The sequence below is a fragment of the Adiantum capillus-veneris genome, chromosome 3 (genome assembly GCF_014529385.1).
Source record: "Adiantum capillus-veneris isolate H3 chromosome 3, ASM1452938v2, whole genome shotgun sequence".
In the NCBI taxonomy this organism is placed as follows: Eukaryota; Viridiplantae; Streptophyta; class Polypodiopsida; order Polypodiales; family Pteridaceae; genus Adiantum; species Adiantum capillus-veneris.
Window position 1 is genome coordinate 24,890,070 of NC_140933.1, and position 72,089 is coordinate 24,962,158.

Sequence of the window (72,089 nt, forward strand, 5' to 3'; positions counted from 1 at the left end):
ATGCATAGTCAGTATCGGTCCCCCCTTTGAATGCCGCTTCCCTCAACTTGCTCTGCTTCTCGAAGCTCTTGTCCTACTCACGGCTAGCTCGTGGCTACCTCCTCCACTTTGGTCAAGTCTAGTCCCTTGAAGGCCTCCCTCACGCTCAGCTCAGCCGACCACCCTCCTTGTTGGCGGCCCCTCACTTCCATACAAAATAGCCTTCTCCCTTTCGTCTTCAACTGGCCGTACACAGGCCCTTACCATGCGACCCCTACGTCTGCAGCTGTCATCCTCGGCCACCCTCGACCCTTCACCTTCTCGCGCTCAGGTCCACCACACCCTCTGCAGCCCTAGCGACCTCCTTTCGGCACACAGTGCCTCTCTCCTCCTTTATGCAGACCCTCACCACGTATCAACTGACCCCCCCCCGCCTTGTGATCCTCCTCAACCTGCTCCTCTTGCAGTGTACGCCTCCTGCAATGGCATCCACCTCTCGGCCCTTCCCTGTACAGCAAGGCCGCCTCTTGCTTAGGCTCTCTGTCCAGATACTTGATGGCGAGCCCCCCTTCTCAAGTGGCGGCTCTGCAATCCTCGCGTACCTATAGCTGGCCACCCTCCTTCTGCAACCCCTACCTCACCACCTGATTGCGACCCCGCTCCTGTAAACCACCTCCTCCCATGCAGAACTGTCCGCCAGCTTCATGCCCGCCCCATGCAGCCCATGGCGGCCCTGTCTTTTGTATGCGCCATCCTCCCTCATTTTTTCTTTTTCTGGAACTCTCTGTTAAGTTCTTCTCCAAACATAGGCAGCATGGCCTCCTTTCCCACGTGAGTATGCTCAGCATGGCTATCGCAAGTTCCGCCTACTTTGATGTCCAAGCTTCACTCTGTGAATGCCAACCCGATCACCAAAAAAATTGTTCAAAATAGTGTCTGCCACTGTCAATCATCGTGTCGAGCCCGAATTGACATACGAATAGTAAACGACCATGAAGACGCACTCGAATACATGAAAATTTTGACTCCACTGACCTTGATGTGCGATCCGACATGCACATCATAGCACCGTCCGCCTTCCAAGTCTTGAGAACCACAAATGATCTATACAATGTTGCATTTGGCATACACATCTGGATAGTCGAGTGTCTTGCAGATACCTCGCTCTGAATCCCATATCATAAACTTTATGGCAGTTGGATCCAACATCCCTTGCTTCATTTCCAAGCTTGTGATATCAGCATTTGCTCCTGCCACCCCTGATTGGTCGAAACACTCACAGCTATCCACTAGCAAGTGCCCCATCTCGATGTACCTGGCCCTTAGCACCATCAAGCACTTGCCCAATGTACCTGCCATTTACCTGCAAACCGCCATGCATAGACTTCTTACATCTCCACGGGTCGACACAGTCGAGCTGCACCAACGCTTCACTCCCATGGCATTCACTTCTTCTACCTTTCCTTTTCCTTTGTTCTTCTCTCAGACTAGTTCTTCTGCCTTTGCCTTCCCTTTAGCCTCTAGGCTAATAACACTCACTGCTTAGTTTACAGGAGGTGGCGGAGGTAGCGATGGAATGAGAGGTTGTGGTGGTGGTGGTTGTTGTATCGGTGGTCAAAGGATTTGGATCGGTAGAATTGGCCCTGGTTGCCTGGGTGGTGGTGGTCTTGCCCTTGGTGGGGAGGTTTGATTCTGTCTTCTTCCTCTATTGAAGTTTTGCCTTCTTGGATGTGGACAGTAATACATGCCATGGCCGCCTTCCCCGCAATTGTAGCAGTGGTATTTTTGGTTTTTCTTTGTTGTCCTCTCCCTTGCTTTGGATTTTTGACAGGTGCATGCCCTTGCTACACCAGATGCACAAATAAACTTTCCAGCTGAGTAGTGATGCGACTCAATAGGTCTTGTTGCTCTTCTGATGCCTCTTGTGGTTGGGTTCTATGAGCGGCTATTGCAATCACTGGGGTTAGTCTGACTGAGCTCGATTCCTCTAACTCATTGACTCTTGCTTGCATGCGCAGATTCTTGTCTTTAAGGCGGGCTACTTCCACTGCCAACTCATACGTTGCAGGGAATCTCCCCTTCACCTTCTGTTTAAGCGACGACCACAGGCCAGCAATGAAATGGTCCTTCTTCAGAAAATTAGGTGCTCCTTTACCTTCCTCTAGTGAGGCAACCCATTGCTCCCACAAATCCAGAAACTTGGATTCGCAAGTGGCATACTCTAGAAGACTTCCCTGCTTTAACTCTGTCAGCAGTTGCCATAACTTTTCTGAGGTTGTGCCTCCACCAAACCTCTTTACAAAGACAGCATGCACTACATCCCATGCATTCTTGGTAGCTTGGGACAAAGCATTGAGCCAAGACTTGGCCTCTACTTTCATCAGTATAGAGAAAAAATTTGTAGCCATGAGGCATCGTCATCCTTGTTGGAAACCACACAAGCGATGTCAAAGTCATCCAAAAAATTGGCGGTGATGTCTTGTCCCTTTCAATGTGGGAAAAGAGACGCTTGCCATGGTAGGAACTCAATGAGCACAAAATTACAAAGCTATATATATATATATATATATATATATATATATATATATATATATATATATATATATATATATATATATATATATATATATATATATATACATATCACAAATGACTTAGCGGCGCATAGCGGCTCTTTACAGGGTTGGGTGGATGGATTTAAAATAGGATAAAATTTGAAACATTGAAAGAGTGGTGGTAATCGAGTACGGAGAGAAAAATAGGGTTTGGGGAGCTAAGGTTGTCTCCTAGCACCACATCACCAAACATATACACAATCTTCTGTTGGTAGAAGATTTTCCTATCTACATGAATATTCACATGCATGTGTTGCAGAAACTTAAACGGGAAAGCTGTTGGTCCGTTTTTCATGATGCACAGAAGGTGGAGTACTTACTTATACTCTTACCGTGCCAGTGTTGATGAGTTGGCACATCCACAGAAGATCGTCGTCTTTCATAGGCTCCACTTTCCCTTCATCGCTTAGCATGTACGGGGTGATGGCAACGCGTTTGGCTACTCCTAGGCTTTTAGCTATTAGCAGCTGTAGGTAATTACCGTAGTCGGCGCGTTGCATGAACTCCACTCCATTCAGCTATAACTCGTCTCCAACCCACTGGGTCTCACCCGTGGTGGATAGTTTCTTCAGGATGAGCTATACGGGGAGAGAAGGAAGACCCTCTATCCGTCCTCCAAGATAGCCAGCGCAGTAGCCGAGCCACTCCTCCCTAGGGCATGGGAACCTTCTTACCACTTCTGCTTTAGGATTGTCAAAATAGAATGGCAATACTCGCATGCACCACACGAATCCATAGGCGAACTTCTGCCGCTTCGCCTTGGATGAACTTATTTTTGGCAAATTAGGCATGACTTTGCTTCCTGAACTTGAAGCACTTGTGTGGCCAGGTGCTTCTTCCTTTGGGATCATGTGTTTCCGGACTGGCCTAGCCCTTCCCTTCCTTTGGATCGAGCGGCCTTTTGGCCACTTAGGAGTAGAGGCTATACCTTTGCTTGCAATCTCCTTAGGAAATAGAGGCCTTCCTGATCTTTTTCTTCCCTTGACATGGACGATCTCCTCGTGGTGAACATCAATGTAGTTGATTCAGCCTCTTCGTTCTTACTGGCATTCATTGATAGTGTGCCTTGGCCAAAAACAGTGAGGGCATTTCATAGCCTTCCCACCTGATGCTCTTAATTTGCGGTTAGCACGAGCAATGCGAGATGGGGAGCTTACCTCTTGAATACTGACGACAGTACAACCTAGCAGTAGTACTTCTATGAAGGCGGTCAGTGCTTCTTCAATCTCATCCTCTTCCATTCTCCAATTGGAGAATTCTTTCAGCCATTCATCTATGGTCGACGATGTGCGTTGTCTTCAGCATTGTAAACCGGAGGTTCTTGAGAAGTCTTCCTCAATGGGGGCACCGAATGACGAGAGCTTTAATGAAATCGCAGCCGCAGTTGTCACATCAAAACTAAACCTGACCAGAAATTGAACCTTATAAACACGGGCAGTGCATGTTTCCTTAGAATAAAACATCATAAAAATGGGCATGTAAAAAACATGTGCGTGTGGGTGAGTTGGCTAGCCCATGTGACCCAAAACCCAGGCTGCGAGGTGGTGGGTTCAAAATGTCAGGACACCGGCAAGGCCGGACTAGACAAGGGCAGGTCCAGGCTAGGTAGTGTGGAAACGGAGTCCAACTAGGGCAAAGGGCCAGGGGCTATGCTATATAGTGGGTGGTTGTGTGGTGGACTCCTAGGTTCTAGTTTCCCTTGTCTAACATTGGTATCAAGAGCAAGGTTCCCTTTCTGGGAAAGGCACAGTCGTGGAGGAGGGGAGCCACACAATTGTGCATGCTTTTTTGCATGTCGGGGTCAAGGGGGTGTGGAACACCTCGTCTGTGAGGAGGATGACAAGGAAAGCAGGCTATGGGAAACCCCCCTTGCAATGAGAAGCCCTAGTGGCAGACCTGCATCAAAAACGCCACTCGCGGGCTCTACGACTGCGCGTCGGCGGGGGAGTGTTTTACGTCACTGGGCCGAAGCCCCTACCTCAACACAGAGGCAGCCATGGCATTTTTCTTACTCGCGCGTTGCACTAGCCCTTGGGTTAGTGGCCACACCCAAATTTTCACCATAAGGGGCGGTACCCACAGTGGGGTACCCCACTCCCTTACTCCACGTGCGGATTCTGCAAAACCGGAGAGGTGTGGCATAGCATAGACGAGGCCGGCACAAACTTTGAGCCAAATTCTCTGTACGTTACAAAAAAACTAAGAGATTTAAATCACACCATTCTGACAGGAGTTCAAGCACAATTATTTGGTAAAATCAATTAACACTTTCAAGTCTAATTGTTTCGGTTATAAGAGAAACTTGTGGAATTCCATATACGGTGGATATTTCAAATCAATTTCACTGGGATACTATCGATTTGACGGAATTAGCAAGGCTAATTACACTTTGTGAGTGCTCTCAATCTCACGTATTTGTTCTGACTACTCCTTGCACCGCACTGTGTCGCCATGGATTTGGATATCAATATGACATTCGATTTTGAGCAAAGTATGCCTGATCCTGCCAATGATGGCCAGCGGCCGGATCCTCTCAAGGAGAGTACCCGCGACTCTATGACAGGTGATGATACTTACAAATTGCTTGATATTCAAGAATTTCGTGCACTTCAGACACGCATGACAGTCATGTATGAAAATTTTAAAGCTTTAAATGAAAATGTTACTAAACTATCCACATTAGTAATTCCATTAATGCAATAGCAGTCCAAGAGTCCTGCTGACACTCACATACATGAGCATGTTGCTACACAAGGGCAAGGCCCTTCTAATCTAGGGCAAGGCCCAAATGCTGATACGTCGCATACTCTCACTGCAAAAGAGATGGATGAATTGTTGAAAAACACCAAACCACCGATTTTTAAGGGAGAAGACGGTGACAGAAATAAGGATGTAGTGAATATCTTTCTCAACAAGTGGGATGGAATTCACGCCTTACGACGTACTCCGGACGCAGTCAAAGCTCTGCAAAGGATCTTAACTCTGGAAGGCAAGGCCTACAAATGGTGGATGTCTCTCAAGGAGAAGAACATCATACCACAGAGTTGGGCAACTTTTGAAGCTATGTTTAGAATTTTTGCCTACAAACGAGGTAGATCGGAATTGGAATCGGTATGTCAAGACCCAAGACCCTAAAACACTTGAGGAAGCCATGGTGAAAGCACATATTCAAGATGATCTAGATGAAAAGAAAACACATAATAGTCACGTGCCTGCTAATACACATGGTAATACACGCACTCAGTATGGATACAATAAAAGAAAATTAATCCAATTCGGATGCATCTAAAAAACCCAAGGGGTCCAAGGGTCCTCTCTCTCCTGAGGACTTTGATAAAGCCAAGAAAGAAAAATTATGTTTTCAATGTTTAGGAAGAGGTCATGGCAAAAAGGATTGTCCCAAGGGAAAATCTGCTGCACAGGGCAAGGAGACAGCAGTGCACATGGTGCAACTGCTACCTCTTGAGTCTTCCTCACGATTCTCTACAGTGGAAGTAACACACACCAAGGTGGTGCATGAATGTTGTCTCACGGCTTCCATGTGGCAACCAATCTTTGGACCACATGAGTTAGTACGTACGTACGGATATCTGCATGGGCACAAGGTGCGCATCTTGGTAGATGATAGTGCTACTTACAATCAATTACAGATTGGTGAAAAAACTCAAATTGCCTCAAACTCCGAGTACCCACCGCTACAAGGTAGCGATGATGAATGGACATGATACCGAAATGTGGGATACTCAATGTCGAGCGGTTTCGTTGGAAGTACAAGGGTACTCTACATGCTTGGATTTTCAGGTTATGAACATGGAAAGGGTAGATGTGGTTCTTGGTAGGGAGTGGTTGCATAGCCTAGGACCATCACTGAAGCGTAGCTATGAGCACAACATCTTGATGTTTGAATCCCATGGCGCACATGTGTTGTTGTTAGGAGAAAAAGATATACCGTCATCACCACTGGTTTGTACCGCTGAGCTTATGCAGCTCGTTTCTGATAATGAAATAGATCAGGTTTTCTTGTGTTACTCATTGTCTCATTTTATTTCTAACATTGAATCTATTGAACATTCCTCAATGCCGCATGCTTCTCTCTCATCTATTCCACCAATGGCTAATTCTAAACAAGAAAACGTTGCTAGTCAATTACAAAAATTATTAAAGAAATTTCAGGATGTATTTCCTAATGATTTGCCATCAAGATTACCGGCGACACGATCAGTGCAACATAGCATTGACGTGGCTGCAGGCTATAAACCTGCTAGTAAACCACCCTACCGTATGAGTTATTCGAAAGCTGCTGAGGTGGAACGTCAGCTTGCTGACTACGTTAGCAGAGGGTTTATACAACCCAGTTCTTCACCATGGGCTTTGCCTATTCTATAAGTGAAGAAAAAAGGCGGCAGTATGTACATGTGCATAGACTACCATGGCTTAAATGCGGTTACGGTTAAGAATAAATACCCATTGCCCAGAGTAGATGAGCTGTTTGACAAACTCAGTCATGCTTGCATTTTTAGGAAAATAGACTTGCGGTCAGGATATCACCAAGTCCGTATTTGACTTGCCGATATACCCAAAACTGCATTCCGAACACGGTTTGGACACTACGAGTTCTTGGTGATGCCGCTTGGGTTAACCAATGCGCCTGCAACATTCATGACACTTATGGATAGTGTCTTGAAGCCATATTGGGCAAATTTGTCATTGTTTTCCTTGATGACATCCTAGTTTACAGTGCTTTTGAAGAAGAACACTTACAACATCTCAGGCAGGTGTTTGAGTTGTTACGCACAAACAAATTATATGCCAAGGAATCTAAATGTGATTTTCTAAAAGATGAAATTCACTATTTAGGGCATGTTATTTCAGCTAATGGGCTATATATGGATCAATCCAAAGTGGATACCATCCAAAAATGGCCTTCTTCTAAAAATCTGAAAGAATTACAGTTTTTTTTGGGATTTGAGGTTTTTACCGAAGGTTCGTTAAAAACTATGCTAATATTGATGTTCCCATGACGGATCAACTAATGGGCAAAGGCAAAGCTTTTCAGTGGGGATCCGCTCAACAACACATTTTCAATATGCTCAAGGATGCATTAGCTATAGCTCCTATACTGGCTATTGTAGATCCTTTGAAACCATTCGTTTTGGAAATGGATGCCAGTGATCGTGCTATTGGAGTAGTCCTGCTACAAGACGGACAGCCGATTGCATTTGAAAGCAGGAAGCTTGATGCTGCTCAGAAGAACTACTTTGCTTACGAACACAAACTCTATGCAATAGTGTCTGCCTTAAAAACATGGCGGCATTATCTGTATGGTGCTTAGTTTGAGATTGTGTTTGACCATGAAAGCATCAAATGGTTTACACAACAAACGGATTTGAAGGGTCGAAAAGCCAAGTGGACTGAGATTCTTCAAGAATATGACGCCAAGCTAAGGTATCGCAAAGGCCGGTACAATGTAGTGGCGGACGCTCTAAGTCGAATGCCAGGGATCAATTCTCTCTTGTTCACGGAACTTCATAGTGAATTTTTAGATTCTCTCAAAGGCAAATATGACCATGATGAAGCATATTCCAAAGTGTGGCGCCATGTTCAAAAGAGGGATCCTTCTCACTCCAATGACGGTAGTGTACAGTTAACCTCCACACCTAGTTCTCCTTTATCCAGTGATGAACTATAGCGATGGAAGCATTTCACCATTGACCATGGATACCTACTCCATAATGGGAGAGTTTGTGTACCGATGAACACAGACATTCGGCGCCAAATTCTTTATGAATGTCATAATAGTCAAAGAGCAGAGCACCCGGGGATTAGAAAAACTTATGCTCTCGTACGATGATAGTTTTACTGGCCAGGTATACATGGCTTTGTTCAAGCTTATGTCTTGCATTGCTAAAAATGTCAAGTTAACAAAGCGGAGTGCCTGAAAGCGGGAGGACTCTTACATCCTTTGGAGATCTACAATGGAAAATGGGAAATCATCTCTATGGACTTTATTGTGGATTTACCAACCACTGTACGAGGTCATGACTCGGTATGGGTGGTCGTAGACCGGTTGACTAAAATATGTAAGTTTATTCCAACCAAATCAACGATTAAGACACCAGAACTAGCCAAGTTATTTGTGGACAATCTATACAAATTGTATGGTTTGCCAAGTAGCATTGTCAGTGACTGTGATCTCAAGTTTAACAGTCACTTCTGAAGATCCATGTTTAAACAATTGGGTACACAACTGAACCTCAGTACAACTGATCATCCAGAAACAGATGATCAGACTGAACGAGTTAACCAGGTGCTAGAGGATGTGCTAAGAGTGTACGTCAGCAAAAAACAATCATACTGGGAAGAATACTTACCTATTCTCAAGTTTGCCTACAACAGTGCTAAGCATGTTACAACAGGCTTTAGTCCTTTCATGCTCATGTATGGGTTTCAACCTAGGTCATCAGTTACGGTCGGGTTGGCAACCGAAAAACTCCAACAGGTTAAGGATTTTCTCCAAGACTACATGGATATGCTGAAACTTGCTCGTCAGAATGTCCGACAAGCGCAGGATCGGTATAAGAAGTACGCTTATGAGAAACGTAGGCAAGTTACCTTTGAAGAAGAGGAGGAAGTATTTTTACGTGTGCCAGAACATTCAGAAAGTCTGAAAACTGGGCCAACACCTAAATTATCTCCTCGATATTGTGGGCCTTTCAAAATACTCAAGCGAGTAGGTGGTCGTGCCTACAAATTATTACTACCTTCACATTCTCGTATTCATCCGGTGTTTCATGTAAGCCATTTACATAAGCGGTTACATGGGGACAACAATGTCATTGACCAACATATTTTGGTAGATTTCATTGAACCTCCTACCTTACCGCATGAACCTGAACGTGTTCTTGATTATCATGAGTTGCGTACACGTCATCATGTGCGTCAACAAGCCTTAATCAAGTGGAAAGACCGACCGGAGGAAGGTGCCACTTGGAAAAACATTAGTGTTCTTAAGAAGAAGTTTCCGACTTTTGTTTTCGAGGACGAAATTTCTTCTTAAGGGGGGAGTAATGTCAGGACACCGGCAAGGCCGACTGGACAAGGGCAGAGCCGGGCTAGGCAGTGTTGAAAGGGAGTCCAACTAGGGCAAAGGGCTAGGGGCTATGTTATATAGTGGGTGGTTGGGTGGTGGACTCCTAGGTTCTAGTTCCCCTTGTCTAACACAAAACAAGTCGATGGGGGGCCAAATTTATGCTTTATTCTAATTCCTTTTTGCATCAATTTTTTCATTGCTCGGGTTTAGCGTGCCTCTAATTAGGGGCCAATCCCCCCCTCCCTTTTGAGAATGGAAGATGACCAGTTTGAAAATGATGATTCAAGTCTAGCGCTGCCAAGGATGATTGCCATGATGACATTGGAAGATGACCAGTTTGAAAATGATGAAGCCTGCACATCCACAATTGAGAATTCAATTTTTTTCTTTATTGATTTAGGTGCCATGGGTTTAGATTTAGATCAGGCTACTTGTAGAGATCTTTGGAAGGTGATTTATAAGAATTTTATGTATTTTATTCTACAAAAAAATTTGTTGTGTCACCCATTCATCACTTTCTCTCACTCTCTTTCCCTCTCCCAGTCGCTAATTCTATCAAGCATGATAGTCTATGTTAATCAAGTCGGTGTGATTAATTTAATGATAAAATATCAATCAATCTTTTCGGTACAACTTTTCATGAAAAAATAACAATGGATTCTTTGGAATTAGTTTTTAGAAACAATAGGTCAAAGTACTGAGATCTGCATGTTTTGGCTCTAAATCATTGTACGATAATGATAAAGGCAATAATGGCGGTTATAACCTCTCTCCCTTTCTAACATCCACCTTCACACATTTTCTTATGTTGTTGTTCTAAGCATTTATGGGTACAAGTAGCGTTTTGTGATGTACGCAGTGTGAGAGTGCTTCTACTATTGAAAACTGCTTTGAAGAAGTGCTCCTTTATTGTGCTCCTTCCTCAACATCTCTTCATATCAACAGAGCTCGTCACTACGACTATGTAAAGCCTTTTAGAATATGCAACAAATACATGGATGTAGTCACTTGAGTGAAATGCATGCATGCTATTCGGGGGAAGAGTGCGAGCCTCTTCTATTTCATACCCGATTCGTGTTTTTCTTGTGGCCCAACATTTGTGACAGAGGGTTCACATGCCTTGCGCAACCTAATCTAGATTCAGATGGCCATCATTTTATGTTTTAATATCATTTTGCCAAATTTTCAAATTTGAAATCATATTTTTTTTAAAACACAAGCAAAACAAAGAAAAATACCCAAACTTGCATGATTCAGCACTCAAGGTAGTATTGGTAATAACAACGATAATACTTACGAGAATAACTGTGGTAATATATGCGTAATGTTCGCGGTAATGTTTGAAGCTGAAGAAAAGTCCTCTCGTCTCCCTCTCTCTTATTTGGCCAGCCCATTGTGGACTCTTTCTTTACAAATCGTGGTAAACGACCACAGTAAATGTTATCAAATTTTCATAATGTGTAGATATATCCCACAACAAAATGATATGCTAAGTGGACGATTGTGCACGTGCTTGGTGAACTATATATAAACTAAGTTGGATCAAGACTGTTGAAAATTGTGTTCTTATTGGTTATTCCCTTGAGTAGAAAGGGTATAACTGTGACCGTAGTATCATGCTTCAGGTGAAGATGACAGTAGTTACCGCTTTTGATAAAATGGAGAGTTGGTATGTTGATATTTAGAGCTAGCCTTGGGATTGATACCAAAGGAGAATGTGGCTACAATAAATGCAAGTTCCCAACCATGGCAGATTCTAAGTGGATTACACGCATTACATAGTAAATTTAGATAACATTGAGAAACCTGTGGCAATTTTTACATTGTTAGGGTTTAGCGCGCCTCCAAGGGGCCGATCCCTCCCTCCCCCACCAAAAAAAACTTAATTTTGTGTCAGTTAGTCAGTCAGAAGGCCTCCTCCTCACTCAAGTGTGTCCTTAAATTATGTTGTCGAGCGTCGGGTGGCCATGTGTGGTTCTCATAATATAGACAACAGCCCCCCTTCTGCGTACTTGTTCACCAAAATGGCTGCCGATTGGTGTCGTGAGTGCAGGGTGGAAACGCTAATTCATGAGGACTGGACATCAGGGGACAGGATCTGCAAGGCGTGTGCGCTCGTCCTGGAGTCGCACATGGTGGATGAGCGGCCAGAGTGGCGTACCTTCGTGGGCGAAGACCCGCGAAACAACGACCGGGTGCGCGTGGGCGGGGAAGATCAGGACCCTCGGGCCCCCTCGCGTCTATTAGAAACCCACATACAGCAAGACGGAACTAGGGGCGCCGCCTCCCTGCATCGTACCCAGCAGCTTACAAGGAGGGCGGTCGACGTGAAGGAGTCCCGCGCCCGGCGACACGCCATGACCGCCATAACTGCCCTCACGGACCGCCTCGTCGATCTGCCCACGTCAACCGTCTTGGTGCAGCTGGCCACGCAGCTTTTCCTCGACCACGAGAAGGCGTTGTCAATTTGTTGGCGGGATCAAAGGCAGCGCGAGGCTTTCGCTGGCGCCTGCATTGTCCAAGCTGCCAACGACCTTCCCGGCGTCCACCATCGCAAGGTTGCATCGGTAAGTGAGCACGGGGAGGGCCTCTGGAGTACAATTCTGCACTATAAAATAAAACTGCAGCAGAAAGTGCAAGCTGCAATGCAAGCAGACGTCCGCGGCGGTGCAGTTCGAAATGCTCCGGAGCACAACATCACTACTATCAATGCAGCCGCATGCCGTCCTGAAACCGAGAATAACCTGCGTGGGTCTGTGTTTGTGTGTGTGTGTGTGTGTGTGTGTGTGTGTGTGAGAGAGAGAGAGAGAGAGAGAGAGAGAGAGAGATCACTTGTCGATCATATACAGCTGTGCTCTTATATGCCGATTCTGCCAATTTATAATGATCTACTACTTGGCTGTGTAGCGCATGCAAAAGGGCGGGGATGAGCTTCAAGGGAACGCAGGCTACGCTGGAGATAGCCAGCGCAATCGAGATGAGGCTGGCGTTGCGCCGCAGCCCCAAGGCCCTGCAGGCGGCGAGCATGTATGTGATGGCACGCCTCTACGAACCTGTCAGCGGGACGCTGCTGGAGCGCATCTTGGGTGGCTGCAGTGTGACCCAGTCGGTAATGTGGAAAGCCTACAAAGAGCTGTTTCCAGAGCTTGGTAAGGTGCTACCTGCATGTGTCCTGCAGGCTGGCCTTGACCTGCGGTCCCTTCTTCCGGACCCCAAGCATTACCCCAGCGGCCCTCCCCCCTCTAGTTAGTTCAAGCTTCCCGTGTCCCTTCAAGTTTCAAGGTTGGGTTATCATGTGCGGTGGATACCATTTTCTCCCGAGATTTTTGAGGTCATACCATGTTTTGGAGTCAGTCTTAGGATCAATTTTTGGGAACGCTGGGAGCGTTTATTTTAATTCAGATTTGCTTCAAGGTTTTTGATAACGGCTCTATTCAATGTCTACATGTACACCTCCTACTCACACACACACACACACACACACACCTTCATCCCTTTTCCTCTTCCCTTGCGAGCATACCACAGAGATGCAGTAACTGAAACGTCCTCGCCTCAAACTACGCCCCTGTAGCCACCACATCCACCTTTCTTGCTCACGTCAGCCTACAGGTGCCATGGTCACCCTGCTGCCCTATTTCAGCAAGCATCTAGCCACCTACTGCAAAGAGATTCAAGTCGACGTGGGCAGTAGACCAATACACACACACACACAGAGAGAGAGAGAGAGAGAGAGAGAGAGAGAGAGAGAGAGAGAGAGAGGAGGGTTAGGAAATGGACTCAAGATACCTTGGGAGCAGATGACATAGGAAATGCTCTTAACTGGTGGACTGCTAATACTCGAACATTTGATGAAATGTTGATACCAGATTCGCAAATTCAGATAAAATGCAACAGGATGTGGAAGATTACCAAGAATCAAGACTGGTGGCTGACAAGACTTATTGATGTCTGGATGAGCAAGTATCCTATGAGTCACAAAGTTTTTTTGTGACTGAGAGTGATCACAGGGTCTGCCTATAGGGGAAATCTGAGTGAGAGAGAGAGAGAGAGAGAGAGAGAGAGAGAGAGAGAGAGAGAGAGAGAGAGAGAGAGAGAGAGAGAGAGAGAGAACTACGGGAAAGGATGTATCTCAGATGAGGGGAGGGCCTTAAATAAGCGAGACAAGTGCTTAAGAAATATGAATCAGAGGTGGCTAGCAAAGCACGATTCCTATGTAGACAACGAGAGCTTAGAGATGTGCACTGCTCCTTAAACTATTTTTCAAAAAGTTGCAAACGATCTAAGCATACTATGGAATGCATACACAAGATTGTTAAAGAAGATTGCCACACCATCTCTGACCCTCCCTCATGCAAGAATGCAAAGAACACTTTGAAAACATTCTGAATAAATAGGTGGATATGTCTTTTGAGAGGCAAGAATCTATTGAGTTGATGCTTTTAATTGTGGATTCATGCATAGAGGAGCATAATGCTTAAATAATGAAAGTTCCATATGACGAAAAAGAATTGCTTTGGGCCCTCAAAAAGTTGGGGAATGACAAGACCCTAGGGGCATGTGGATTAACAAAGGAATTTGTGATGGCGTTCTAGAATGACCTGAAGTCTCTGATAGTATCAGCAATCAATTAAATATTGCAAACCCAATGTATGGATCTTGTACTGAAACATGGACTCATAAAGGTTAAACCTAAGAAGACATTTCCTGCCCTTTTATCAGAATGGAGACCTATAACTATGATGGGCATTGTGTACAAACTGCTGGCTAAAGAAATTGCAATTAGAATTTCACCCTTCTTAAGGAAACATGTGCATGAGGCCGAGGCTAGCTTTATTGGGGATTAGACAACATTTTGACTGTCATGTTGGGAATTGAAGCAAGCAGTAAAACAAATAAAAAAGTAGTGTTACTGCAAGTATATTTTGCCAAAGCTTTTGACTCAATTATGTGGGATTTTGTGGTTAAGGTCACGACCAAATTGGGTTTAACCTAGGGAAATCTAGTCTAATAGATGTATTAGTAGAAAATTTTCACTCGTGCGTTTGGAGGGGAAAAAGGATAGCCATAGGTACAATCTTCAAAGACCAAGGATACCCAATTGTGTTTCAACCAGAAATGACTATATATTTGGGTGGAGAAAAGAGTGTACTTTAAAGTTGGAAATGGTATTGTGATGAGTGGCCCTTTCATGTTAGAGACACGATTCTGTAAGCTATTCTAATACCTTATATGTTGTACTTATTACCACATATTGACTGGTCTGACACTTCTTTGTTCAGGATGAGATCCATGTACTTAAAAATTTTATGGGGGTCTTCCCACAAAGCCTAGTTAGCTTTAGATTCAGTTTTTGAACCTGCATACATGGGTGGATTAGGTATCATGAACTTGAACCTGCATATGCTTGCTAGAAGTGCTACTCTGCTGAAATATATGTTGGATATTGATAAATGTTGGTCTCATTTACTATGGTATCTGATTGATAAATTTGTCACTATAAGAGGAAAGATTGAGAACCGTTTCTATACCGCCAAATAGCACATGGAAATGGAAAAAGTGTGTGAGCGGTAATAAGAGCGGGAATTTCCGCGGCAATGGTTTAACAACAATATCCGCGGATATATTGCCATGATTATTACCGTGCATGTGGTCGCCACTATTATCACCAATATTACCTCCAGGTGTCTATTCAAAAATAAAGGTGCTCATTTGGGCCACCCAGAATTGGATGGCTCAAATGAGCACCTTTTTTTTTTATTTGCATAAAACATATAAAGCATCAATTGTTTTTTGAAAAAATGTACAAAAAGCCAAAGATAGGAGCTAAAAAATACATTACCTTGACAAATTGAAGTACAAAAAATCAATAATTTAAAAAACAAATAGGATCAAAATTCTAATTGCGTTTTATATACATGTGATCATAGAGTTCTTTGTGCCACATTTGTACTTGTAAAAGAGGACTACAAAAACTTATCCATCTGTTTAAGCCTTCCTCCTCCTCCTCTTCATCTTCCATAGGTTCATATGTTTGATCATCCTGACTCTACATTAACCAAAACCACGAAATTAAAAAAATTAACAGCTTAAAACAATCAATACAATATGATTCGTTTAAAATTATCGCCTCTAGAGATTTGATAGCTGAGTCGAACTGCTCGCGAAGGATGTGATGGTTCTCCAACAAACATCGCCAAGTATTAAAATTCTATGTGACGCTCTCAATACTTGACCATCTCTCTAGTGGGTGATTCAGAGTGATAATTTCCTAAAGATGCAATAACAAGAGAAATTCATAGTCTAAAACCCTTTTTAATCAATTTTGGGCCGAATTCAGGAAAAACTTACATAATTATCCTTCCAAGATGCTTTGCCTCCTGAACCATAGTGTGTGGAAGTTTGTCTTGCCAGAGCTTTCTGCTGTTGTCTATAGGATGAGTTCATTGCAGCTTGTTTGCCTTTTTCTTGCATGGCCTACTTTCACTCTCCATTTTCCATGTTGCCTCCGTGGTAGCTCCAATTTGTATTTGCGACCTGGTTGGCCATTGCGCGCTATATGCTTGATTGCTCGTTTTTCAAAAACTTTTTAATGTAGCCCTCCAACCACTGTGCCACAAAATGCTCCTTGGGGGCATTTGGGAATCGAGCATGCAACACTTCCTCGGTGTAGCATGCATGATCGAGCATCTAGCTGATATCTGAACTTTACAAAACAATTCTTATACGTCGAATGTGTAAGAATCTGAAGATGACATCAGAATGCCTTGCCTTGTGCAATACCAAAATTCACTTTGCCACCATACTTTACTCTATAGTAGCATCCATGTGTCTCTGCCACGGGTGCATAAGCAACCTTGTCCTCTATGTTTGGTGCGGCACACTATGAAATAGAGGACTCCGTCGCCCCCCATTACCAAAACAAGCAAACCCACAAGATCGCCTCGTCCTCTATGACTGGTGCGGCACACTATGAAATAGAGGACTCCGTTGCCCCCCATTACCAAAACAAGCAAACCCACAAGATCCCTCATTGCTCCGTCTCTCTCAACGCTTGCTACCGTGAGACGAACATCGGTGCATGCTACCAGAAGAAGTGCATTGAGCAGTTGTGGGTTGTTGATGATGCTCATCTAAAATTGGAGTGGAATGGAGTGGCATAGGCCTTTGTGATGGAAAGAGAGTGGGGCCGTGTGATGGAAGGGGAGTAGGAACCTTAGAAGGACCTGTCGTCGATGCGAGGCTCTGGATGAAGGGAGTCCCTCCGTGGCTCCTGCATGGTGTGGTATTTTGAGAAAGACCATAGGTCGCAAGCTCCTGTGGAGTGTAGCGTCCAAACAATCCCTCTGTCGAACAAAGATACTCATCTTGCAAAGAGAGAGCACATTGGAGGTCTCGATATACCACCGAGGGAGGAACTTGGGTAGATGGATCGGTGCCTCCCTGGGTGTAGGAGGGCCATGCCTGCAAAGTACAAAGAGAAAATCCATACTCATGCTCCCAAAAAACTATCTAAAAATAAACTTAATTTCATTGTTTGGACTTACCGCCTCAAGACTGAGGTCCACTAGAGGCGATGTCCACCCTAGATGGGAGCCCATCTAGGACGTGAACCAACCAAAAGAAGAATGTGATGGCTCCTCCCCACCAGATGATCTTTTGTCTGACATCTACATTAAAGGATCTAGCCCTTTATATATGTCTCTCTCTATCTCTACCCGTTTCCTCTCTCTCTCTCTCTCTCTCTCTCTCTCTCTCTCTCTCTCTCTCTCTCTCTCTCTCTCTAATGTATAGAGGGGGTAGAGAGAGATAGAGATTAAAGCATTGGTTTCTCCTTCTCTTAGACTTCAAAAAAATACACCCAAGTAACTACACCCATGGTTTACAATATTGTTTATTGCAAAGAGTAGTGGAGTGGTTTTAATAGTGCTAAGTTGGCACCGATTCCTATCAAGATTGCTAATAGGTCAATAATGGTTAAGCCATAGGCAAGTCTAAAAGGAATCCATTATTAAGACCATAGTTCACGACGGTGTCTTGTAAACCCTGTAAAACGGCATGCCAACCGAGATAATAAATCCTAGTGCACTTACCCTATTGCAATGAACAACTCCAACCTTCTATAGATAGAAAGAGTGCATCTCTTCTTCAAAAGGTTGTGTATATGGAAAATACAATAGGAAAGAGGGGGGGGGGGGGGGGGGGGGGGGGGGGAGGGGGTGGTATGTGATTACCTTAAGTTGTAGAGATGGTTGACCGTTAGGTTGAGCGTCCTATGTCAATTGTGGTAAGCCCCCCTTCAAAGACTCCTTTGCAAACGACCCAAAAACATGTGTGTGTGTGTTGTGTGTGTGTGAAATAGTGTGTGTGTATGCTTGTGCGGTAGTGTGCTTAACTGCGTGTGTGTGTGTGTGTGTGTGTGTGTGTGTGAGAGAGAGAGAGAGAGAGAGAGAGAGAGAGAGAGAGAGAGAGGGGAGAGACGGTAGAGGGGAGAGCGATAGAGATTGGGGGGGGGGGGGGGGGGCAGGGGGCTGGGGAGAAAGAAGGAATTCGAGCTGCAAGAGTGATGGTGGGGAGTTTGAGATCAGAGTATGCTACAAATACATTGCATACTCTTCTCCTTGTTTCTTTTTTAGGCATTACCACTACCACCTACTGCTTTGGATGAGGAAGAGATAGAGGAGAGAGAGATCGATGATTCAAGTCCCACGGTTGCAAGTCTTAGCGTGGATGATTGTCATGATAATGATGATGACTATATGGAGGATGAAAAATTCAAATATGGTGAAGCCAACACATCCACAAATGACAATTCTATTTCTCTCGTTATTGATTCAGGATCCATGGGCTTAGAATTGGACGATGCTTCTTGTGGAGATCTTTTAGAGGATGATTTATTAACATTTAGTATAAATTGTGGACATTTATTTTTATGCTATCCATTTATATCTCTCTCTATCCCTCTTTCTCTCTCCAATTTCATGAAGAATACTAAATTATTTTAATCAAGTGAGAGTGATTAATTTAATTGATAACAAAATATCTTTAATTTTTTGAAAACAATATTTGTTTATGAAAAGTGGATCTAACATTTTGTATTTTGCACATTGTTGCAAGATAGCATTTCAAGAAACTAACATAAGTGCAACCATCTGGTAAAATGTGGGCACACTTCACTCTATCTTCCCCATGCCTCGACAAAGGATTTTGTCCATGTTTGGCTTCTCATCTCTGACATTGCTTGCTTTACAAGGAGGCACCTACATAGCTGTAGCACTTGAAGAAACTAACATAGGTTCTACCATCTGGTAAAATGTGGGCACGCTTTACTCTGTCACCCCCATGTTTCAACAAAAGATCCCATCCATGTTTGACTTCTCATCTCTGACAATGCTTCTTTTACATGGAGCCGCATGCATAACTTTAAGATGGAGAAAACTTTTATAGTTTCATGCTAGCTATTTTTTTACGTTTAATATTATTTCTCTCGTATTATTGAAATTTTATATAATGTTCTTGAATTTGTTTTCACAAACAAAATACGGAAAAACACCAAAATTTGAAAGGTTAAGTGAGTAATCTGGGTTATTAAACTTTTAAATTGTGTTCTTTAATTTGTTTTCACAAGAAAAGTAGAGGGAAACACCAAAATTTGAATGTTTAAGCACTTAGTTTGGGTTAAGGAATAGATGCGGTAATATCAGAAGTTGTAATAGCGGTAATAAATGTAGTGATAAACACTGCATTAGATGCGATAATACTTGAAATACAAAAAACACCCGCCCGCCGCCCTTCTCTCTCTTCCCTGTGCATCCCATTTTGGACTCTCTATCTACAAAACACGGTAAAAAGCCGCGGTAAATGTATTGAGATTTTCATAGTGTGTTGTGTATTTTCATGGCCATTGGGATATGGACTCGTGGGGTAAACTATATACTGTTGCTCGTATTAAACTTTGTGGTCAAACAAAAAATATGCTGATTAAATCTTGGAAACATGTATGTACAAAACTGGTATGGGCTGGTAGAGTAAGCTACACTGGTAATTCATTGGGTGATAGATGCAATTTTTTGGCGAGCATTTTTTGATGAGCGCTTTTTTGGAATTTGGAGCAAATTACAAGAAGATTATTTCTCCCTTCTCAAATTTATTCTCTCTCTCTCTCTCTCTCTCTCTCTCTCTCTCTCTCTCTCTCTCTCTCTCTCTTGTATCACTATGAAAATCTCCAAGTGTTTACCGTGTTGTTTTACCACGTTTTGTAGAGAGAAGGTGCAAATTCAAGTAGAGAAACAATAGAGAGGAGGGTGGGGAGGTTTCTTTTGTGTTTAAAATATTTCCACAACAGTTTCTACCATTATACCACTGTTATTATCGCGTATATATTCGACAACCAAATTTAGCGCCTAAACTTTCAGCTTAAAATAAACATCCCCCCCCTTCAAATTTTGGTGTTTCCCTCCTCTCAATTAATATTAAAGAATATTGTATAAAATTCTCAAATTTAAAACAGAAGAGAGAGAGAGAGAGAGAGAGAGAGAGAGAGAGAGAGAGAGAGAGAGAGAGAGAGAGAGGGGGGGGGGGGGGGGGGGGGGGGGAGGAGGAGGGGGGGATAATAAGATTATACTTGGTTACAACTAAAATAATCACTATCAATTGATTAACATAATTGAGCATATTCCGAAATCTATAGTGAGGAAGAGGGGGGAGACGGAGATGAATGGATCACACAACCAAAAAAACTTCATAACTGCAAAATGTTTATGAATCATCTTTCCAAAGATATCTACATGAGACATCATCCAATTCTAAGCCCATGGCTCTTTAATCATTAAAGAGAGAAACGGAATTGTCGTTTGTGGATGCATTGCCTTCGTCATTTTCTAGTTCGTCATCTTCCATCTCATCATCTTGATCATCATGACAATCATCCTCGCTAAGACTTGCTGCCACCGGACTTGATTCATTGACCTCCCTCTCCTTTGTTTCCACCTCATCCAAAGTTGGAGGTGGAAGAGGGTCGAAGATAGTCTCCACTTCATTAGTGGAAAAAATGGTTCTCCCCCAAGGTGTTATGGGAATTACGAATTACCAAAGTTTTGGTTGGTGGACTTTTGATATATAGATGACCTAAAAAATAGAAGCTCAAAGTGAGTAACATTGGTATAGCTAATGCTACAAGCAAATAAGAATAAAAAAGATACATGTCACTCACCTGCTCACAATTGCACAGTAAAACTAAATTGTCATACCTCTCTGTGTGATGCACACAAGAGTCCACCATGTAGAGGCCCTTCTCATGTCGTCTAGACACATTTGCAAACCACTTGCACTCAAAGATGAACGTATGAAAGGTTCTAAAATTAACCTTTAGTATCCTTTCAATAGTTCCGTAGTACTTGGCTTCATCATCATCTGTGTAAAACGGGCCCATGATGGCACAATCCATGGTGGTTCTACGCTCGTCAATGTGGCGCGTATGAAAGTGACGACCCTTTGACCACAGAGAGTTAAAGGAAAGCACAAAATAGAAAAATATCTTTATTTATCAAATATATATTAAAGATAATTTCAAGAAAAAAAATTACAATATGGTTTAGGTATATGAATACTCTACCTTTGGTACGCAGCCTCATGCATACTCCCATTCTTTGTTGGTGATGTCTTCTCCATGCGCTTTTGACTCGGTAATTCTCTCAAGAATCCACTATTCACTAATGAGATCTGGGAAACATGGATGGTGTCTAGGCACTAGGGGTGCCCTCCTTCCTCCATGTGCTTGTTTACATGCTTCGCTTTCTTGCAAACACCTTGCCTTTGCCACCACTGTCCACAAGTCCACCCACTTGGTCATAATCTTTGCATTGAGAATACAAAAGTTATTGACCACTCGGGATAGATTCATATCCATGTTAAGTAGTTTCCCCTTTCCACTTGGAAAGTGTGAAGTCATCCTTGCATCTTCCTCGTCTGACCACATGCGAGGCATTTAAAGATCAACTTGTGCCAAATACTTTGATATGTAAACAAATGCCTCTTGAACAATCCACCCTTAGGCCATACATGCCTCTGGTTGAGACTGTAGCCACAAAAAATATTTGAGAGTCTTTAAAAACCTCTCTAAGAAGAGTATCCATCGTGCGTGCACTACTCCACATATAGCGATCTCCTCCACCGCATGAACTAAGAGGTGAATTTGACTAAGAAGGACCGATCGAGGAAATGCATCTTCATGGCACACACAGTTTCTATTGCAAGTGTCTGAGCAGCAGGGATAGCATCTATTTTGATTTCCTTGGAGCTCACAAACCTGCAAGAAAACACACAAGAATATACTAAGTGCTAGTTGAAATTATTGTGTACATAAAAAAGGTGTAGTTGAGTGGAGTCTTGTGGTGTACCTTACTAGCTCTCATAATTTGAAAATAGCGTCCCTAACTTTCTTGTCTAGACATATACACATACTCACCGGTAAAATGAACTACAATCTAAATCAGGGGAAGGGAAAGTGAGTGATAGTCATACACACAAACTATAGATAGAATAGGAAGTATGAAGATTACCTAAAGCATCTTGTGCCAATCATGGGACTTCAACCCATACAATTGAACGCTTCCACCCTTCTTTGCTTTTGTGAAAGCTTCCTTTAGCGACCTCATGTATCCTGTTGGTGTGCAAATAGAGGCAATGGTACGTTTCACCTTGTCTAATTCTTCTTTCGCAAGCATCCATGGTGCTTTAGGAAGCACAATCTTTCCATTTGGGGAACAATGTGGAGTAGCAGAGGAGGGGAGACTTTTTGTCATAAAATATAATATCTAACCAACCCAAATGATTTTCTCATATTAAATTGATTACTTAATGTTGGAAAATAAACGGGAACAAGTGTTAAGATATAGATATGTGCTTATAGATCTATCTCAACACGGGGCCAACGGTAAAGGGGCCCAAATGAGAGATGGTCTATCAAAGAGCAAGGCTAACCAATGGAGCATAAGACCTTAGGGTTGGCTTAATTGAAGACCTCCAATAATGTGTGTAAAAGTCCTTTGACCTTAGGTAAGCTAGGGCTGAGCTTGAGGCGAGAACCCGGCCCAAGCTCGAGGTGCTTGTCGTGCTTGAGGTGCTTGACTTGCTACTTGATTAAGGTGATCGAGGTGCTTTGACATGCTTGCCTGAGATGCTTGTGGGAACACCCCTAGTTCAAGTGCACATGCTTGATGACTAAGGTGCTTGAGTAACAAAAGTCAAAAGTATCCCTACAAGAGGGGGGGCGAGCCCTTTTCCTAGGGGATAGAGAGAGAACACACACTCACACACACAAGGAAGTCCCAACCTTGAAGAGGCAGCAGGGACACATGTCAGGCCCCTACCTATGTTACCTTCATGAGATGCTTGAATCCTATTGGCTAAGCTTCAAAGGGGTCCAATGATAAATTACTGGAATTATCTAATTGTTTTTGCATTTATCAAGTCCTCTTTCTCAAAGGGGAAAGGGGGACACTTGTCCCAAGACTACACCTATTGCTAGAAATGGCCCAAGCTTGTGATTGGCTAGGCTTGGCAAGAGCCAATGAGCTTCAATGATGAGCTAGAAGAGGGGGTTGACCTAGCAAGGAGGGGAGTTGCTTAGGGGGTATACTCACCCACACACACTCACAAACACTCTCATTGTGTACTATGCAAAGTGCAAGAACCCCCTCTCCTTCTCCAAGCAAGTAGAGGTTGAGAGTCTACACCAACACTCTTGGCTATGGAGTGCAAATCCAACCAAGAGCCATCTCCTTCTTCTTCATTACTATGCTATTATGTATGCTAGCAACAAGAGTTATGATAAGTGAGGAACTAATTCTTTCTCCTACGAAATGTTTCTTCTTCCTCTTCCCTACCCTCATTCCCTGGTAGCTCTCTCCACCTTCGAAGGTGTTTGAGGTCTTGGGACTGAGGCTTGGGATAGTTAAAGCTTTCTTCAAGTTTATGTTATGTTTGTGATGCATGAAGCTTTTCATCTTCATTGCATCACCTAGGTCACAAGGAACACAAAGATTGTATTGTAACAAGTCTCTCTTAATGGGAGAAATCATAATACAAATGCCTATTGGAGGGGGGACCGGCTCCACATAAATCCGATCCTCAACTGTTGTCATGTTCTCTAAATTCTCTCTCTTGCAAAAGTATTGTTAATGCCAAGTTAACTAATTGCTATGATTATGTTGCTATCTTCAATTATGTTCACCCGTTATGCTCACAAAGTCATTTCTCAAAAGTACTCTCATTAATTTCCGCTACTCTCAAGTTAAATAGGCCAATTCCATTACATTGGTAGCAGAGCATTTGATTTCTCTTTTCTTGCTTAAGAAGAGAGGTCCTTAAGTAGCCTATAAATGGTTGATGTTGTTAATTATATTAGGGTAAGTGGAACTGGGATCTATTATCGGTTTTGTTGAGCTCACTATGTGGGGGATGGTGCACACATCGGGAGCTTTGGACTTAATAATGGAGTCTTTTTAGACTTGCCTACGGCTTTATCGTTATTGAGCCATAAGAAGTCCGAAAGGAGCTAGCCCTTGGCAACTCTGCTATGTTAGACCTACTCTCTATAATTAACCACTTCGAGCCTTGGGTGTAGATACTTAAGAGCCGATTTTCAAAGGCTAAGAGGAGTGGCAACTAAGGTTTTGAATTGCCAAAGCATACACTAAGTACATACATAAATTTTGTTAACATGGCTGACAATAATCAAGAGAGTAGAATGAACATTAATAGCTTTGATTTTGCACATGAAGGTGCTAATGATGATGCTCCCATGTTTGTGAATTATCTCGTCACTAGGTTGCAGCAAGCTATGGGCAACCCTGCTTTGCAAGCAGAAGTTACTCAACAACTTCGTGCTTATGGAATTTCCCTTCCTCTCCAAGAGGAGAGAGAGCTTAGGAGGCCTCTTGAAGAGACCCCCAAAAGAAGACTCTCTCCCATTCAAGAGGAGGAATCCAAAGAGCAAGAATGCAATGAAAGTTTAAGTTCCTCTGAAGATGTGGCTCCACGAAGACGACGGTCTAGACGATCGGCCACGCCTCCCAAGAGGAAAAGATCAACACATCTAAGTCCTTCTCCTCATCATTCTGAAAGGCAAGAGAGGAAACAAAGGAAGAAAAGGGCTAGGAAGAGGTCACCCTCTTCTCCTTCTTCATCACTTTCCTCCTCTTCCGATGAAAGTTATGGCTATTCTCCTAGAGAATACAAGAGGGGAGGACATCACAAATCATTTCCTGCATGGCGAAGGTCACAAAAGCTAAAGAAGTTCAAGGAGGGAGGAAAGAGTATCTCTTTTCTCACCTATGATGGCACCTTTGGTGCTACCGACAAAGTGTTGGCCTTCATTCAACAATTTGATGCGGCCTTTGGAGATGAGGGCTTCACAGAGTCCTCCAAGATACGCCATGTAGCTATTCACTTCCAAAAATCAGCCCGTCAATGGTGGGCTAGCCTTCGTGGAAATGGTGAAGCCCCAAAGACATGGAAAACTCTACGAGTTTCCATCATGAAGCAATTCCTTGCAAGCGATGCAAAGGACAAAGTGCTTACCGAATGGCGCAGCTTGAAGATCCTCTCCCATGAGTCTATCCACAAATATGTAGACAAGTTTTGTGATTTACATCTCAAGGCTACTGTCTTTCAAAAGATAGACTTTGCCGAGAAAAGGCAACAATTCTGTGTGGGATTACCTGAAGAGATGGCCGAATACATCAACTCTCAACGGCTTGGTACTATTAGCGAAGTAATCCATCACACCATGGTTTCTTCACGCATCAATTTCCATCAAGGGGCTAGACGTAATGTCAAGCCCATGGAAAACAAAGACAAAAATGATGCAAAGGGGAAAACCAATATTCAAAATACTTCCCAAGTCAATTCCAACAACAACAACAACAATCGGTCCAAGGAGAAGGGAGTTTACAAAGGTAAAAGCAAACTCTCTCCTGAAAAGCTTGAAGCTTTTCGCAAGGACTATAAGTGTTTCAAGTGTGGGGAGCAAGGACATGGCTATCGTTCTTGCCCCAAGAAGAATGCTCGCAATGAGACTCCTAGGGCTTCTACCATCGAAGCTCCAAAAGAGGATTCTCATTGCAAAGGATCATCACTTTCCTATGCTTGGGGAAAGGTAAGAGAACATGATGCCTTCATCTTGTTTGACCCTGGCTCTACTCTCAACTTCATATCAATGGAGTTGGCCACCAAGTTGGGCATTCAAGCTTTTGAGATGGGAGATATAGTAGTGGCTGATGCAGCTTTCAAGGGACAACAAGCCTCCATTACTCCCTTGATCGAGAAGTTAAGGCTTCATGTCCAAAGCTATGTCGACAAAGAAGACTTCTTCATCTCTCCTCTCCAACATGAGGATGTTATCCTAGGGGCACCATGGTTTGATCGCATGGCTGCCAACATGAAGTTCCCTGAAAGGAAAATCTACTTCACCTATAGGGGAAAGAACATGTATATAGATTCTATTGAGAGTGGTCGCACTATTCCACTTGTAAATCCTCTTGCTTTTGATAAGTCAATGAAGAGCTCAGTTTCTGCGTACATGATTTTTGTCAAAGAGTCTCTAAAAGATACTAATGTTTCATCAAATGTAAATGGTAGGAATGAAGAAGATTTAGACTTGTCTAATTTTCTAAAAGGATTCCAAGATGTGTTCATCGATGATATCCCTATGGACTTACCTCCAAAATGAGGGGATGATGACCATTGTACTGAGCTCCTTCCTGGAAGCTCACCACCTAACAAGCCTCCTTATCGAGTCTCACAAACTGAACAAGAGGAGATCATGAGGCAAGTACAAGAGCTGGTACACAAAGGGATGGTGAGGCCTAGTTCCTCTCCCTTTTGTTCTCCAGTCCTTCTAGTACAAAAGAAAGATGGTACATACCGTATGTGTGTGGACTATCGAGCATTAAACCATATCACTATCAAAAACAGATTTCCCGTACCTCGGGTAGAAGATGTGTTTGATAAGCTACAAGGCTCTACCTACTTCAGTAGGATTGACCTTAAGAGTGGCTATCATCAAATAAGGATAGTGGATGAAGATATCTTAAAGACCGCGTTTCGTACAACGTTTGGTCTTTATGAATATCTAGTCATGCCTTTTGGCTTGACTAATGCACCAGCTACATTCAATCGTTTGATGGAGAAAATTTTTAGACCATATCGTAAATTCACTGGAGTGTTCTTTGATGATATCATCATCTACTCCAAGTCTTTGGAGGAACATAAGCAACATCTCCAATTGATTTTTCAAGCATTGAGGGAGAACAAGCTTTATCTCAACCAAAAGAAAAGCGAATTCTTCCTTCAAGAGATTCGATACCTAGGTCATATTATCTCTAAAGATGGTATCCAAATGGATCCATCAAAGTTAGAGGTAATAAAAGCATGGCCTAACCCAAGAAATCTACATGAGCTAAGAAGCTTTGTTGGTATGTGTGCATACTATAGACGCTTCATAGCAAAATTCTCTCAAGTAGCAGGACCACTACACGACTTAACTAAGAATAACGTTAAGTTTGTATGGACTGCTAAGGAGCAAAATGCTTTTGAAAATCTCAAAGAGAAGCTTACTTCCCAATCAGTCCTCGTGCTCCCGGATCTCTCAAAGCCATTTGAGATCCAATGTGATGCTTGTGGTGATTGCCTTGGAGCAGTTTTGCTTCAAGAAGGGCATGCCATAGCATATGAGAGCCGAAGGCTCAATATTGATGAACGAGTCTTTGGAATTTATGAGAAAGAGCTTTAGCTGTTCTACATGCCCTAGACACATGGAAGCACTACCTATTTGGGACTCCATTTATCCTACGAACCGACCACCAAAGTCTCAAATATTTCATGACGCAAACCAAGCTTTCCGACAAACAAATGAGGTGGGCAAATTTTCTTTCGCAATTTAATTTCCATATTGCTCACATAGCTGGTAAGCACAATCAAGTTGCCGATGCACTTTCACGACGACCAAAAGTTAATGCGGTGTCTATAGCTACTCACAATGATCTATCCTCTATGATAGATGAGTATGCTATTGACCCTGACTTTAGAGACATAATATCAGCCCTTGCTTTGGGGAAGAAAGAGGAACCATTCACCTTGTAGGATGGTTATCTTCTCCACGGCAATAGGCTTGTGTTACCCATTCCCTTTGTGAGAAAGTTATGTATCAATCCCATGCTCCTCCATATGCAGGGCATAGAGGTATTCAACCTACTTTCCAAGGAGTAGAGACGCACTTCTATTGGCCTACCATGAAAGTGGACATACAAGAGTATGTTTCAAAATGTGTAGTATGCCAAAAGACCAAGTATGATAGAGGGAAGCAACCTGGATTACTCCAGCCATTGCCTATTCCAAATTCACCATGGGAGAGTATATCCATGGATTTCATCTTTGGATTACCCAAGTCTATCCATGGGAATATAGGAATATGGACAATAGTTGACTGGTTTAGCAAGCAGGCACATTTTATTCCTATCAAAAAGACTATTAAGGCACATCAAATGGCAACTCTCTTCATATCTCAGATTTTCAAGCACCATGGATTACCCACATCCATCGTGTCAGATAGAGATCCTAGAATGACCAGTAATTTTTGGAAAGGTCTCTTTGAAAATCTAGGAACAAGATTGAATTTCTCTTCGGCCTATCACCCACAAATGGATGGCCAAAGTGAGATAGCCAATCTTACGATACTCGATCTACTCAAGACTTATGTTACCGAAGTAGATCAACGCTCACAATGGGAAAAGTACTTACCTCTTGTAGAGTATGCCTACAATATACTGTACATACTTCTATGGGAAAAGCACCTTTTGAGATCATTGAGGGAAGACCTAAAAGTCCCTTGCTACTCAAAGTACATGGGAAAATCTTCACCGCCGATGAGTGTAGCCGTGACCTACAAGAATCTTTTCAAAAGATTAGGGAGGCTATATCCATCTCTCAACAAAGGCAAAAAGCTGCTGCTGATAAGCACAGAAGAGCCTTAATGTTCAAAGAAAATGATTGGGTCTTACTCAAGTTTCCTAAGGCTCGGTTAAGGCAAACTACGGGAAAAAATCCTACGGGCCATCAAAAGTATTATGCTAAACTAGCAAAAAGATACTATGGTCCTTTCCAAATCTTGAAGCCCATCAATGAAACAGCTTATCAACTCAAGTTGCCTGTAACATTTAATGGCCTAAAATCTTATTTGTAGCGGAAATTAGCATGAACATAGTGGGCATTTCATTAGAATAGATTCCTAATGATAATTACAAGAGTGCTTGGGTGGAGAGAGCAACAAAAAGCATAACACCTAGTTAGATAGCATCGACAATACTTTCAAAAGAGAGAGCAATTAAACTATTGACAACAGTTGAGGACCGGATTTGCATGGAGCCGGTCCCCCCTCCAAAAGGCTTTGTATTATGGTTTCTCCCATCAAGAGAGACATTGTACAATACAATTCTTTGTGTTCCTTCAAGACTAGCTAGTGCAATGAAGATGGAAGCTTCATACACCAAGCAAAACACTTAATCAAACACAACTTGAATTATCCCCGTTCTCAGACCCAAGACCTCACACACCTTTGAAGATGGTGAGAGCTAGCAGGGTATGAGAGTAGATTGAGAGGAAAAAGAAGTATCTTACGAGAAAGAAGTACATCTCCTCACATAATCACTCATATTAGCATAGCTTAGCTTAGTAATTAGCTTGGTAGAGAAGATGAGCATGCATTGAAGCTTGGCTCTTGGTTGGATTTGCATCCACATGCCAAGAGAGTGTTGATGTAGGCTTCTATCTCACAAGCTTGGAGTAGGTGATGAGCTCTCCATTAAAGCTTGGGAGGAGATAGAGTGTTTTTCCTTCACACATGGTCAAGTGTGAGAGTGTGTGTGTCAATGCCAAGCAAAAATCAGCCCCTCTCTCTCTTGGGCGAGCCCTAGCTGCTAAGTTAGGCTGGCTTTTGCCTCATTGGACCTCCCCAGGTCAAGCCAATAGGGATTAAGCAGCATAAGTGATAGCCTTCTGACATGTGTCCCCCTTTCCCCTTTTGTGAGAGCTTTAGGTAATTAAATAATTAAACTAAACTCTCATTGGACCCCTTTGCCTCCTGGCCAATAGGAATCAGGCAAGCCATGGGGCTCCTGAATGCTCATTGGACCCCTTGGGAGACTGCCCAATAGTCTTCTAGGACACTTAATTCTTATTGGTTTCTTTTATTAAATGTTTTTAAATTAATTAAACTAGATTTACTCTAGCTTAATTCTCATTGGTCCACTTCAAGGGTCTTCCAATAGGAATTGGGCACACCTTGTGGGCATCTGGCCTAGGGAGCTGACATGTGTCCCTCATTCCCTTTGTGTAAAGGGAGCCTGTGTGTGTGTGTGTGGTTTTCTCTCTCATCCCCTAGCTTTGGGGCTCGCCCCCTCCCATGTAGGGATGCAGAAAGACTTTTTGGGCACACACACTAAGCATCCAATTTTCCCTAAGGTTGACCTTTGGACACAACCTTTGAATTTTGGAACCTTAGCATTTTGGAAGTCTTAATGGGCTGAACCTTAGGGTCTTTTTAGCCCGTTGTTTCACATGGCTCTTTTGCAGATGGCCCCCCCTTTGGATCCCTATTTTCCCTCCTTTGGATCCCTACTGTGGCCGGTTGCTAACTTAACCAATATTCTAGCTTTTTCTCCCTTGGCACTTCCCCACATTAAATGATCAGTTTAATATGAGAAAATCATTTAGGAGAATTAGATATTGATTATTATGACATTACCTCTCTCTTGAAATCATAGTCGTCCTCGACTATGGTGTAGAGAAGATAAAGCATATGCATGAGTCCTTTTCTTAGCGGGTAGAGGATCCCTATGTTACCCTACGACATCATTCCATAATGGATGACTAGTCCATTTGGCGCTTGAGAGCCTGAGGCTGCCGCAAGCATGTCTGCACATTAGTCCTATCAGTCTTCCATAGTAGAGTGACAAGCTCTACTTGGTGTTTGGGAGACGTCGTCCCACAAACTTGATCTAAGCATGCATACTACTTCATTTTTGTGCACAAATAAAGAAAAAGAGAGTCTTATAAGACAAAAATTTTTGTTCATTTTTAACATTTTGTACATTTGCTTACTCTTGGGAAGCATTGTAAGCATTGACAAGGTTTAGGTTATCCTTTAATTGTATGCCTTGCATCCATCTAGCATCTTCAAAAGGATAATTCTTAAACTTAATAAGATATCGTCTGATAGTCTTACCGCCTCTTAATACCTTGTCTTCATGTCGGAGAATGGACTCGGGCTGCAGCACCTCCTCGTGGTCCTCGATCTCCGGTGGGTCTTCAATAGTTGGTTCTTGAGGTGGCTCTCCTTTGTAAGGCTTTAAAAGGCTCACATGAAAAGCATTGTGTATGAGCCAATGATTGGGCAACTTAAGTTGATAGGCCATCTCATTGATTGGCCTAAGAATCTGGAAGGGACCATAGTACCTTTTTGCTAGTTTAGCATAGTACTTTTGGTGGCCCGTAGGATTCTTGCCCGTCGTGTGCCTTAATCGAGCCTTGGGAAACTTTAACAAGACCCAATCGTTTTCTTTAAAGGCTTGGGCTCTTCTGTGCTTGTCAGCAGCAGCCTTTTGCCTTTGCTGTGAGATAGAGATAGCATCCTTAATCTTTTGGAAAGATTCTTGTAGGTCTCGGCTATACTCATCTGCAGCGAAGATCTTCCCATGTACCTTAAGTAGCAAGGGACTTTTTGATCTTCCCTCAATTACCTCGAAAGGTGCTTTTCCTGTAGAAGTATGTACAGTGTTATTGTAAGCATACTCTACTAAGGGTAAGTACTTCTCCCATTGGGATCTTTGATCTACTTCCGTTACATAGGCTTTTAGTAGATCGAGAATAGTTAGGTTAGCTATTTCACTTTGGCCATCAGTTTGTGGATGATAGGCCGAAGAGAAGTTTAGCCTTGTTCCTAAATTCTCAAAGAGACCCTTCCAGAAATTACTGGTCATTCTAGGATCTCTATCCGACACTATGGACATTGGCAAGCCATGGTACTTGAAAATTTGTGAAATGAAGAGGGTTGCCATTTGATGGGCTTTGATAGTCTTTTTGACAGGTATAAAATGAGCTTGTTTACTGAACCTGTCTACTATCGTCCATATTCCCGTATTCCCATGGATAGACTTAGGCAATCCAAAGATAAAATCCATGGATATGCTCTCCCACGGTGAATTAGGGATTGGCAAGGGTTGAAGCAATCCAAGTTGCTTCCCTCTATCAAATTTTGTCTTTTGACATACCACACATTTGGAAACATACTCATGTATGTTCACTTTCATGGTAGGCCAATAGAAATATGTTTCAATTCCCTTTAGGGTAGACTGAATCCCTCTATGCCCCGCATATGGGGGAGCATGAGATTCATACATTACTTTCTCACGTAGTGAGTTAGTAACGCATAGTCTATTGCCATAGAGAAGATAACCATCTTGTAAAGTAAATGGTTCTTCTTTCTTCCCTAATGCAAGGGCTGAAATCACATCTCTAAAATCGGGATCAATAGCATACTCATCTATCATTGAAGATAGATCATTGTGAGTTGCTATGGAAACCGCATTCACTCTCGGTCGTCTTGAGAGTGCATCGGCTACTTGATTATGCTTGCCAGCAATGTGAGCAATATGAAAATGAAATTGCGAAAGGAAATTTGCCCACCTCATTTGTTTGTCGGAGAGCTTGGTCTGCGTCATGAAGTACTTAAGACTTTGGTGATCCGTTCGCAGAATGAAAGGAGTCCCCAATAAATAGTGCTTCCATGAGTCTAAGGCATGTAGAACTGCAAGGAGTTCTTTTTCGTATATGCCTAGAGCTTGCTCAACAGGGTCGAGCCTTCGACTCTCATAGCCTATGGCGTGCCCTTCTTGGAGCAAAACAGCCCCAAGGCAATCACCACAAGCATCACATTGGACCTCAAATGGTTTTGAGAGATCCGGTAGTGTAAGCACAGGTTGAGAGATAAGCTTTTCTTTAAGCTTTTCGAAAGCATTGTTCTCCTTAGCAGACCACGTATACCTAACATTTTTCTTTGTTAGGTCATGTAATGGTCCCGCAATTTGTGAGAACTTTTCTATGAAGCGTCTATAGTATGCACACATACCTATAAAGCTTCTTAGTTCATGAAGATTCCTTGGTTTAGGCCATCCTTTTATTACCTCTAACTTGGATGGATCCATTTGGATTCCATCTTGAGAGATAATGTGACCTAAATATTGAATCTCTTGCAAGAAAAATTCACTTTTCTTTCGATTAACATAAAGTTTATTCTCTCTTAAAACTTGAAATATTACCTGGAGGTGTTGCTTGTGTTCCTCTAATGAATTAGAGTAGATGATAATATCATCAAAGAACACTCCAGTGAAGGTTCGATGAGGTCTGAACAGCTTCTCCATCAAGCGGTTAAATGTGGCTGGTGCATTAGTCAAGCCAAAAGGCATGACAATGTATTCGTAAAGACCAAATGTAGTACGAAATGCGGTCTTTACAATGTCTTGATCAACTATCCTTATTTGATGATAGCCACTTTTTAGGTCAATCCTACTGAAGTAGGTCGATCCTTGTAGCTTATCAAATAGGTCTTCTACCCGTGGAACGGGAAACCTATTCTTGATAGTGATCCTATTTAGTGCTCTATAGTCGACACACATACGATATGTGCCGTCTTTCTTTTGCACTAATAGCACAGGTGAGCAAAATGGAGATGAGCTAGGCCTAACCATGCCCTTCTCAATTAACTCATGCACTTGCCGCATAATCTCCTCTTGTTGAGCTTGAGAAACTCTATAAGGAGGTTTGTTAGGCGGTGAACTTCCTGGAAGAAGTTCAATTGCATGGTCGTCATTACCTCGTTTAGGAGGTAGCTCACAAGGGATGTCGTCAATAAAGACATCTTGAAACCCCTTGAGAAAATTGGATAACTCTAATTCCTTTTGGTTGCTTTTATTTTCTTTTGCTAAAGCATTAGGTTCATTTTGAGAATCTTTAACAAAAATCATGTACACGGAAATAGAGCTCTTTATTGACTTGTTGAAAGCTGGTGTATGTACAATGGGGATGGTGTTACCCATCTCCCTAGCATCTATATACATGTCCTTTTCCCTGAACTTAAAGGAGATTCTCCTTTCAGGAAATTTAACATGGGCAGCCAGACGGTCAAACCATGGTGCCCCTAGGATTACATCCTCATGCTTGAGAGGAGAGATAAAGAAATCCTCTTTGTCCACATAGCCTTGGACATGAAGCCTCAATTTCCCGATTAAGGGAGTGACTGAAGCTTCTTGCCCCTTGAAGGCACTGTCTGCGGGTAGGATATCTCCCATCTCGTAGGATTGTATGCCTAGCTTGGTGGCTAACTCCATAGATATGAAATTGTGAGTAGAACCAGGGTCAAAGAGAATAAAAGCATCATGTTCTCTTACCTTTCCCCAAGCATGGCATAGAGGAGATCCTTTGTGGTGAGTTTGATGAATCTCCTCCTCTTGGATTTCAACCAAAGAAGCTCTAGGAGGATCTTGGCGGTTGTTCTTTTGGGGACAAGCGCGGTACGCATGCCCTTGTTCGCCGCACTTGAAACACCGGTTATCTTTACGATAACGCTCAAGCTCTTCAGGAGAGAGTTTATTCTTTCCTTTGTAAACTCCCTTCTCTTTAGCTTTGTTGGAATTGCCCTTAGGAGACTTTTGGACATTGTCCTTCCCCTTAGGCTCATTGGAACCTTGTTTTCCGGGGGCTTATTATTTCTTTTACCCCCCGTTTGGAAATTGATTCGCGAGGCCACCATAGTATGGTGTATTACCGCCGATATGGTACGTGGCCTTTGGGAGTTGACATACTCCGCCATTTCTTCGGTTAAGCCCGCACAAAATTGTTGCTTTTGCTCTCCAAAATCCAACTTTTTGAAGACAGTGGCTTTGAGTTGTAGGTCCCAAAACTTGTCTACATATTTGTGGATGGATTCATTGGGAGAGAGCTTTAAGCTTCGCCATTCGGTGAGTACTTTGTCTTTGGCATCGGTGGCCAAAAACTGCTTCATAATGGAAGCTCTTAAAGCCTTCCATGTTCGTGGAGCTTCACCGTTGGCTCGTAGGCTAGACCACCATTGTCTGGCGGACTTTTGAAAGTGCATAGCTACATGGCGTAGCTTAGAGGACTCCGTGAAGCCCTCATCTCCAAACGCCGCATCGAATTGCTGGATAAAGGCCAAAACTTTGTCTGTAGCACCGAAGGTGCCATCATAGGTAAGGAAAGAGATGCTCTTCCCTCCCTCTTTGAATTTCTTCAGCTTGGACGACCTCTTCCATGCGGCATAGGATTTCCTATGGCCTCTTCTTTTTGATGGTTCAAAGTTGCACCATCACTTTCTTCAGAAGATGAAGAATTTGAAGAAGGTGGAGAAGAGGGTGACCTCTTTCTCGCCTTTTTCTTGTCTTGATCTTTGTCGTCTTCACCATAGCTTTCATAAGAGGAAGAGGATGAAGAAGATGGAGAAGAGGGTGTCCTCTTTCTCGCCTTTTTCTTCTCTTGCTTTTTATCATCCCTCTTTGAATTATGGCGTGGAGAAGAGTGTGATGGTCTTCTCCGCTTTGGTGGTGATGGAGAGCGTTTAGCCCGCCGTCTTCGTGGAGCCATCTCCGCCGAGGTGGCGGGAGACTCGCTTCTTTCTCGTTCCTTCGGTGGAGGCTCTTGAGTTCTCCTTTGGGAAGGAGATGCATCATCAAGAAGTAAGTTCTTGAGCCCTTCATATGGATTCTCTTCTTCTTCCCGAATCGGAGAGAGACCTCTTTTGGTAGTCTCACAAGGAGGCTTCCTAGGTGTTCTCTCGTCATGGTGATGAGCTTGGAGAATCCCGTGAGCACGGAGCTGCCGTTGCACTTCACTTTGGAGAGATGGATTGCCCATGGCTTGTTGAAGCCTAGAAACAAGATAATTAACAAGCATTGAAGCATCATTAGTAGCTTGCTCATGAGCAAAATCAAAGTTATCAACATTAATTTCACTCTCTTTAATATTGTCAGCCATTCTAACAACTTTTAGGTGTAAACTTTTTAGGTGTACTTTGGCACTTCAAGCCCTAGTTGCTACTCCTCTTTACCCCTTTAGAAAAAGCACTCAAGCTACTGTACCCGCGGCTCGAATACCATTAATTGCAAGGAATAGAAGAGAGGGTCTTTCGACACCAAAACAGCACCGGCTCCTGTCAAGCTTCTAATAGCTCAATAGTGGTTAAGCCGTAGGCAAGCCCCGTAGGACTCCACTATTAAGACCATAGCTCTCGACGGTGATGCCCCGTTAACTGCACAAAGGCAGGCGCACTGCAAGGCTGAAAAATCCCTATTCTACTTACTCACAGGCAATTAATAATACCAACCATTTGTAGCTAGCTTGAGGACCTCCCTTCTTGAGCAAGAAAAGAGAAACCTTGAGCTCTGATACCAATGTAACATTTAATGGCCTAAAATCTTATGTGTAGCGGAAATTAGCATGAACATAGTGGGCATTTCATTAGAATAGATTCCTAATGAGAATTACAAGAGTGCTTGGGTGGAGAGAGCAACAAAAAGCATAACACCTAGTTAGATAGCATCGACAATACTTTCAAAAGAGAGAGCAATTAAGCTATTGACAACAGTTGAGGACCGGATTTGCATGGAGCCGGTCCCCCCTCCAAAAGGCTTTGTATTATGGTTTCTCCCATCAAGAGAGACATTGTACAATACAATTCTTTGTGTTCCTTCAAGACTAGCTAGTGCAATGAAGATGGAAGCTTCATACACCAAGCAAAACACTTAATCAAACACAACTTGAATTATCCCCGTTCTCAGACCCAAGACCTCACACACCTTCGAAGATGGTGAGAGCTAGCAGGGTATGAGAGTAGATTGAGAGGAAAAAGAAGTATCTTACGAGAAAGAAGTACATCTCCTCACATAATCACTCATATTAGCATAGCTTAGCTTAGTAATTAGCTTGGTAGAGAAGATGAGCATGCATTGAAGCTTGGCTCTTGGTTGGATTTGCATCCACATGCCAAGAGAGTGTTGATGTAGGCTTCTATCTCACAAGCTTGGAGTAGGTGATGAGCTCTCCATTAAAGCTTGGGAGGAGATAGAGTATTTTTCCTTCACACATGGTCAAGTGTGAGAGTGTGTGTGTCAATGCCAAGCAAAAATCAGCCCCCTCTCTCTCTTGGGCGAGCCCTAGCTGCTAAGTTAGCTGGCTTTTGCCTCATTGGACCTCCCAGGTCAAGCCAATAGGGATTAAGCAGCATAAGTGATAGCCTTCTGACATGTGTCCCCCTTTCCCTTTTGTGAGAGCTTTAGGTAATTAAATAATTAAACTAAACTCTCATTGGACCCCTTTGCCTCCTGGCCAATAGGAATCAGGCAAGCCATGGGGCTCCTGAATGCTCATTGGACCCCTTGGGAGACTGCCCAATAGTCTTCTAGGACACTTAATTCTTATTGGTTTCTTTTATTAAATGTTTTTAAATTAATTAAACTAGATTTACTCTAGCTTAATTCTCATTGGTCCACTTCAAGGGTCTTCCAATAGGAATTGGGCACACCTTGTGGGCATCTGGCCTAGGGAGCTGACATGTGTCCCTCATTCCCTTTGTGTAAAGGGAGCCTGTGTGTGTGTGTGTGGTTTTCTCTCTCATCCCCTAGCTTGGGGCTCGCCCCCTCCCATGTAGGGATGAAGACTTTTTGGCACACACTAAGCATCCAATTTTCCCTAAGGTTGACCTTTGGACACAACCTTTGAATTTTGGAACCTTAGCATTTTGGAAGTCTTAATGGGCTGAACCTTAGGGTCTTTTTAGCCCGTTGTTTCACATGGCTCTTTTGCAGATGGCCCCCCCTTTGGATCCCTATTTTCCCTCCTTTGGATCCCTACTGTGGCCGGTCTGCTAACTTAACCAATATTCTAGCTTTTTCTCCCTTGGCACTTCCCCACATTAAATGATCAGTTTAATATGAGAAAATCATTTAGGAGAATTAGATATTGATTATTATGACATTGCCCAACCATTGGCTCATACAAAATTCCTTTCATGTAAGCCTACTTAAGCCCTACAAAGGAGAGCCACCAACTGAACCAATTATTGAAGACCCTCCCGAAGTTGAAGACCAAGAAGAGGTGCTACAACCCGAAGCTGTCCTTCGGCATGAAGACAAGGTACTACGACATGGTAAAATTATCCGAAGGTATCTTATTAAGTTCAAAAATTATCCTTTTGAAGATGCTAGATGGATGCAAGGAGTACAGCTTAAGGATAGTATGAACCTTGTCAATGCTTACAATGCTACATTAGAGTAAGCAAATGTACAAATTTCTTTTAAATGACTCATGTTTTTGTCTTATAAGACTAGTCCTCTTTTTAATTGTGCACCAATTTAATTAGTATGCATGCTTAGAATCATGTTTGTGATGACGACGTCTCTCAACCACCAAGTAGAATTTGTCACTCTACTTTGGGAGAATAAAATGGACTAAAGAGCAGACATGCTTGCGGCAGCTATGTCTCCCAAGCACCAAATGAATTAGTCATCCATCTTGGAAAGATGTCGTAGGGTAAAAAGGGATCCTCTACCCGCTAAGTAAGATTTACTAATGACTAAGGCTTTATCTCTTCTACCTCATAGTCGAGGACTATGATTTCAAGAGAGAGGTAATGTCATAAAATCTAATATCTAACAAACCCAAATGATTTTCTCATATTAAATTGATCACTTAATGTGGGAGAATAAACGGGAACAAGTGTAAAGATATAGATATGTGCTTATAGATCTATCTCAACACAGGGCCAATGGTTAAGGTCCCAAATGAGAGATGGTCTATTAAAGAGCAAGGCTAATCAATGACTTGCTACTTGATTAAGGTGATCGAGGTGCTTTGACATGCTTGCCTGAGATGCTTGTGGGAACACCCCTAGTTCAAGTGCACATGCTTGATGACTAAGGTGCTTGAGTAACAAAAGTCAAAAGTATCCCTACAAGAGGGGGGGCGAGCCCTTTTCCTAGGGGATAGAGAGAGAACACACACTCACACACACAAGGAAGCCCAACCTTGAAGAGGCAGCAGGGACACATGTCAGGCCCCTACCTATGTTACCTTCATGAGATGCTTGAATCCTATTGGCTAAGCTTCAAAGGGGTCCAATGATAAATTACTGGAATTATCTAATTGTTTTTGCATTTATCAAGTCCTCTTTCTCAAAGGGGAAAGGGGGACACTTGTCCCAAGACTACACCTATTGCTAGAAATGGCCCAAGCTTGTGATTGGCTAGGCTTGGCAAGAGCCAATGAATTTATGTATCTAGAAACAAGAGTTATGATAAGTGAGGAACTAATTTTTCTCCTACGAAAATGTTTCTTCTTCCTTATTCCCTACCCTCATTCTTGCTAGTTAGCTCTCTCCACTTCGAAGGTGTTGAAGGTCTTGGACTGAGGCTTGGGATAGTTAAAGATTTCTTCATGTTTATGTTATTTATGTTTGTGATGCATGAAGCTTTCCATCTTCATTGCATCACCTAGGTCACAAGGAACACAAAGATTGTATTGTAACAGTCTCTCTTAATGGGAGAAATCATCTTACAAATGCCTATGGGGGGGGGAACCGGCTCCACATAAATCCAATCCTCAACTGTTGTCATGTTCTCTAAATCTCTCTCTCTTGCAAAATTATTGTTCATGCCAAGTTAACTAATTTTATGATTATGTTGCTATCTTCAATTATGTTCACGTTATGCTCACAAAGTCATTTCTCAAAAGTGCTCTCATTAATTTCCGCTACTCTCAAGTTAAATAGGCCAATTCCATTACACGTTTTAAAAGTCTCAAATCCTCCCTCGCACCCAAAGAGTCCTTCTTGCCAATAATGTGGTCCCATATGTTTGGGCTAACATTCTTGAAGGTGTGCATGGGATCCAAGAGATGTATTTTTTCAGCCCTTCCAATATGGAAGCCTAAAAATATGGAATACCTTGACATATACCTTTTGGTGGGAGGACACAGAGCCCAGATTGTTGTTGTGGTGTTTTCCCAAATGGTTGCCCAATCTGCCATCGTGAGCTTTAGAGGGGTCTTCCCATTTGTTGGAGCCTTGTGCTTGTTATGCCCTTGGGGTAAGAAATGATGGTTGTTTGGATAGGTTACCTTGCACAAGGAATTTGGCCTCTCTATCATCAACGATGGCCCGCAAGTAGGACATGCATTGTGGCCCGATGTGGACAACCCTGCATACATATCATATGGAAAGAGAGATGAGTGAACTAAAGTGAACTAAAGGGGGGGGGGAGAGAGAGAGAGAGAGAGAGAGAGAGAGAGAGAGGAAAGGGGATTACCAGAAATCTCTCCAAGTCCAGGATAGTCATGCATAATCCACATAAGGATTCCCCTCACAATGGCATCTCTCCCCCTTTGTGCAATTGAGAGATCGACAACAAGAATGCCTCTACATAACTCCTCCAACTCCTTGATGAGGGGCTCGAGGTAGACGTCAATATTTGACACTTTGTACTTCCCTATGACAAGCAAGGAAAGAAGTATATTTCCCTTCTTGGTTGTCTCCCATGGTGGAATATTCTAGTTGATGATCACCACATGCCAAGTGCACCATGAAGTAGACTTAGTGCCGAAGGGGTTGACACTATCACTTGCTAACCCAGACCTAAAGTGTCGAGGCTCCAAGCCAAACTCTGGCCATTGAGTTTTGATGTGCCTCCATGCAGGTGAATTGGCAGGGACACGCATTATTCCATCATTTGAGCGATGGTTTTTGTGCCACACAAGAAGCTCCATGGTAGACCTACTTTTAAACATGTGTTGGATGCAAGGAATTAATGGAAAATTTCTCAATACCTTGCAGGGTAGGTGCACCCCGCTCACTCTGGTCTTGTATCGTGCCTCCCCGCACACGGGACATGAGGTAGCATGTGCATGCTCATTGCAGTGTAGCATGCAATCATTGACGCACACATGGATGTGCTCATACTCCATTCCAAGTGCAGTGGCATATGATCTAGCTCTCAATGATCTGGAGGCATGTGGTAATCTTCTAGTAACATTTTGCCCATCAAACTACAACAAACATGCATATTAGTATAATTGCTAGAAGACAACACCATAAAGTGAGTGGAGAGTATATAAAAGCCACATTCCATACTTATAGAAGTAGTGCATCGACACTTGCATTACTCCAACCAAATTTTACTTGCAAGTTGATGACTCCAATGATGCTTTGAGCATCGAGTACCGCGCACCGTCGTAAACAGGTGTTTGGGCACTCGTCATCAATGTATCCTCCATTTTGGCAGCCCGTTTAGTGCACGACTGATAATCCTCCTCGCACACGTCGCACTCATGATATACTAACTCATCATAGGAAACGACGGAGAAGCCATAGGAGCTGTCGCAGTAGAGCCAACGGGAGGATCACCATACGGTGCACCCAAATCGTCCAGTCGCTCTTGCCTCTGTTGTTTGGCCTTGCGCATTGGTGCACCACCATCGAGCACAGACCAATGGGCACCTCCTCAAGGGACGTATGAGTCACGCTCTCATCTCTGCGAGTGCCTTTTCGAGGATGCCAAAGTGCTTCATTCTCCACGTGCTCCAAGGCAATGTGCCTCAAGCAAGGGATTGCCCTTTTGCACTTGGCACAAGGACAAGGGAGTTTTTCCTTGAGCCAATGATTGCGCTCAGGGACTCCAGGGGGACCATGATCATCCCAGTCAATGTCCTACACACGCAAAATGTTGTTTATTTAGTCATGTGTCCTAAAAAATAAAGAATTAGAAAAGCCCTAAATTCCATTAAAAGGATTACATAAAGTTAAGTTCAAAGGGACTAAATGACAACGAGTGCTAAATTAATTTTTAACTAAAAGAGAACTTAAAAAGTGCAATTAATAAATGTTTAAAAGTACTACAAAATAAAGTATCCATAAAAACTTAAAATTCTTCATAAAAAAGTCAAAAGGCTAAAAAATGTGATAATGGATAGCTAAGGGTAGAGGGGGTGGTTTGTACCCCCCCCACCCCCCCCCACACACATAGAGCAACCTTGGATTCGCATGTATCCGTTTGAAATGTCCGGTTGCAATAATGGACGTAGTAATGGGCGCAGTAATGGACGCGATAAATTCTGCAGTAATAGCCACGGTAACGCTGTAGTAAATTCCGCAGTTTTTGTTGCACACTCTGCCTTCTTCCTCTCCGCCATCGCTCCTATCCCCCCCCCGTAATAGCCGCGGTAATGGACATGATAAATTCCGCAGTAAATTCCGGAGTTTCGGCCATCGTCTTTGGAAGCACAACATTGAAGGGGTTTTTGTCAAACGGGGTTTTTTGCCATCATCTTTGGAATCTCAACCTAGCGAAGCTAAGCCGCGCTACAAGGAAAGAGGTAAACACAAAACAAAGAGACTCCCCCCTCTTTCCCTATTTTTTTCTACTACTACTACCACACACACACACACACACACACATATACACACACATGCATAATTCAACAAAAAAAAGAGAGAATTCATAACAAACCTCGTTCATTCGGAAATGGTTGCTTTGCTCGCCTTGTTTGGAAATGGTTGCTTTGCTATGCTTGTTTGGAAACGATTGCTTTGGTCGGCTTGTTTGGATAGAATGTTAGATAGAAATGTTAAGTTTGTTAGATAAATAGATAGATAGATAGAGAGAGAGAGAGAGAGAGAGAGAGAGAGAGAGAGAGAGAGAGAGAGAGAGAGAGAGAGAGAGAGAGAGAGAGAGAGAGAGAGGAGATAAATAGATAGATAGATAGATAGATAGAGAGAGAGAGAGAGAGAGATAGAGAAAGAGAGAGAGAGAGAAAAATGGAGATGGAGATAAATGGAGAGAGATAGATAGATAAAGAGAGGGAGAGATAGATAAAGAGAGAAAGAGGGAGAGATAGAGAGGGATAGAAATAGAGAGAATGAGGGATAGATAGAGAGGGAGAGAAATAGAGAAATAGAGAGAGAGAGAGAGAGAGAGAGAGAGAGAGAGAGAGAGAAAGAGAAGAGAGAGAGAGAGGGAAAGAGAGGAATAGAGAGAGATAGGGAAAGAGGTAAAGAGGGAGTAGAGAGAGAGAGAGAGAGAGAGAGAGAGATAAGAGAGGAGAGAAAGAGGGGAAAGAGGGAGGAAGAGGAGAGAGAGGTAGATGTAGAGAGATAAGGAAAGAGTGAGGGACATAGAGGAATAGAGATATCCGTGGGGGGGGGGAGAGGAGAGAGAGAGAGAGAGAAAGAGAGAGAGAGAGAGAGAGAGAGAGAGAGAGAGAGAGAGAGAGAGAGATCCGTCGGCATAAAGAGATAGGTAGACGGGGATGATAAAGAAATAGGGGGATAAAGACCAATGGTTGTAGGCGGAGCAACCACTTTCTAGTGTGCGTAGTGCGGGTATGCTCCTGCTTCTATAGAGTGCTATGAAAAAGACCTTCTTTACGTGACGTCAACATACCCTTGGAATTTACTTTCTACTCTCTTCTCCTTAACTTCTCTACTGTATCGTTCTCTCTCTTCCTATCTCTTTCTTCCCACAAAATAGGCATTAGGTTGGACAGCTTTTAACGATATCGTACCTCAAAATGGAGGCAAAGTAATCCCTCGAACAAGGAGCTGATGTGAAGAGATGCTGCACAAGAAGCACAATAAAGAAGCTCTTCTTTATAGCACTCTATAGAAGTAAGAGCACTCTCGCACTACGCACAACACAAAACGATGGCTACATTTACAATCATAACTCTTTATCTTTACTCAAAACGATGGCTACATTACATATATGTATATATATTTGTGTGTACATATGTATTTGTTTATGCATGTACGTAGGCACTAAGTATAAGAGCATAGCATCCGAAGGTTAGAAGCTTCCTCTTAGGTATAGTCCTTTTTAAATTGTGGCGTGGCAGTCATTGATCCACTCATGCATAGATTACCGCAATGTACCTTTGGTTTTACCACGGTTGAGATTGTGATGATATCTAAAGAGGTGCAGTTGACTTTTGGCACTACTAGCCTCTACTTAGGTCTACTAGTATGTATATGTATCTACATGTTTGTGTGATAATATACTTGTGTACGTATTTATAGATGAGTGAGTAGGGGAGAAAGCTTAATCTTATATTGCTCTTTGTAATGTAGATGTCAGACGAGAGACCTACTGGTGGGAAGCAACCAACTGGCTCTTCTTTTGGTTGGTTCACATCCAAGTGGGCTCCCACCCTGGGTGGACATCCCCTCCAGTGGACTCGAGTCTTGAGTCGATGAGAGCAAGCAAACAAATAAACAATGTTTCTAGCTAGTTAGCCCTAAACCATGAGCATCATAGGTTTATTTTTGTTATTTGCAGGCATGGCCATCCTACACCTACCCTTCTCAGGTTTCTCCACTGGTGATAGATCCAGACCTAAAACGGGCTCTCTCTTTACAAGGCCACTACCTCCAAGAGACAGAGAAATTTTTTGGTCGCTACACTCCGCAGCAGCTTGCAACCTACGGTATTTCTCCGTAGACTATACGATGGGGAAGTCACGGAGGGACTCCTTACCTACAGAGCCTTGCACCGATGTCACCTCAGTCTACAACCCCTTCTTATCATCCTACTCCTATTCCATCCCAGGTTCCTTCTCCCGTTGCATTGTAGGGTCCCATTCGCATGGCATCACAGGGTCCTACATCTCTCCATTCCACTCCTGCTTTGCTAGAACATGGTCGATGAACTTTCTCCAGCAGCGTGCGTCAACGCTTGTCTCAGAGCAGCGAGCACCATGAGAGACGAGGAGACAACGGATATTGTGGTTTTGCTTGTTTTTGGTAGTGGCGGGGGACAAGGATATTGACGCACCCGTGCCAGACACACATGGGTGCTACTACAGGGTTATATATGGTGGGGAGGTGGACTTCGGCACAGCATAGGGTAGGGAATTTTGAGTCCATGTACTGATTCTTATACATTCAAAGTATAAGAACTGTTTTATAAACTTTTGAGACCAACTGTCCGATCATGCACCGTACATTGAGGACGCTCTATTAGCTAGATTTCCAAATGCCCCTGATCAACATTTTTCACAACAGTAGTTGGAGGGCTCCATAAAGACATTATTGAAAAACAAGCAATCCAAAGTGCGGTGCACAACAGCCAACCATGTCAGAGATGCAAACAGGAGTTACCGCGGTGGGAACATGGCAGACGTGGAGTGGGAGTGGGAAATTCAAGAAAAGAGAGATCAAGCTACGACGGGCTCATCATACAGACAACAACGCGAAGCGCATGCAAGATAAACTCCCACGCACTATGGCTCAGGGGGGAAAGAAGCTTGGAAGGAAAAATATATAAGATTGATTATATTATAACATCGCTCAGTGATTATAAAGATTGTAGCTGATGATTTGGTATTGTTATTGCTAACTTAAGAAAATATCACTCTCTCTCGACCAACCAGAGAGATGGTCAAGTATCGGGAGCGACATACAAAATTTGATACTTGGTGATGGTTGTTTCAAACAACCTCATCTCTCGCTAGCAATTCGACACGACGGTTGGATCACTACTAGCGGTAAGTTCAAACAAGTAATTTTGTATGAATTGTTTTGAGCCGTTGATAATTGTTTAATTTAGTTTGGGTTTATGTAGAGTCAAAGTGATCAAACATACGTGCCTCTGAACAACGACGAGATAGAGGAGGGTGAAAGCATGTTAACCTGTCGCGCTTTTTGTGCATGTTAGCAGTTTCAAGTTAGCACATCTTCAAAAAGTTGGGCGTCCGGTAAATGTTTTACAAATAATATCAAAATTTTTTGGAGGTTGTACATTTAGATTCCTTGTTTCAAGTGCTTTCTATTGATATATCATATGTCATAGATCTTGGAGATGTAGCTCAAGTTATTGTACTAGTTAGCATATGTCAAAATTGTGCTAGTTAGCATTGTCCGGGACATGAAAAAGCATGACAGTTTAACATGCTTTCACCCAAGAGGATTAGATAGAAAAATATTTTTTCCAAACCTTCGTAAAACCTCAATGTGGTGTAATGTATATACAATTATTTACTTTATATTGTAACTTTTTTAAATAGTTGATCTTCTGCATATTAAATTGTCAAGGTAAAGTAGATTCAATTTCAATTCTTTGGTATTTTTTATACTTTTCCAAAAAAAAATTGATGTTTCATTGTTTTGTGTAGGTCAAAAATAAAGGTGCTCATTTGGGCCACCCAAAATTGGGTGGCCCAAATGAGCACCTTTATTTTTGAATTGATGTGTAGCGACAATAAGCGTGGTAATAGGAGCGACAACTGTCATGGTAATATCAACGGGTATATTTTCGGGACTATTACTGCGCTTATTGTGAAGAAACCACTACCGTGTAGGGAGCCACGGTTATTGCCGCTCTCACAATTTTTTCTCTCTCCTTTTTCCTTTGTTTTTCCGCGGCAATGCTAGTGGTTATAGACAATTCCACTTATAGTGTATGTGTGTGCTTTGATGATGGCTGCATGTGTGTTAAAGAAAAGTGGTAAATGGTTCTATCACGATACCACGCAAGCTTATTCTTCTCCATCATCATCTGCTTCTCTCTCTCTCTTGATCATCTGCTTCTCTCTCTCTCTTGATCAATCAAACATTCATAATTTATAAATCACTCTCTCTCTCATTGTCCTCTCACTCATACATGCAACTTCTCTTCTCAAATGTTGTGATATTAGTTGGGCAACAAAATTAACCACCAATGTGATAAGTCTCCTTCTATTTTGTCACACTTACGAGCACTCGTACACATGCAACAAATCAATTTCAGTGATTCATACTCCATAATAATGAAATTCAATTTTGAACAATATTTAAAGACTACAATAAAAACACCAAGACTGTTATTAAAAGGGTTTAAAGTACACAACTTAAAAGAACAACTACAATAAGATAGATATGGAGAAAAAAATAGCACAATATGTAGGTGTCAAGGCCTTCTTTCTCCAACATTAGCAAGGAAAGGTGAGATCTAGTTGTTTTTGTTGTTGTTGTTGTTGCTGGCTCCATTGGCTATTATTTGCACAACCTTGTAGTCCATCCAAACTTCTACCCAAGCCTCCACATGTCGTTCAGAGGATGCACCCTAGTCTTGTGGGCTGCGAAAACCATGTCCCCCCCAAATCATACTTGCATTGTTGGCTAGTGTGGCAACTTGATTGATATCCCCTTCGGTTGGATGTGCATCAAAATCAAGATTTTGCATGGCATCGAATATAGATCTTGTGGCCTTGTCGACTGTATGGAGAGAGTCCATGTAGTTATGTGCACTTTGTGTTGTGCATACTGCATTCATATCATATACACTTTTGAGAATGTAATTGGCATGCACATTGTTGATGTGGTCAATATGAGGAGAGGGTTGAACACGCTGATCGCATTGTTCGTGATTTTTCCTAGGCATGGTAAATATGTAAATGATAGAAAACTCAAGGAATAACTTTACAAATTAGACACTTAATTAGCATGACTTGTGCATGAATGAATGAATGAAACTAGTGTTCTTCTAGCTATTTTTTAAAAAAACCCAAGCCTCTTTATTTCAAAGGTCATTCACACCATGTCCTCCGTAATATTTTCACTTAAAATATTACAAAAAAATCACTGAAAGATTAACCACCATAATTTGATTGACTTGCCTTATAAAATTAAATATAGCTATAAAAATTTAAAAAACATAGAGCAAACACATACCAGATTGAGCAAAACTTAAAAAACATAGTATGACCAACTAGTAAGTTTAGATGTGCCATCACATAGAAATAAGTTAATATGGAGTAATCAATACAAGCCGGGTTTCAGGTTCCCGGTGGCCACAAATCTTGTGGGGGTTGCACTATTGGGGCGTATGCATGTGGGAACCTCATAAGCAATGTGGAAAATAGTGGCCTATAGAGCGTTGACCATAGATTGGCCAAGCAGGAACTATGGTTGAAGGTCTAGGAGGAGGAGGAGCAGATGGCACAACCGACTCTTGGTGACACCATAAAGGAGGTGGGGGTGGTTGTGATTGTGATCTATGTGATACCTTGCCCACATGATGAGTCGTCCTAGACTAGTAGGAAGTCGCTGCTACGATTAAATACGTGCCAAAAACAATTTCTTATCCCCATCAATGTTGATGCAATGTTGTTGTAAATGCTCGCACTCCATTTCCAAGACACCACAACCAACAAGACTATCTAAAATTGCATTCCCACCCTTTGTGAAGGTACCCAACAACCACATGTTTACAAAAGCACAAACATTAGCAGACATTTCAATGGCACACTAGCGGACTAGTTCAATGGAAAAAAAGAGCATAAAAGTGCCCTCCTAGACTTATTGAGCAAAGAACTCTCTCTTCTCCACTCCAAGCCAAAATGGTGCTCCCAGAGCATGTAGCATCCATGGAAAGTCTTGTAGTGGTTCTCAGATCATGTCAAAATAAAACTCAAATACATTGTTGTCAACTTCCACATCTCCTTCTTGACGATATAGTGAAATCACTAGAAGGTCTTCAATTTTATGTGTGAACATGACCAACAATAAGATCACGATGTGCAATATGGATATTGTAAAAAAAAAAACACCAATATCCTACTAGCCATGAAATTTGTGGAGAAATAATTGAGAACTTACTCGATCCATGAAATCATCTATCACAGCATAAGTGGGTGACACCATACAAAGAAAAATAGTGCAAAGATGGAAAAAATCGTGCAGGTGGGCCTCCTGGATGATGAGTGCCAAGTGTTCTGCCCGGCACGCCATGACTACTGCATCATCCAATAGTAAAAACTCTATAGCGAAGGTAAACACACTAGCAACAAGCTCAATAGAGAATGCATTCCATCGGGGTATGTCACCAAGGCCAGAATCAAGTTTACAATGTGTGGGAAGGTCTACCCATACAAGTCGCACCCCTCCAAGCCATTGATTAGGCTCCATTTTGTTGGAGTGTGAGATAGACCCAATCAAATGTTGGATCACTCGAAGGCTCTTGCAATGCATAAGTACCATGCAAAAGAAGATTGAGAGAGTGCTTATCAAATTCAAAGTGGATGCCAAAGTGTCGTAAACTCACTCAAAATAAATTTGTGGATCCATGATAGCCTTCCATAGATGGCATACATCAAAAAGTACTACAAGAGGTACTGGTACTACCCCAACACTTTAAATTTCTACCATTTGTGCGTTAGAGTGAGCCAAAACTATTTCAAATGCACAATATAATGAAATGTTAGGTACCACAATTTTGTTGTTGTCAAAACATGCATTTGTTTATGGTGGCATTTCTTACCTAGTGGAAAGGAGTCAGGTGGTTTGGGTGGCCGAATAGAAACTGGGTGGATGCCCTCGCTTTGTCCAGTAGCAATGGAAATGGTTCGCTTGGGACCCCGAGATCTCAAAGCTTGGGAAGGACTAGATCTCTGTAACTCCAAGTGAAGTTAAAAATCACCTAGCTCATAATCTGACCCGCCACCTTCATGCTTGCTCCTTTCTCTCTGAAAATCCTCCATGAACTCTGAAAATTTGTCGATGGACTACTCTTCCTCTCTTCTTACCATGTTTAGGTTTGTCCACTATAGTTTTTGCGCTTCAATGTCCCTTGGTCGTGCTAGGGGAAATGGCATTGATAGGAGGCTAATTGATGGTGACACTTTTGCTTTTTCCCTTAACCTTCTTGTTCAATGGTGCAAGTCCAAAAGAAAGTGAGGACACTATAGCAAACTAAACACATTCGTTAAACAAGAAAAATTTTAGTTGTCGTTGTATGCTTCAACTTCGTCTTCAAGAAATTTTGCCATCTTCATAGTCCAAAAACCATGGACAGTATCTCCAAGTTTTCTTACCATGGAGCTTCTCTATCCAATCGTCAAGATAGAGACTGCTCTCCTCTCGTAGACTCCACCCATGCATCATTGGGATACTCGGGGTATGGACTACAAAGACCTTTTTTCAGGACGCTCAACCACCATCTACAAAAAACAAGAGGAATAATTCCATCGTTCATAACACATGGTTTTAATAATAAATATTTCAATACTTGTATAGCATGCTTTAGATAGTACAAGAAAAATGTTGATGCTCCTCTGCGTTGTGGATACCTTGTATTGTTTGCTTCCATTGCACAAAATCCTTGCACAAGTGCTTTTGTTGAAAAGCCTGTAGTGCATTGCTAAGAGACGTGCCAGAGTCACGTGCGGTGTATGCATGTAGTTTCTCTAACGTGGAGTTCTCGGCCTCCATCTTCTCGGCCACACTTAATAGACCTCTGCAAATTAAGTATTAGTAATGTGGGAGTACTAGATAAGACCCCAAACTCTAGTGTTAGTACGCTCACCTTTCAAGATGCCACCAATATACGTGCATTCTCAATCATTGTGAGAAGGGCTTCTCCTGCGCTGGAATAGATGCCTCCACTAACGACACATCACCCTTGGGAAATATATCGATCACGCGACATTTTTTACAATTTAATATTGGATAACATTTTTAATAAATTAAGGAGAGCAAACATTGCTTTCAAAAGAAAATAGTACTTAATCTGAAGGACTAATCCGTGCCCGTGCAACCACAGAGGCTCTAAAGGGGGTAATTTTTCAACACTTCTCTCCCCAACCCAAAAAAGAGATGCATTTTTGAAAAAAATCTGCTCCATTTTTTGGATTGGCTATGACTGCTATCTCTAGTCCCTTTTGCACAAAAAATTTCTCGATCTCTTTCATAGCCAAATCATAGCTTGCCTTCATCTTTGTGCATGTGGTACTCTCTACTCCCCTTCACTGGTAAATTCTATGTTTTTGGCAGATACATTGCATCGAACTCTTCTTGCAATAGAAATTGCCAAATCAAACTCATTTCCAAAAAAAAAACCATGTGCTTACCTAATGCATGTTTATTTTAAATTTACAATTACCTTTCATAATAGTTGTGCTAGCAAAGACATAGGTAGTCTAAGACATTTTGAATGGTTCATTGCCGTCCCACAAAGTTCCCTATAAGATTTTGCCCTATCTTCTTCATTAAATTTGTCCAATATGGACTGTGGGTCTGCAAGCATAAATTTTTGCATCATAAATATGTCATGCGCAGTGATGTGAGGCACATGGACTCGCGTCACCCTAGCTTTCAATGAGACATTATATTAACAATTGATAATATCAAGTGCACCAATAGAAGTGTGAAGAAACTTACTTGTTGATCATGCCAAGCACCAAGAGAAATTCCGCCATCTCCACAAGGTTGCACTTCAAAATCGTACACTTCACAATCATGCACTCAACCTTTGGTGTAGAAAATTCATCCAACCACTCCCCCAATGCCCAATCTTTCCACGCATGGTGCTATCTCATACAATGAACATTTTCTCCTCTATGTGACAGAGCTTCGAAATGTTTCTAATTTGGTCATCAAATGTGGCTAACATCATTAACTCTCTCCCATAAGCGCCACGTCTATCAAATGGTATAGGATCTTGTCTGGGAAAAGCTTCAAACACAATGAAGCGATCCATCGTGGGTTAATAACCTCTTTCAGCTATAGAGGTCGTTAGTTCTTCCACACAATCATCATTCGCTCTAATGGTTGGGTTGGCCAAAAGACGGCAAAGAGGGATGCTATGCAACAAGTGATTGTATGGCACAACATGTGCAAGGGGCAGGGGCACAAGAGGCACAGGGGGATGCATGGGGTACAGCAGGGGGCGCGATGGCAAGGGGCAGCGATGGCTGGAGGGGGGAGGTGGGAAAAGGGGCAAGGGGGTGGGGCAAGTAATGATGGTGAGGGGGGAGGCAGGACGCATTGGCAAGGGGTGATGACGATTGGGGGCGAGGCGCGATGGCAAGGAGCAAGGCAAGGGGAAGTGGGGCAGGGGGCACGCCTAGGGGTAGGGCACAAGGGGACATGGGGGGACAATGGCAGGGGACGTTGCAGGGGAAAGGTGTGGCGATGACTGTCAACACGACAGGCGACGGAGGAGAATCCACATGGAACTCCTACATGGAATACCACACGGCCCATCACTATCCGTGTTCCATGCCACATAGGTGCTTGCACCCCCTATCGAGGTGGCCTCAACCTCCGTGTCGATGTGGACGCTAGCCTGCCACCCCTCTCAATCGACCCCTGTTCCTTGCACACTGCTACCCCCCATCTCAAGCCCCTTTTCCTTCTCCTCGCTGCCCCCCCCCCCCCCCCCCCCCCCCCCCCCCCCTCTCTCTCTCTCTCTCTCTCTCTCTCTCTCTCTCTCTCTCTCTCTCTCTCTCTCTCTCTCTCTCCCCCCAGCCCCATGAGGACCACATAGAACCGATTGCCACGGAGCTCTCTCTCTCTCTCTCTCTCTCTCTCTCTCTCTCTCTCTCTCTCTTTCTCTCTCTCTCAGCCCCGTGCAGACCACATAGAGCCGGTTGCCACGGAGAGAGAGAGAGAGAGAGAGATTTTATTATCATCCTTGGAGGTCAAATATGACCTATGGGACAAATGTTACATGTGATGTAGTATGTGTATGACTGATGAGTGACTCCCGATGCTCCAAAAATGTGGTGATGAGAGTCGCAATGGAGAGCCCACATTGTGGTTGGGAGAGAAAGTGTGTAGGTCTAAGTCATGGTTGAAAATGTGAGAGAAGCAAGTTCGGATGTGACCAAAATCCAAGCATCCTAGATAGTGCATGGTACTCAAAATCTCGAATTGCAGTGATCATAATATGCATAGTCAATTTGACTCTTCTCCATTACCCCAATGCCCTATCTTGCATCAAAGGGAATTGGAGCTAATCTAGATTACTGCAATAGCGTATCATCGACAATGGGATAGGCTCAAGCATGTAAGTGTGAGTATCGTTTCCTTTTTTAGCAAAGAACATGGTTTGTGGTGTAATGTCTGAAGCGTGACCCACCGAATTTCTAACAAGCCGTAATACATTGGCATTGTAGAAAAGCTTCATTCACTTGGTAGTCTGTTGAAGCTTTATGTAGCAAGTGTAATGCATCCCATCTCCCAGACCACTTGTTTATGTCTTGCATCCATCCTCTACTGAAGATCTTGCTTTTCTGTGTCTTTTGAACTTTTTTTCTTGATTCCCACACAAATGTAGGGAGTCAATGGAAGGGGTTTTGACGCATCTTTATCATGTACTCCACAACCCTTTCCATTCTTATAACCTAAATTGAAAGAGATCTCGACTCAAGAAGTAGGAGCATATATGGGTTTGTGTCTTAACTTCGAGAAATTTTGTAAGAAAGCACTACTGGACATTCTCAAACTCTTTCCAAGTAGACAACAAAAGCATGATTACCGCATTGAAAATAGTGACCTCTTCAATACCTTCTTCTTGCATAAAGTCAAATACCATTTGTTTCAAGTGATCAATGCATAGACCAAAGAGAGTTTGTGAAAACGGACATCCTTGTTTAACGCTTACAAAAAATTTTGTAACTCCTCTTCCCATGTGCAATTGACACATTGTTACCATGTACATTTGGTAGTGATGTGTGTGAACACACTTAGGACCGTCGAGGATTTTTTCCCCTCTTTTGGAGGTTTTCCCCCCCGTGCATTGTATATATGCCCAACACTCTAGGGCTATCAATCTTTCCATTGCACACTAATTAATACACTCTATCAATGCATAGACCAAAGAGAGTTGGTGCCAATGGACATCCTTGTTTAACGCCAATAGTGCTTACAAATTTTCTTAAAAAATCTCTTCCCATGCACAGTTGACACATTGTTACCATATACATGTGGTAGGGATGTGTGTGAACACACTTAGGACCGTCGGGGCATTTTCTCCTTCTTTAGGAGGTTTTTCTTCCCGTGCATTGTATATATTCCCAACACTCTAGGGCTATCTATCTTTCCATTGCACACTAAATAACACACTCTCTATTGTGTGTCTTGAGCTTCCTTCATCTTCTCCAAGTTGTGTGTGTTTTCAAGCTCCATCACACGCCTGCTCACTTTGTCCAATATCAGTGAGTCTTGGTGAGCGTTCTGATTTGGGATCATTTCAGCCTCCGTTTTTAGTATTGCATATACTATTTTTTCATTTTGTGTAGAATTTATGTCAGTGTCATTTTTGCATAACAGGTCCCTTACAGTCTTCTATAGTTTGTGCTATATAGCACATGTTGTTCCTGCTTCATTTCTCCTCTTTTCAAGCAGTTTTCACATCAGGTGCAACATTTATCGTGACGCACTTTAACTTTTTGACATACACAATGAGTAATATAGTTGTACACATCTTTACGAATCTTTGGCCAATAGAAAAATCCTTCAACTTTTTTCAATTTAGCATTAATATCTTTATGACCACCCGTTAATGCATCATGCAAAATTGGTGCTCTTTGAGAAGATAGAGCATACAAACGGTTCCTAAAGAAAATCCAACCATCACGAATGACATAATTGCACGGACCTTGTGCATTCACTACTTGTAACTAGTGCTTTTCAAACTTAGAATCCATGTAATTATCTTTTAGATCATAGAAACCTACATCTTGAATAGAGAGAAAAGAAGGAGTCTCTAACAAGAGAATTTGACCTTTCCTACTCAATGCAACAACACCAGGGTTTGCTTTGCCAAGGACATACTCAATCATACCACCAAATTGCTCAAAAATTGAGATCATCATGCTTGTCTGCCACTCCAATGTGCACTAGGCATAGATTGAATCCATCTAAGTGTTAGAGTACATGCATCTCTCTTAGTTCGTCTAGTCAATCCGTGTTTCTCCTAAGGACAAGTGCTAGGAAGCGTGGGCTATTTTGTGGCTGTGCCCGACCAGTGTGAGGTAGGTTTCTCATGTTGATTTGTGTCTAGCCATGTTTAGCCTTGGATTTGGCTTGGTTCCATGGTCATGTTGGCTCCTAGTGCATAGAGGATTTCCCCCCCGATTCCCATATATTACTAGGTACCCTTTGGCCTCCCTTCCCTATTTGGTCTCAGGGTTTTTCCTCTTTGAGGTCATGAGGGGTCAGAGGCTTGGTCGGGAAGCATGAACTAGGGCCTATATATTGGAGAGGGGGGGGTCCTTTCTAGAGCATGTAGATCAGTCCCAGAAAGGAGGTGCCCTCCCTTGGGTGCCCCAGTGGGTAGCAAATGGAGATCGTGAGCTAGTAGTTCTGGCGTTCTTTCCCAGCGTTTTGTTGTCAAGGTTCAACCCAACATTTTTATGTGGACTAGCCCAATGTTTTTGGGCACCCAGCCTTGGGTATAGGGGCAGCTAGTCAGGCATGCGATCGACCTTCCACACCCTCGCCTGCAGTCTTTTCCCATGCACTCAAGGCAGCATTGCTAGATCTCGTGATCCCAAGGGCATTCTTACCTTTGCCAAGAGGAGATCTATACTTGCCGTCCTCGTGCTTGCTTAGTGGTTTCCCAAATGTTTCCAATGATCTCATGTACAAAAGCAATTGTCAATATCATTAGTAGGCGCAATTGTGTGTACCTTGGGTCTATCCAATTGGCATGTCAATTCTATGTTGGACCACCCTTGGTCACTTGTATGAGCAGATTGTTATCAACATGGAGAGCCATTCCCAGATCTCTCTCTCTCTCTCTCTCTCTCTCTCTCTCTCTCTCTCTCTCTCTCTCTCTCTCTCTCTCTCTCTCTCTCTCTCTCTCTCTCTCTCTGTCTCTTTCTACCTTAGTGAACTCTCTTCTTCATAGGTGTGCCTTGTTTGAATGTGTTTGGCATTGCAAGTGTTCTAGATCGAAGCCAAGGTGTCCACCAGATCACAAGCTAGTTCTTATCTTCATTGCATCTTCCGGTTCCACTTTGACATGGCATTAGATCTCTATGGTGATATGATCACTTGGATGCTCAGATTTGGTTGATCCGGTGATACGACCACCTGGATGCTCTATGGTGATACCACCACCTAGATGCTCCGTTTTGGCTAATTTAGTGCCATTTTGGACATGATTGAGAGAGCAGAAGGTTGCAATTTTTTTCCTAATTTTCTCCAACTTTATGGTAGATTTGGGTATTTGGAGGCCTTGGATCCTTGTCTACGACTTCCTTGTCTTTAATCTTGCTTACCTCAACCTCTCTTCACCAAGTGGAACTTGATGGAGGTTTCAGGATGTGTAGGAGTGCTGGATTGCTTTGGTTGTCCTAGATGGAGTCATGTTGCTGTACCTTCCCGCAAGGGGAGCAAGCATGTGGTTGCTAGATCTAGAGGGGAAGTTATTCATTTCTAGATTCTTCTTTAGAGAGAAGTGATAGGACAGTAATACGATCTTTTTCATCACTTCTAGAGGAGGTTTTATGGCTCTGTTTTCTTCGAGGAGATGGATTGGTAGATTTTCTTTGCCTTTTGCAAATGCACGTCTTTCTTGGAATTGTTGATGGAGCTACCTATCCGATGGGTAGCAAGTTGATGATTTGGTAGCACATTTGTACCAAATTGTGGATTATGAATTATTGTCAATCTAAGATGGAAGCTCTAGTTTTGACTTTAGGTGACTCTTGTTTATCCGGTATGGAACAGTTCAGATGCATGTGTTGGAGTTGGCTTTGACAAGCAGAGGGGGATACTTCTATCGCTAGGACCACTTCTTATTTGATCATTCCCTAGATGAGGTCTAGAGGTGGAGCATGTGGTACCAGACCCTTAGCCAACAATGACAACAGGTTGAGGAGCTTTTGATGGAGTGTAGACTTCTTCTTTCTCCATGTTCTCTCCTTCCTTGTAGTGTGGCCCTACATATTTGATCATTCCTTTTCCCTTTTGTGAGCTTTTCAGCAATAGTTGTGGGATAGTTTATGATCCTTGTTAGCTTGTCTACACAATTTCGGGATAGGTTTGCAACTTAATTATGGGTAGTTTTCCTTAATGATTGACAACAGATTTGTCAAGATCCTTTTGATGATAGGTTTGCATGGAGTGCCGACAGGTAGTGGGGACATCTAGTTCCTCCTCCTATAGTTAGCGCCACTGCACAGGCTGTTTAGTACCCACCCAATACATCTCTTCTCTAAGCATAATACGGCCACATTACATGGCCTTGCATAGACACGTAATTTTCACCCATGCACATCGCACAGAACTTTGTCTGGAGCGATTCAGAATGGAAAGGGGGGAGTAACAATAGTGGCTACAATAGCTAACACAAAAAAACTGCAAGATAATAGGCTACAAGATGTTGAGAGATTATGTGTACAATGTATAAAGTGTGTTTGATGCTTAAAGTTTTTGTTTTTTGACAGCTTTTAGCAGATTTTTACTCTTATTGGCAAAGTATTGAGCCATAGTGATAGATTTCAACGGGCTAGATACGTAGAGTGAGAGTGTACATACAAGTGTGAGGAATAATTTTGGCAAATTTTTTGGCCAATAATAATGATTTTTAGTAATTTTCTTTTATTTTTAGCCTAATAATGATAAAAAATTAATAACTAGAGCCAAGAAATCTGGAATCAAGATCTAAAAGCAAATACCAAACCTACAAAGTAAGAGATTCATTCATGACAAATATGGAGTGATTTGGAAAAAGTCAAATTTTGGGCTAACTTCAAACATACCAAAATTGTAAAATCAGGAGCAAATGATGACCAAAAGCCCAAACAAAAAACCGTCTAACCTATACGTGGTATGACATGAAATATGTGGCCAACTAAGGTAAGTATGCAAATTGCACTCGGGGTAAGTTGCACAAATATATGCAAAATGGGCAATTTAGACCTCATTACAGACAGACACTTTCACACACACACACACACACACACACACACACGCACGCACGCACGCACACGCACCCGCACACGCCCACGCACACACACACACACACACACACACACACACACACACACACACACACACACACAGAGAGAGCTTTTTCACCTAAATCTCTGAGCCACGCTTTTGCTTGCTTCAACCACCCTGGACCTTAAGACTACACCAAATTTCACACAATGCCTCACACACGACCAAGGAAGCAATGAGATGGCACCTCCCTATCAAATGATAGAAATTTCATCAAACGAGAGAGCTCATGTCTCAAAGGAAGAGCTTGGAAAAAGACCTACAAACATTTTCATTTGGCAATTTAAAGTAGTCAACGGCACAAAAATGAAGACCGCAATTTTCCCAAAAGAGTGTAAAAGGTTATTAGCTATTGGCTCATTTGTGTGTCCTTGATTGATTTGGTGCTCACTATGCATTTTTTAGATCTACTTAGGCCTTGTCTCTTCTATGACTTGAGACACGAGATTTTGGGAATTTAATTTTGGCATTATGGATTTCCATTGGCACGCAAAATTATTCTCTCAAGATGTGGTGATGCTTTAGGGAGTCATTTTTGGATGTGGCTTGATGTGTATTGTTGAGAGAGAGAGAGAGAGAGAGAGAGAGAGAGAGAGAGAGAGAGAGAGAGAGAGAGAGAGAGAGAGAGAGAGAGAGAAAACACTCCATGTACGCTCCCAAAGAATGAAACATATTGAGGACAAGATACATATATATAGGTGAGACCAAGTTGAGTAGAGTGATCCATCTACAGCTCCAATACCCCCACTCAAACAAAGGTCTCTAGCTTTGGATTAAAAAACCATTGGGGAGTACCAGGGAAAAACCTAAGCCCCTACACAAATGTGAAAATAGGAACCAAAAGTAGTGATGTGAAAGTGCATTGCATGTCTATATACAAATATACAAAAAATCAAGAGGTGATTGCAATGTGTAAGTGTGGATTGTACATGGTTCATGGTACTCGTCAAAATACAATGTCATATCTACAAAGCTACTACAACTGTGTGTGTGTGTGTGTGTGTGTGTGTGTGTGTGTGTGTGTGTGTGTGTGTGTGTGTGTGTGTGTGTGTGTGTGTGTGTGTGTGAGAGAGAGAGAGAGAGAGAGAGAGAGAGAGAGAGAGAGAGAGAGAGAAAAGTGGTGTGAGAGAGTTCCAAAGGCACATCTTAGACATGTGCTCAAGGCCCGAATAGCCTCAATCGCTCAGCATGATCCTAAAGAAACTTTTGCACTCAATCTAAGATTCAAACTCACGGTGCCAAGACGGCTCTCACGTGCATCGAACTATACATGATCTCGGGCCATTTGAGAGAGAGAGAGAGAGAGAGAGAGAGAGAGAGAGAGAGAGAGAGAGAGAGAGAGAGAGAGAGAGAGAGAGAGAGCAAAGTGGTGTGAGAGAGTTCCAAAGGCACATCTTAGACATGTGCTCAAGGCCCGAATAGCCTCAATCGCTCAGCATGATCCTAAAGAAACTTTTGGACTCAATCTAAGATTCAAACTCACGGTGCCAAGACAGCTCTCGCGTGCATCGAACTATACATGATCTCGGGCCATTTGAGAGAGAGAGAGAGAGAGAGAGAGAGAGAGAGAGAGAGAGAGAGAGAGAGAAAGAGAGAGAGTACTTCTCTATCTATTTCAACAATTTTTTGAAACGGGCATTAGGAAGAGAAAGAGGTCCTCTTAGACCCCTAGCAACTTCAGGATCCCAATTTTATGTGTCCCGTATGAACATACCAACCATGTTTATATCATTGAAACGATTTTGATAAGGAAAATCCAAAATTGCAATGTTCGCAAAGTTATGATAAGACTTGCAAAAATTTTACCGTATCTTACTTTTTGCTAAGCTAACCATCAAAAAGTGAAATAGAGGTACCACCAATAGATGCTTTCACCCCTTTGCAATTTAAGGAAGACAAACATGTACTATTAAGAAAGCAAGCAAAGGATAAGTTGCAAATTCAAAATAAAAAAACGGTTAGTTGTTTTGAAATAAAATTTCCCTCCAAAACAAAATTTATAATCTAGCAGGTAAAACCATATCATGTAGCATATTAAGGGTAGGAGCTCAGCGTGTAGATTGTAGATCTATAATCCCTACCCAAATGGAATATAATATGTAGATTTTGTGGAAGGCCATAATACAAAAAAAAAATCTCCTTTAAAGGAAAAATGCATCATTTGACTATTGTTACACCTGTCTTACGCTCCCACACATTTGGCATGTACTTATTCATCAAAATGTTTATCACCTCCATAATCTCACGGAAAATAAAGAGGCCCTACTAGATCCCATCCTCTTTCTAATGATGAAATTCAATGATGGGTTTCATGTAGGTATACCCTATAGCAAAATGGTGATGCCACCTGGAAGAATGTGTATGTGCTTGGTGAACTATCAGCTTAGTTGCATCCAAACTATGAAAAATATATACTTATTGGTTATTATCTTGATAGAGCATATATATATAGGTACTACCATAGTGCCATGCTTTAACACTAGAATGGTAACCTAACAAGACATAAAAGTGTCCTTTCAGGGTTTTGGAAAAAATTTCCAAAACCATAGTAGATCCACTCATTTTGAAAAATCCTTTCATGAGCTTATAGTTCAATAACTTCTACATATGGAAAAAATGAGAAACTTGTAATTTTTCTCATCACTTGGTCACTACAAGCCTCCAAAGTTTATGGACCAGTGCATTTTGCCCAAAACAACAATTTCTTACGGTTGATTGCATATAAATAAGAGTGGGGATTTTTGTAGGACATGAGATAAAATGCCCCGTTAACTTCAATGGGTTGGTGACCAAAACATATGGTTGGTTTTACCTCACATATTTTTTTTTGGGAAAAAACAATAGGTACACAAAAGTTGCATTTTTGCCATTCTGTGGACCTATCATCAAAGTTTCTATAGTCACGCTCAATACAAATACTATATACATGTTTCCTTGGTTCCCTTTGGGCCTTTGGATTCAAAAGTAGCCATGGAGCATGTCAAAAGGATAATGGATCTCTTAGAATTGGAACCTTGGGGGCAATGATAAAGTGCTAAATACAGCCAACATGAAAAAACTCAGTTTAGCATTATGACCTCTAGAAACCCATAGAAACTACTCAATATCTAGCCAAGTTTGTAGTCTATGATTAGATATGGTTACTACCTAAAAAATACACACAATTGGCCTAAGAAACTAGCAATATTGAGAAAGTTATACTTGCTACTCTAAAATGTATCGTATTCTTCAGCAATCAAAAAACTCAACCATCATCATATACTATGCTATATAGCATATTAGGTCCCCCAAAACTCAAGGAAGATTAGCTTTATGGTATACATTAAACTTACACAATCAAAATTGAATTTAGATATCAAGAAAGCCACCAAAAAAATCATAAAAGTGCTAATTTTGGCCAAAAAACAGGATTATACAATTCTTGTAAATTGGTCATAACTTTCAATTTTAACACTTAGCTCTCCATACAAGCATCAAAACATGTTGAGAACTATGAAGGCCTAACCTCTAGCCATAAAAACCTCACAAACATGAAGTTTAGAGTGGTATAGTTGCCAAAAATTGAAAAAAAAGCCTAAAATAGGACCCGTTTTTCACACAGTTTAGGTTCAAAAATGTTGTGCAAGAGTAATGTTAATGGTGAGATCGATACTCCAAAAAAAATGCTAAGTTTTTTTCAGCTCATAAGGCAACTTTGTGGATATATAGCACCTATAAATTCATTTTCATACTCTTCAAATAATTCAAGCAAAATGGTCACTTAACAGGACACAAAAGTGTGCAAGGACATAAAAGTGTCCTATTACCATTCTAGTGTTAAGTGATGGTGAACATGGATATTATTTTTGATAAAATAGAGAGTTGGTGTGTTGATATTAAGAGAGAGTCATGGGGATCTCTATAAAGGACAATGTGGCTACAACAAATGCAACTTGGCATTCATGGTAGATTCTAGGTGGATTGCACATGTTTCCTAGTTCCCTCATCATAGAAAGAAGGGGAGAGATGGCGAGGTTGATACAAATGGATGGGAGACCCGAAGGTCTACAAAATGGAAAGTACATGGAGGCTTGATTGCAATCTTAAAGAAGCAGAACAACTATGGAAGAAGAACAAAATAGTGTAAAAGTAAGTGGAGTGGGTCATGGTGAGTTTAGTGCTTGTACAAATAAAGAGGAGTCCAAAACTTGTCGATGCTTGCATAACCATCATGGTAAACTACACATTTTTCCTTTTCACGTGGTACAAATACCTATTTTAGCTCCTCTCCTTTTTGCTTTAGTCGTGAGAAAGTGAGCTCCTCTTCAATTCATAACTTGGTATCCTTAAGGAGGCCATATTCTTGGAGCAGATGGCAGCAATCCACAATATTCTTGAAGTGACAAATGGCCCACACATTGAAAATGCACTCGTTGTGTTGGTTATTCCTTTTAGTGGTGACATATTACACGGTGTTGATGTCAAGTCTTATTTGTAGAAGGGTGTGCTCAATGAGCATAATAGACTAAAAGAAGTTTCCACTTAAGTCATGTCAAGGGGAGGCCTCCAATGGGAAGCATGAGTGAGTTTTGTTGATGAAAGTGCCGCTCACATAGCTTTGATGACACACATCTCCACTATCAAGGATTTATGTGCAATCACATTTTTTTCTTCCTTTGCAATCTTCCCCTCTACCTCACCGGCTTTTCTGGTGGCAGATTTGTCCATGGACTTGATTTGGTCTCAAGTACGTCAAGAGGTGCTTTGAGGTATGGATTCTCCTCAATCACCATGTCGAGGGTGGATTGCAACCTCTCAAGGTGCTATTGCTAGGCTTGAATCTATGAATAATGAGGCTAATGATTGGTGGCTTGCAAGAAGAGCTGTGGAGGAGGTGTGCCATGGGGAGCTTTTCTTTCATCTATTTCCTTTGAGAGTGGAACACGTGAAGCCAAGGGGGGTGAACCCTTCCATACGAAAAGGGCATAACTTTGAAAGATAAGGGTTATAGGACCTTTTTGTTGAGTACTGAGTGACTTGGTATTGAGTGCTGCTTTCAAGCACCACTATCAAGTGACCTGTTGCAAGTGTTGACGCCTTTCTTGAGACAAGTGCTACATGGTAGGAATAGGGAAGGCTGGGGCACTAACGTTCCCCATATAGTTTCCCGTCAAACCGTTGTGGGAGATCGGCAATGTGCTTAGGATTTGGAGAGAGAGAGAGAGAGAGAGAGAGAGAGAGAGAGAGAGAGAGAGAGAGAGAGAGAGAGAGAGAGAGAGATTCTCCATCTATTTCAACAAATCTTTGAAACACACATTCAAAGGATAATGGTGTTTAAACATTGTCCTATAACTAGTTATACAACACCAGCTTTTGATATGGCCTTGAGGCTTGAATCTTGCCGAGACATGGAATCTATATTGGAACGTGTAGTGTCCCAAGGAAGCTAATAAATACACATATATAGGGGACTTTGTGAGGTAAAAATGTAGTATTTAGAAATAAATCAAAGGACTACTTTTCAACTCAAATAAAAAAACAGCTAGTTGTTTGTTTTGAAATTCAAATTTCTCTAAAATAAAACTTGAAATCTAGTGGGTAAAACCATATCATGTATTATAAATGTGGAAAGAGCTCAATGTGTAGATTGGAGATCTATAAAGTCTACTCAAATGGAAGATCATATGTAGGAGTTATAAAGGTTTAAAAGCAATAAGATTTTCTATCTACTTCATAGGGGGAACATGCATCCTTTGATCACTCTTGCATCTCTCTTACACATTCATTCTTGCACACATGGCATGCACCTATTCACCAAAATTTTAGTCACCTCCATAATTTCATGGCACATAAAGAGGCCCTCCTAGATCCCATCCTCTTCCTAATGATGAAATTTGAAGATGGGTTTCATTTAAGTATACCCTATAGAAAAATGGTATTGCTACCGGGAGAATGTGCACGTGCTCGGTAACTCTATAAACTAAGTTGGATCCAAACTCTAGAGAATATGTTCCAATTGTTTATTCCCTTGAGTATAAAGTTCACAACTATTACCATAGTATAACGCTTTAAGTGATGGTGAACATGGATATTGCTTTTTATAAAATGGAGAGTTGATATGTTGATATTAAGAGAGAATCATGGGAATGATGTAAAGGAGAATATGGCTACAAAAAACGCATGTTGGCATTCATGGAATATTTTGAGTGGATTGTATAGGTTTCCTAGTTCCCTCATCATACAAAGAAGGGGAGAGAGGGGGTGGTTGATAGAAGTGAAAGTCTACAAAATGAAAGGTATATGGAGGCTTGATTGCAACCCTAGAGGAGAGCAAGTAACTATGGAAAATAATTAAAAATAGTGGAAAACCAAGTGGGGTGGGTTGTGTCGTGTGTAGTGCTTGTATGACAAGGAATTCAAAACTTGTGTATGATTGCATGGGCACCATGGTAAACTACATATTTTCCCTTTGCATGTGTTACAAATACCTTCTTTAGCTCCTCTCCTTTGTGAGGGTAAGCTCCTCTGCACTCCATACCTTGGTATCATTGAGGAGGCTATATTCTTGGAGCAGGTGGAGGCAATCTACAATGTTCTCAAAGTTATAAATGGCTTGGCCATTCAGAATGGACTGATTGTATCAGTTGTCCCTTTTGGTGTTGACCCTCGACACAATGCTGATGTCAAGTCTTGTTTGTAGGAGGGTCTACTAGATGATCATAATAGCCTTGTAGAGGTTGCCACTTGAGTCAAGTGTCGAGAGTAGGAGGTGCTCATGAAGCTCTAGTCGCACACACATTTCAACTATCAAGGAGATATGTGTAGTGACATATTTTTCTTCCTTTCCAATCTTCCCCTCTATCGTGTTGGCTTTCATGGTGGAAAATTTGACCATGGACTTTATTTTGGTGTCAAGTGAGCCAAGGGGAAATTTGAGGTCTTGATTTTCCTCAATCACCATTTCAAGGGTGGATTGCAACCTCTCAATGTGCTCTTTATTTCTTCAAGCCACTAATGCTACAACTAATGACCTGTGGCTTACAAGAGGAGGTGTGCCATGGGGAGCTTTCTCCTTCATCTATTTCCTTCCAGAGTGGAACACGTGGAGCCAAGGGGGGTGAACCTTCTCCTAAAAAAAGGACTTAACTTGAAATGATAGGGGCTAGAGGACCTTGTTGTCAATTATTGAGCGACCTATTGACAAGCGCAAAGCAGGACATAGATCCCGACCGCCTCGAATGCTAGGAGTCGATGCACGCCGAGCTGGCCACAGTGAATTGAACATGGGGGGGCACCACCTAGCTTTGAGCGGCTAGGACAAAGACAACGGTGAATCGAAGTAACAAACTTTGCGCGCGCGCGCCCACACACACACACACAAAGAGAGAGAGAGAGAGAGAGAGAGAGAGAGAGAGAGAGAGAGAGAGAGAGAGAGAGAGAGAGAGAGAGACGTAGGTGATGAGAAGCCCTCGAGGTGTGAGGGAAAACTATTATGATGCAATATTTATAGAAAACTTATTTCCGGCGAGGTGGCAACCATTGTGATAGAGAGAGGTAGAGAGAGATAGTGAGCCTAATATTGCGTTCTGTAGAGGTGACTCATAAGCACGGAGATTTCTACTAGCATGAGTGAGTGGTGACCATTGGATTCATGGTGTAGACATTGCTTCTTCACATAGTGCTAATTCCCAAAATGCTACACTAAATCCCCTCTATCTTGGTACAAGTGTTGCCAATCCCTCCCACCAAAATGCTACCAAGTGCTGACCGCCCCGATAGTGACCTCTCAGTGCCTCTTTATAGGTGCTGGTTGCTTTAGGTTTAGGGCAGGCTAATTAGGTTAGGGCCCTAATTAGGGTAGACAAAGCAAGGTGGTGGGTCCCAGATGTTTGACCCTTGCTTTGTCTCTGGAGGATTTAACACTAATTCGGTACCAAAACAGGACACTTAAATGTTCTTTTTTTACAAATTTAAATTAAATCCTATTTGCTTTAGACGGTTTGTTTAAGGAAACCCTCTTGATATGCTTAAATATGTTAGCTAGAGGGTCTTTTAAAAATATAATCTTGCATTTTAGAATCTACCATGATCAAGAACTATACTCATCAAGTGACCCTCGTAAGACTGCTATAAATGCTTTGAAGAAATTGACTTTATAAGCTTAAGAAAAAATGAAGCGACCTTGTAGAAAATTTAAGGTGTCTTTTCCACAATTTTTCTATAGATTTGTTTTCATGTGCAAAAGAATTTAGTTGGGAGTTTATAAAATAATGGAAAGTTCTATGTGTTTGATATAGCCATTTCAAGCATATCGTTCTATACAAAGAAAATATGTTTTTGATGTATTTGTGAGTTTTAGAAAGTGATGCATTGCTTACCCTTTCCATTGAGGACTCAAGGTGGCAAGTAGTAGGGCTTTGGTATGCACTAATTATTTTATTACTTTAAATATTCAAAACTGCATAAAGAGAGAACTTTGATATTTTCATTCTTGAGACATAAGCATTCAAAACCTCAAATAATATCAAAATTTCTATGTAGATCAACTACATGTATCAAAGTACATGGGTACATACACAACTGGGGTGTCCAAAACCTTGGTTGTAATGTTATTACGGAGAACTCAAGATTTCAAGAGTTTTTCCACAATTAAAAATTCAAGATAGAGTTCAAGAAACGAGATTTAATTGAGTTAGGCAGCCCAAAAAATACGTAGCTTCTTGGTTTCAACATATAAAGTCATTAGTAGTTGTCAAATTGCACTAGAATAGCCCCAAGTCCATGAGGGGACCTTTGGAAGACCAAAATTATGCTCTTATTCAGCACATCCTCAAGTATGAAATTATGTCTATAACTTGTGTGTGACTTGGAAACTTGTCTATAAATTGCATTCAATTGTCTTGTAATACTAAGTGCTAACACCTGGATTTTATAAACATAAAAAAGGCAATCTCTACAAAAATATATAAGAATTTTATGATTTTTTTGGTAAAATAGCTTGAAATTTTACTAACATTTATGACTTAGAACTTACCATAATCCTATCCATACGGGTTTTATTTTGACATGGAGAAAAATCCAGTGTTTTCTTTCCCTCATGACCAATCTATGGTAGAAGCAAGGTATTAAAAACTTCTTTCTAGCTTGGAAAATAAATTGCCAAAACTTGGAAGGAAAACAGGACACTTTAGTGTCTCAGGACACTTAAGTGTCCAATTACAGAACTAGTGTTGAAAACGAAAAACTCCTAGGTGGGCCCTTGTGACCATCACCTAGAGAGAAGTGATAATTTACAATTGGGTTTTTTTTACAAGATTTTGGCTTGAACTGGAAAAAAATAATGACAACCTACGGTTATTACTACAAAATGCATCGTGGATGAGATACCGGTGAACGGCCGTCCTTGCAAGTGCGTCGGTGTAGCGTGTTCGCCAGTTTTGAGGCGGCCGGTCGGAGCATGCCTTTGGAGTCTTTTCTTGTTTTGGTGTCGGCATTGCGTGACTTGACTGTCTTTCTTCTTTGTCGATGATGTCGATTCCTTCGTTTTTTTATTTTTGGTGGGTGTGTATGACGTACATGTGTTTTTTTTTAAAGATGTGCGTACGCGAAGGCGTGCGTGCTCTCTTTGTTGTTGCGTACGTGAGGGTGTGTGCATTGTGAGTATGTGTGCGTATGTATGTGGGGGTGGTGTGTGTGTATGTATCGAGAGAGTGCGTGCGTGGGAATGAGAGAGAGAGAGAGGGAGTATTTTATTATAAATATATAATATATATATATATCATTTTGTTTTACGTAGGCTGGGGTAATGGCATGCGAGCTCATGAGGGGGGAGGGGTATGAGAGGTGGGGAGTGTGTGTGTGTGTTGTGTTGTGTGTGTGAGAGAGATGGATGGCTCGACTGCTGCGCCATCGGGCTGACAAGGGGAGAGAGAGGCAGACAGGGCGGGATCAAGATGGGGTGAGAGAGTGTTTAGGGGGTGGAGGTGAGAGAGGTGCGGTGTGTGTGAGGGAATGAATAAGAAGAGAGAGAGAGAGAGAGAGAGAGAGAGAGAGAGAGAGAGAGAGAGAGAGAGAGAGAGAGAGAGAGAGAGAGAGAGATGGGCTTGGTACACATGGCTGACAGAGACGAGGAGAGGGGGTATGAGAGGTCAATGGGTTGGGGTAAGGGGTAGCGGACCAGGGAAGGGTGAGAGAAGGAGGATAATGGGGGTGGTATGAGTAAGTGTTATGAGAGAGAGGGAGAGAGTGAATGATTGCACCGGTTCTCACAGAGAACGAGAGAGAGAGTTAGGATGAAGGAGGGGGAGAGAGAGAGTAGGGAGAGAGAAGAAGTGACTGTGAGAGGAGGGAGTAGTGCAAAGAGAGAGAGAGTGTGTGTGAGGGTGTGTGAGAGAAGGGTCGGCCCGCCATAGGAAAACAAAGGGGGGGGGGGGGGTTGGTGAGGTGGTGAGAGAGTGTGTGAGGGGAGGGTGGTATGGCGGCCCACCGAGCAGGAGTATGGACGAGCGAGGAGGGGTAAGAGAGAGACAGAAAGAGAGCTCTAATATGAATAATGGAAGAGAGAGAGAGGGAGACTCTTGTAAAAGCATGGCGGTCCTCCAATGGAAGAAAAACCAAAGGCAGCTTGTTTTATGCACCCATTGGGCTAAGCAACACAAAAGCAGGGTAAGAGAGAGATGGTGGGTTGGCAGAGCCGAGCAGGAGAGAGAGAGAGACCTCTATCCTCTGGTGATAATGGGGGGGGTGTGTGGCTAAACTGCTATATCTATATCTTTTTAAATATAAATACTATAAGAAAGAAAAAAAGTCACTTATGTCCAATCTGACACGAGATACATGTCCCTCTGCAATTCCACTTGTTTCCCTTGGTGGTTGTCCGGAGAAGATCCATTGACTTTGCAAATGTCTCAATATTTGATTGTAAGGTTGCTTCACATACAATGCTTTAGCATCGTCGTTTGCAATGGTAGATATAGCAGTTGCAACAAATGGAGGAGCATTCACAACAACGTGAGTCTTTTTGAATTTATACATGTCAATTAGCCTTTGAAATATCTTTTTGTTTTTTTTATGATTGTGGAACAATAAATTTATAGTGTAGATTAAGTGTTTCCCATTGGGAATCCACTATTGAAAGTATTGTAATTTGCTCTCTTCTACCTCTTCTACTGCCAAAGGAGTACCCTCCATTAACTTTTCATTTTGAATAAGCATCAAGTACGCACATTCTATAGGCTTGGTTGTACTTGGTTGTAATTCTAATCTTTGATGTTGAACCCTGTTTTGAGGATGTCAAAGATGCATTGTCTACATCCAAAATGGAATTGGTTCCATTAGGTGCTACTTTTTACACTTTGGCTTGCTTGTTTGTAGGTTATTGTGAAGCTTTCACCTTTTTTCCTTGTAGTGTGGCAATGATGGAGCTTTGAAGTTGATATGCTATGAGATTTGGAGTCAACTTTTCAGGCTTCTATCCTTGAGTGAACATTGTCTCTTCTTTATTTCAAGACTTGCACGTAAATGCATATTCTCATGGAGATAGTTGAAATTCTTGATTCATTGGAAGTACAATGTAGATGCACTCCACCTTTGGATGACTGTCGAGTGTAGAGATGGATGTTTCCACTATTAACTCCCATTCTCATTTTTTGCAATAAAAAGATGCATCTTATGAAATTGTACACCCTCTAGACCATGTATATCCAAATACCAATTCCTAAGATCATTGCAAGTATAGGAAATAGAGATAGCAAAACTTGTAACATTTCTTTTTGGAGCCATCTCTTTCGGACACCAAAAAAAATCAATTATCATTATAACACATATTCCACCACATGTTTAAGCTAGACGATCCAAGTAAGTACATATTGTAAGTTTGCAAACTAGTTAATTAAGGGGGAAGAGAGAAGCAAGTTCCACCACTTTTTTGGTACCATATACATGTGGTAGTGATGTGTGTAAACACACTTAGGACTGTCGGGGCATTTTTTCCCTCACTAGGAGGTTTTCCCCCCCCCCCGTGCAATGTATATACACCCATCACTGGCTATCTTATCTTTTCATTGCACAATAAGTAATACACCCTTTTTTGTGTGCCTTGAGCTTCCTTCATCTTCTCCTTGCAACCCTATTTTGAACAGATTCACTGACTTTAACTTAGGTGACACTAAAACTCACCAAAATCTCTCTACCAAAACCATATACCAAACAACCTCCCTGCATGAAACTTCAATTACAATCATCTCCATCTCTCTCTCTCATATTTTTCAAATGAAATTGAATGACATACAAGAATACCAATGAATCATACAAGATATATGTTTTAAGAACATATAACATGGATGTGGGATACATAGAATCTTTACCTCGATGCATCATTTGTATTTAAGAACTCCCTTAGTATCTCTTGGAGTCAAACCTCCTATTTCAAATATATCAACCATCCTATTCTCTCGACTTTGATTCTGCTAAAAAGGATGCAGACTCAAAGGTGATAAAATAGGTATGGCAAAAAACGTAACCTCGACAATGAAAACGCCTCTTAAAGGGGTGCCAACCTGTAAATCTACAACATATGATTTTATAGCTACATCTTCTTTCTAAAGAACCCCTCAAAAATCTTTATTGCACAACATATTGTTTTTTATGCATTTCTGTGTGTACATATAGGACGCCCTTCATTGGACATATGCATTAAATACTTTTTTTGGCTTCAACCAATGTACCTTAACTGAACTACTACACAAAACACAACTTTTCATATTGCTACTCTTATATTTGTTGCCATTAAATTCTATATCCATTAACAAATAATCTCATCAATAGTTTATTAATATTTTCCATGCTAATAAGTACTCCAATAATGTGTGTATCCTGAAGGCATTTTTTTCCCACTGGGTTTTCTTCCCCTTTGGTCATCCAAGTATTATACCCTAAATTTTTTTTATTTGTTTAATTTTATAAGACTTACCCTTATCAAGGATGTGTTCATGCCCAAGTTGAGAACCCCCTTCAAGTGCTCCATACCAAACCCCTAGCAGTAGTTGCCACTTTCACATACTGGTGCACCAAATTACGTATAGCTAGGATACTCCTTGCATCTTTATAAACTCCAAAGCACCGATACAGATTTCAATCATCCACATCAACACAATTGGCTACCATATCATAGAAATTCAAGACCTGAGGAGGCCATATGAATCCATCCTCCTTCCGTAGTAGTTATCTCCCATGCATAACCCTGACTTAATGATCACAATTTGGGCACAATGGCACCTTTAAATTGTTTACAACCTCCCCCCATGCTTGCCGAGCTTCCTGTGCTGCACGTGAGGCGATCTCTGCACCCATAAACCATGCTGAGCATCTTGTGCAACTAGGCTCAATCTCTTGCATATGATGCCGTATTGTGCGTCTAAAGATACCCTTTTTTTATCACCAAGAGACCGTTTAGAGCGTCCCTGTCATGAGTGTAGTACACTCATCTCATCAATGCATTACCTACTCACCATTTGTCACCCTAACCTAGCAATGATATCATGAATCCTAATGCTCGAATTGACAAGTTCCATAGTGCCACACATCATGGAGATGTGAACGATCATATATGCAGAGATGCTTCAATTATACCATATTCTCTAAAGGTGTAGGCATAGGTGGTTGATAAGAAAAATAGACCTTGGCTCACATGATGACATTTGGTAGCGATCCTTGACATTCTCCCTGATACTCCATAGCTAGCCTCTCTTTTTAATGGTGCCACCAAGATGGTATTTATGAGGTTTCTTGCCAATGGCACTTCCTGACAGTGTCCCACTTGATCCTAAAGTGCTAGTAAGTGCAATTCCACCCGTGTTGGAGCCTCCTTGATATGGATCCATTTCTAGATGCTAATTATACCAGAAGGCGCTTTCGAGGGAGGGTCGAAAAAAGCATGCGTCACTTTGTAACCCACTTCTCTCGTTGCTTCACATAGTAATCTCTTGTTGCCTCCCTATTCATCTGCAAGGCTTCAAGACTAGAGATTCAATCCTGCAAAACATCCTATTTTGTGGCATTGACAAGCCAATTACTCCTCAAAGATCCTAGTTGTGCATGCACTACCATAAAATGCCTCTTTCATAGCCACCTTGTAGGATGTTCAGTATGCCCATAAACACATCTTAAGGTTAGCTTCTAAATTACCTTCATGCTGGTACACATATTCTGTAAGCATTTTGATGATCTTCACATTGTGAAGGATCCAATCATGTGAGTGCAAGGGAAGGAGAGAAGGGAAAGAAGATGAAGATAACATAGTCCTATTGGTGGAGCATTAGAGAGTGCAATAATCTCTTCTCCTTATGAACAGACAAATGAGTAAGTGGGTGGGCGCCTGTGGCCATGGTCCTGAAACCTAACAATCTCCCATTTGAAGGTCAACATGGCCCAAGTGGCTAAAGAATGTATGGGCTACTGTGTACAATTGTACAAAATCGTGATGCACGACTGTAGCTTCATCCTATGCCCATCATCTCTATGCAATGTGCGAACCGCTCTAAGGTTAAGC

The 72,089-nt window shown here is 42.1% G+C and overlaps 1 protein-coding gene across 1 annotated transcript; it reads left to right on the forward strand.

The window, feature by feature from the left end:
• The first annotated feature begins 9,936 nt into the window (after positions 1-9,936).
• Positions 9,937-12,934, forward strand: LOC147460629 (transcription initiation factor IIB-2-like). Its single transcript, XM_086503645.1, has 4 exons — positions 9,937-10,134; positions 11,274-11,353; positions 11,738-12,436; positions 12,592-12,934. The coding sequence occupies exons 1-4, from the start codon at positions 9,937-9,939 to the stop codon at positions 12,932-12,934; spliced, it is 1,320 nt and encodes a 439-aa protein (XP_086359771.1).
• Positions 12,935-72,089: the final 59,155 nt, after the last annotated feature.

Bases quoted from the DNA above. Each gene is read 5' to 3' on its own strand.
- LOC147460629 (XM_086503645.1), top strand. From the start codon at position 9,937: ATGGAAGATGACCAGTTTGAAAATGATGATTCAAGTCTAGCGCTGCCA. The intron at 10,135-11,273 runs GTGATTTATAAG...TCCCTTGAGTAG, and splicing joins CTTGTAGAGATCTTTGGAAG to AAAGGGTATAACTGTGACCG. The intron at 12,437-12,591 runs GTCTGTGTTTGT...TTGGCTGTGTAG, and splicing joins ACCGAGAATAACCTGCGTGG to CGCATGCAAAAGGGCGGGGA.